This window comes from Staurois parvus, unplaced genomic scaffold (genome assembly GCF_062004578.1).
Source record: "Staurois parvus isolate SC_StPar_1 unplaced genomic scaffold, SC_StPar_1.0 ptg001061l, whole genome shotgun sequence".
NCBI classification, from domain to species: Eukaryota; Metazoa; Chordata; class Amphibia; order Anura; family Ranidae; genus Staurois; species Staurois parvus.
Genome location: NW_028318857.1, coordinates 69567 through 141388, shown reverse-complemented (window position 1 = coordinate 141388; position 71822 = coordinate 69567). Strand labels below are relative to the sequence as shown.

Below are 71822 nucleotides of genomic sequence, written 5' to 3'. Positions count from 1 at the left end.
GTGAGTGATGGCTTTGGGCAGACTTAACCCCTTAAAGGTGGAAGAAAGTAGAAGTGGATTTTCCACCATATTTGCCTTTAATTACGGAGAATCAAGGATTAAAAGCATAGTCCATCTTTGATACTTTGTTTCATGTTACTCCCATATTAAAGGTGTAACATGAAACATTTTTGCAGGGGCGGAATGACAACTCATGGGGCCCCTGGGCAATAGGGGATCATGGGGCCCCTGTGTCCTTGCCCACACTCAAAAAAAGCCTATAAAAAGGTACCAGGGGCATTTCATGGGGCCCCCTACTGACCCGAGTGCCCGAGTGCTCGAATGGTCAGTCCGCCCCTGCATTGTTGCATTCCCCAACCTCCCATCCACTTACCTGAATTCTTGCTCCAGGTTGTTTTTATTTGAATTCAGCACAGTTGGGTGTGGCTCCACCCGCATGTCATCCATTCACTGGGGATCTGTGAATGGGAAGACTACAATTCCCATCTGCCACCGAGGAGCAGATTGCACGGGCAGTGAGAGAACCACACTCCTAGTCAATTGTTTACATCCTGCAGCCTCATAAAGCTGGCCATACACTAGCAGATTTTCAAAACAAACGTTCGTAGGAAAATTCTTATCAGTACATTCAATGACTTGACGAATGTCGATGGAAAGTACTTCAAAATTGCACTTGCTTTTAACATTCACTTTTGAAATGAATGTAATTTCCAAAACAAAAGCCGTATTCACTGCTAGAGAAAAATTGGAGAAAAATTATAAATCCTGCCAGTAGGCAACACAAAAATCGTCTGCCCCCACGGAAAACAACTAACACCCCCCCTGACCAACAACACCCCTGCCCCCCACCGGGAGAGCCTACCACTGCCCCCAGGTGATAGAGAGGAAGACACTCATCTTCACACGAGAGTCGGGCTCTACATACACCATCAAGCAGCCCGCAGCCTCTCTCGAATCCCACCTGGTTCCCATGGCGTGCATGTCCCTTCTTCCATCCCTTCTTCTAGGGGGAGCTGCTGCCCCCCTGAAAAATGCCGCCCTAGGCAAATGCCTTGTTGTGAATACACCCCTGCATCCAGCCCCTTTGAGTCTTCTCATCACTCTGGTTGAAAACAAACGTCCACTTGACCCCACTAACGATTTAAAATTGAAGGAAATGTTTCTGAAACAAAAGCTTTTGAATGTATTTCTTTTAGTGTATGGCCAGATTAACAGAGGATGTGTGCGGATATGGAGATGGGGGTGTGTATATATATATATATATATATATATATATATATATAGGGGGATAATGCAGGATCCCACGCATTGCACCCACGATGCACTGATCACTGATGCAATGCTCTGAAGGCTTCAATTCAAAACATTAAAATGGAACCAAACTGTATAGCTGAGCACCACAGACTGAAAATTCTGTTTAATTTATGTTTAATATTCAGAGCACCCCCCCCCCATCCCTCCAGTCCATCCATGTCTCTATGCTTTATTTTGTTGAGAGATCACTCTGAACTCCCCCCGCCCCCCAGCATTACTGGCAGTGGCCATCTTGAGTAAGGGCAGGTGATTCATGTAGCATTTACCTCTATCTGCCCTTATCTCAGGCATGCAGGCAGGAGGGTGTGCTTAGCTGAGAGAACCCCTCCTCCCCTCTTCCAAGTGAAAGAAAAAAAATGTCCATAAAAACTCCTGTGATATGTCACATAATTTTGGCCTAGGCCAAAAACCAGGAAGCAAGTGAAGAATAGTAAAAAAAAAAAAGTTTTAGAAGTAAATGTAACATCTCTTCCTATATATTTATGAAGGCCAACATCATAAGGATTACAAATGTTGAGAGAGTTCAGTTTCCCTTTAATTCGTTAAAGTTGGCCTCTGCTTTTAATGATGACCAGATGCCACCACCTTTTCATTTAAACACATTAAACTAGTTGTAGGCGGCCATAGATAGACATTCTCCCCAGACTCAGGAAAACGTTTCAAAAGATTTATTCATACAGGCGTACCTCGGTTTACGAGGTATTGCGAAAAATTTGTAAACCGAAACGCGGTTTCCCATAGGAATGCATTGAAAACCAATTAATCCGTTCCGGAGTTCAGAAAAAAAGTAAAAAAAAGTCTTATCTGTTTAAAACTCTTTATAAAGTGCACTTTAAAGGCATAAATACTGTACAGGGACATGATAAAAAATGAATTCGGAAATGCAGTGAAACCACTTAATCCATTCTGGAGGTCAGAAAAAAAGTAAAAAAAAGTCTATCTGTTCAAAACTCTTTATAAGGTGCACTTTAAAGGCATAAATACTGTACAGGGACATGATAAAAAAAATTGTAAATGCATTGAAAACCAAATAACCCCTTCCGGAGGTCAGAAAAAAGTCAAAAAAATTCTATCTGTTCAAAACTCTTTATAAAGTGCACTATAAAGGCATAAATACTGTACAGGGACATGATAAAAAAAAAAATTTGTAAATGCATTGAAAACCAATTAATCCGTTCCGGAGTTCAGAAAAAAAGTAAAAAAAAGTCTTATCTGTTTAAAACTCTTTATAAAGTGCACTTTAAAGGCATAAATACTGTACAGGGACGTGATAAAAAATGAATTCGGAAATGCAGTGAAACCACTTAATCCATTCTGGAGGTCAGAAAAAAAGTAAAAAAAAGTCTATCTGTTCAAAACTCTTTATAAGGTGCACTTTAAAGGCATAAATACTGTACAGGGACATGATAAAAAAAATTGTAAATGCATTGAAAACCAAATAACCCCTTCCGGAGGTCAGAAAAAAGTCAAAAAAATTCTATCTGTTCAAAACTCTTTATAAGGTGCACTTTAAAGGCATAAATACTGTACAGGGACATGATAAAAAAAAAATTTGTAAATGCATTGAAAACCAATTAATCCGTTCCGGAGGTCAGAAAAAAGTCAAAGTCTACCTGTTCGAAATTCTATATAAAGTGCACTTTAAAGGCATAAATACTGTACAGGGACATGATAAAAAAATACATTCATAAATGCATTGAAAACCAATTAATCCGTTCATATTTTAAAAAAAATTCGTAAACCGAGCCATTATTTTCAATGGATTTTCATTCGTAAACTGAAAATTACGGTAACCGAGGCGTTCGTAAACCGAGGTGCGCCTGTATACAGTAAAGATTTTTTAAAAATGGAAACTTTTTCGTGGAAAGAGAGATTAAAACATTGCTTCCAGGTGCAGGAAATGCAAGAGAGGGATGTACAGTAATTCAATTATCTTGAGAAAATAAAAATATACATTTGTAAAGACAAGAAAAATTCCAGCAGTTCCGATCATTCCTTGGTAATTCATTAAAGTTGGCCTATGCTTTTAATGATGAACAGATTCCACCACCCAGGGGCGGACTGACAACTTATGGGGCCCCCGGGCAATAGGGGATCATGGGGCCCCTGTGTCCTTGCTCAAACTCAAAAAAGCCTTCGAAAAAGTTACCAGGGGCATCTCATGGGGCCCCCTACTGACCCCGGGCCCTCGGGGCAGTGCCTGAGTTTCCAGATGGTCGGTCCGCCCCTGCCACCACCTTTTCCTCCAAACACAACATTATACCAGTTGTAGGTGGCCCCAGATTCAGGAAATCCTTTCAAAAGATTTATTTATATACAGTTACAATTTTTTTTAAAAAATGCAAAAATTGTTTGCGGAAAGCAAGATTACAACAATGCTTCCAGGTGCAGGAGATGCAAGAGAGTGCTGTACGGTCATTCCATTATCTTGAGATATAAAAAGTAGACCTATGAACAGACAGATGAACAATTCCAGCAGTTTCCGATCATTCCTAGGTGAACCAGAATGTGTGTAGATAAGAAAGTGAGCGCACTCCAGTGAGCGGCAAATGCACAAAAAGGAACCACAAGCCCTTCCAACTGAAATAGATCAAATAAAAGTGCAGCGCTACAAACAATGTCCTTATAGCAATTTAAAATGGAAAATGTGATTGTCCAATGCGGAAATATCAGAAGTGGCGAACAGTTCAATTTATGAGGAACTTCCAGAAAAACATTAGTGTAATCCAATCCAATACCAAGGGGTAGATAGATTGCCCGCTTACCAGAAGCGCAATCTCAATGCGCATGTACAGGTCTCATGTAGCCGAGGTCTCATGTAGGCGCTGCTTAGTAGTACCCAGATGGTCCGTCAGTGATGAGGCGGTACTGGTCTGGTTGGATCACACTGCTCCTTGGGTCCACACAGAAAGCCTAAAAATGCTGGGGCTGAGGTATGGGGACTCAGTGCCAGATATAAGAAGTAAAAATGCTCATAGTGTAGTATTTAAAAAAATATTTATTAAATCCAATATGTAAAAAAAACACATAGGAGTTACAAAGCACATGCCTGCAGCCTGTAGCCAGTAAAAGCAGCTGTAAAAAACATCTAAGCACTGACCAGTGAGAAACATAGATGGCATCACCCCTACGGTAGACGTGTATTGACACGAAACGCGTCTAGGAGGAGCCTTCGCACGCCTTGACGTCACGCCGCCGGGTCAGGAGGTCCGGCGGCCCACCTATGTTTCTGACGGACCATCTGGGTACTACTAAGCAGCGCCTACATGAGACCTCGGCTACATGAGACCTGTACATGCGCATTGAGATTGCGCTTCTGGTAAGCGGGCAATCTATCTACCCCTTGGTATTGGATTGGATTACACTAATGTTTTTCTGGAAGTTCCTCATAAATTGAACTCTTCACCACTTCTGATATTTCCGCATTGGACAATCACATTTTCCATTTTAAATTGCTATAAGGACATTGTTTGTAGCGCTGCACTTTTATTTTATCTATTTCTAGGTGAACGTTCGTACAAGTGATCATTCTGAGAGGTTTCCTCTGACCGCCATCTTATGCCTTTGGGTGGCCTGCAGGAACTGTTCTAGAAAACTTGTGCGGCCTTTGTGGTGGGATTCCCAACAAATGTTTTCGTAGTTACAATTTTCCTCCAATTGTTTGTTTGCCTTTTCCTGCCAGAAAATGAAAACTGCCATCAAAAAAAAAAAAAACAATGACGTGAGCATTACACAAGTGGAGAACGTGTATTTTAATGAATGGCAGAACTAAAACTTGAGGAGAAGACCTCCGCCATCTGCAAACATTCCAACGGTACAAACTTTCAGGAAGACCGCATTTCCAAGCATAGTTTTCACAAGTTTTATAGAATATCAGAACTCTGCAACTACCCCACCCTAAATGTTAAAAATCCTCCTCGTGGCTGGTCATTGCATTACAGATTCCCCACGTCGGGGACCAGCTCTGCTTCTGCTGAACTACAAGTCCCAGCAGTCTGAGCGCTCTGTTAGAAATAGGAACGGTCACAGGTTTTCCCTACCTCACTTTTACTGCTTCATACCACAGCCGGGAAGTCGCCCGTTCAGATCTGAAATCGGTTTATTTCCATGATTGTTTCCGTGATTCCATCGTCACCTGACAGTCTTCAGACGCTCGGAGTCCTTCTGCTCTGGATGTCGCAGCTCCAAATGACCTTTTTTCAGGTTTCGCACTGATGCGGTTTTTGCTCGTTAGTAATATCCTCATTATGTAAACGCAAAACTGAAGACTCTGAGCTGGAATCACACTGAATAAAAGATTAGCAACAATTGCATCGCACGGGGTGGTCTGTTTATTAAAGCATGAGTGAGAGAATGGATACATGAATGAATGGAGTAAATGAATGCGTGAATGCATGAATGAGAGAGAAAAAATGAATGTATGAATCTGAGAGAGTGAGTGAATGAATGCATGTATAAATGAGTGAGTGAATACCAGGGGCGGACTGACCATTTGGAAACTCAGGCACTGCCCGAGGGCCCGGGGTCAGTAGGGGGTCCCATGAGATGCCCCTGGTACCTTTTTCATAGGCTTTTTTGAGTTTGGGCAAGGACACAGGGGCCCCATGATCCCCTATTGCCCGGGGGCCCCATGAGTTGTCAGTCCGCCCTTGGTGAATACATGCATGTATGAATGAGAAAGAGTGAATGAATGCATGAATGCGAAAGTGAGTGAATGAATCAGTGAGTGAGTGAATGACTGCATGTATGAATTTGCGAGAGTGAGTGAATGAATGCAAGAATAAATGAGCAAGAGAGCGAGTGAATAAATGCATGCATGAATGAAAAAGAGTGAATAAATGCATGCATGAATGAAAAAGAGTGAATAAATGTATGCATGAATGAGTGAGATAATGAATAAATAGATGAGAGAGTGAGTGAATGAATCAGTGAGAGACTGCATGTATGAATTTGCAAGAGTGAGTGCATGAATGAATAAATAAATGAGCAAGAGAGTGAGTGAATAAATGCATGTGTGAATGAATGAATAAATGAGAGAGTGAGTGAATTAATTAGTGAGAGAGAGAGTGTATGACTGCATGTATGAATGAATAAGAGAGTGCATGACTGAATGTATGTGTGATTTTGAGAGTGAGTGAATGAATGCATGTATGAATGAGTGAGAGGGCAAGAGAGTGAGTGAATGAATGAATGGGAGAGTGAATTAATTAATAAATTAGAGAGTGAGTGAAAGAATTAGTGAGAGAGTGAGTGTATGACTGCATGTATGAATTTGCAAGAGTGAATAAATGAGAGTGCATGAATGAATGTATGATTTTGAGAGAGTGAGTAAATGCATGTATGAATGAATGAGAGGGCAAATGAATGAGTGGATGAATACATAAATGAGTCAGAGAGTAATTGAATGACTGCATGTATGAATTTGCAAGGGTGAGTGAGTAAATGCATGCAATGAGTGAATAAATGCATGCATGAATAAGAACGGATGAATATATGAATGAATTTGTGAGAGAGTAAATGAATGAATACACAAATGAGCAAGAAAGTGACTGAATGAACCAGTGAGAGTATGAGTAAATGACAGCACGTATGAATTTGTGAGAGTGAGTGAATTAATGCATGTATAAATGAGTGAGTGAACACATGCATGTATGAATGAGAAAGAGTGAATTAATGAATGCATGATTCAGTGAGAGAGTGAGTGAATGAATCAGTGAGAAAGTAAGTGAACGACTGCATGTATGAATTTGTAAGAGTGAGAGAATGAATGCATGAATAAATTAGCGAGTGAATAAATGTATGTATGAATGAGAGAGTAAACGAATGCATGAATGAATGAGTGGGTTAGTGAATAAGGGAGGGAGCAATTGGGTGAAGGAGGGAAAGAGTGTGTGAGGGTGAATGAGCAAGTGAGTGGGTGAATAAGGGAGTAAATGAGTGGGTGAGCAAATGTGAGGGCAAGAGTGGATGGTTAAATGAGTGAATCAGTGAGCGAGTTGGTTGGGTGAATAAGACATTGGGTGGCTGAGCACGTGGGTGAATGGATGAGTGAGCGGGTTGGCTAAATGAGGTAGTGAGTGGGTCAATGAGTGTGTGAATAAATGGGTGGGATGGGGGAATGAATGAGTTGGCGGATTGCATGAGGGAGTAGGTGGTGAGTGGATGAGCAAGTGTGTAGGGTAAAGGCTAAATCCATCTTTTACAGAAAAAAATGCGCTCACGTTTCTAGAATAAATGTGCATTTAAATCTTTTTCCATGATCAGGTGGTGCAATGCAAGGCTCCTGCAGATTCTTTCTCACCTGTATCCCATTGAGAACTCCAAGTCAGTCTACAACAGTGGCAGACAGATTTGTAGCTCATTCATTCATAGATCCCTGTGAATGAATGATGAGGCTGTGTGGGAGAAACCATGCAAAATCCAAAATGACAGCTGCAATTGTGCAGAACCATCCCTGCATGCTGCTGGGGGGGGGAATCAGCACAGCAACATGTTATAACACAAATATGGGTGTAACACCTAAAAGGTGAAGCTAGCCTTTAATGAGTGAGCGTGTGACTGGGTGAGTGGATGACCGAGTGAGCGAGTGATTGTGTGAGTGAACAATCAAGTGAGCAAGTGACTGGGTGAGTGAATGACCGAGTGAGTGAGTGACTGGGTGAGTGAACGAATGAGTGAGTGACTGGGTGAGTGAAAGATCGAGTGAGTGAACGACCAAGTGAGTGAGTGACTGGGTGAGTGAATGAACGAGTGAGTGAGTGACTGGGTGAGTGAACGAATGAGTGAGTGACTGGGTGAGTGAAAGATCGAGTGAGTGAACGACCAAGTGAGTGAGTGACTGGGTGAGTGAATGAACGAGTGAGTGACTGGGTGAGTGAACGACCTAATGAGTGAACGACCAAGTGAGCGAGTGACCGGGTGAGTGAACGAACGAGTGACTGGGTGAGTGGACGACCAAGTGAGTGACTGGGTGAGTGGACGACCAATTGAGCGAGTGACTGGGTGAGTGAACGACCGAGTGAGCGAGTGACTGGGAGAGTGAACGAACGAGTGAGTGACTGGGTGAGTGAACGATCGAGTGAGTGAACGACTAAGTGAGTGAGTGACTGGATGAGTGAACGAACGAGTGAGTGAGTGACTGGGTGAATGAACGACCAAGTGACCGGGTGAGCGAACAAACGAGTGAGTGACTGGGTGAGTGGACGACCGAGTGAGTGAGTGACTGGGTGAGTGGATGACCGATTGAGCAAGTGACTGGGTGAGTGAACGACCGAGTGAGCGAGTGACTGGGCGAGTGAACAAACGAGTGACTGGGCGAGTGAACGACCGAGTGACTGGGCGAGTGAACGACCGAGTGAGCGAGTGACTGGGCGAGTGAACGACTGAGTGACTGGGTGAGTGAACAAACGAGTGACTGGGCGAGTGAACGACCGAGTGACTGGGTGAGCGAGTGACTGGGCGAGTGAATGACTGAGTGACTGGGTGAGTGAACAAACGAGTGAGCGAGTGACTGGGCGAGTGAACGACTGAGTGACTAGGTGAGTGAACAAACGAGTGACTGGGCGAGTGAACGACCAAGTGAATGAGTGACTGGGCGAGTGAACGACTGAGTGACTGGGTGAGTGAACAAACGAGTGACTGGGCGAGTGAACGACCGAGTGACTGGGCGAGTGAACGACCGAGTGAGCGAGTGACTGGGCGAGTGAACGACTGAGTGACTGGGTGAGTGAACAAACGAGTGACTGGGCGAGTGAACGACCGAGTGACTGGGTGAGTGAATGACCGAGTGAGTGAGTGACTGGGCGAGTGAATGACTGAGTGACTGGGTGAGTGAACAAACGAGTGAGCGAGTGACTGGGCGAGTGAACGACTGAGTGACTGGGTGAGTGAACAAACGAGTGACTGGGCGAGTGAACGACCAAGTGAATGAGTGACTGGGTGAGTGAACGACTGAGTGGGCGAGTAAATAGGTGAGTGGATGGGGCACACTGTGTACATAGGTTGATCAGCAGGTATCTGGTGCTACATGCCAGACACAACAAGGAACTCACCTTGATTAGGAACAGCACTAGAAAAAACCAGAGCTTGTAAGTGTTATCCTGAAGAGCTTCCTAGCCAACAGACAACAATCCGGCATTAGAACACATAAAGCACCTTTCTTGCTGGGAGTGCCAGTTCCAGTGGACGGACCCGGGAGCCGAGGACGAAGGTAAGTATCTTTGTGTACGGCAGCCACTGCATCCCGAGTGGCATCAATGGGCCCTGTGCGCCCTGGTGCCGGGGACTAAATCTTTTCATTTTGAGAAATTTGACAATGTTGTGCCAATTAGTTAATTTGCAGCAAACTAAAAGTAATGTGACGTCGAGGAGATATCTACCAACAAGGTGATAAACCTCTCAAAGAGGTCTAACCAACTCTGTACCCCAAAACACCCCCCCCCCCCCCCGACTCTCCGACATCTACTAAAAGCAAAAACCCATCATCCTCGGGTCCAGCAACCTGTCTGAATACAGATATGTAGGGAAATAGACATTCCTGGTCAGGTTTGGTTGTAGCGCACACGGGCCTCCTGCATTGCTTCACACTGATAATCCGCAGACTCAGCATGGATGGATCCATCACATTTCTGTATTGTTTACACCAGGGGTCCTCAAACTTTTTAAAAAGGGGGCCAGTTCACTGTCCCTCAGACTGTTCGAGGGCCGGACTATAGTTTAAAAAAAAAAACTATACAGGAGATGACCAGAGACTGCGGACATAGGACAGGAGATGACCAGAGACTGCGGACATAGGACAGGAGATGACCAGAGACTGCGGACATAGTACAGGAGATGACCAGAGACTGCGGACACAGTACAGGAGATGACCAGAGACTGCGGACATAGTACAGGAGATGACCAGAGACTGCGGACACAGTACAGGAGATGACCAGAGACTGCGGACATAGTACAGGAGATGACCAGAGACTGCGGACATAGTACAGGAGATGACCAGAGACTGCGGACACAGTACAGGAGATGACCAGAGACTGCGGACATAGTACTGGAGATGACCAGAGACTGCGGACACAGTACAGGAGATGACCAGAGACTGCGGACATAGTACAGGAGATGACCAGAGACTGCGGACATAGTACAGGAGATGACCAGAGACTGCGGACACAGTACAGGAGATGACCAGAGACTGCGGACATAGTACAGGAGATGACCAGAGACTGCGGACACAGTACAAGAGATGACCAGAGACTGCGGACACAGTACAAGAGATGACCAGAGACTGCGGATATACAACGGCAACGGGAATACTGGGCCGGCCGCTCCATAAGACGTACAGACATTTCCCCCCAAGTGTGTCTTATGGAGCGAAATAGTGCTCCATCATTGGTGTCAGTGGGAGGAATAGTGCTCCATCATTGGTGTCAGTGGGAGGAATAGTGTCCCATCATTGGTGTCAGTGGGAGGAATGGTGCCCCATCATTGGTGTCAGTGGGAGGAATGGTGCCCCATCATTGGTGTCAGTGGGAGGAATGGTGCCCCATCATTGGTGTCAGTGGGAGGAATAGTGCCCCATCATTGGTGTCAATGGGAGGAATGGTGCCCCATCATTGGTGTCAGTGGGAGGAATACTGTCCCATCATTGGTGTCAGTGGGAGGAATAGTGCCCCATCATTGGTGCCAGTGGGAGGAATAGTGTCCCATCATTGGTGTCAGTGGGAGGAATAGCGCCCCATCATTGGTGTCAGTGGGAAGAATAGTGCCCCATCTTTGGTGTCAGTGGGAACAATAGTACGTCATTGGTGTCATTGGGGGGGAATAGTGCCCCGTCATTGGTGTCAGTGGGGGGGGGGTAGTGCCCCAACATTGGTGTCAGTGGGAGGAATAGTGCCCCATCATTGGTGTCAGTGGGGGAAGGAATAGTGTTCCATCGGTGTCAGTGGGGGAAGGAATAGTGCCCCATCGTTGGTGTCAGTGGGAGGAATAGTGCCCCATCGTTGGTGTCAGTGGGAGGAATAGTGCCCCATCATTGGTGTCAGTGGGAGGAATAGTGTCCCATCATTGGTGTCAGTGGGAGGAATAGTGCCCCATCATTGGTGTCAGTGGGAGGAATAGTGCCCCATCATTGGTGTCAGTGGGAGGAAAAGTGCCCCATCATTGGTGTGAGTGGAATAGTGCCCCATCATTGGTATCAGTGACACTAATGATGGGGCACTATTCCTCCCACTGACACGTAACTTGCTGACCCCTGTTCCAGCATACCTGGTTGCAGCAGCACCATCAGCACGGCACACTTACCTGTCAGGTGTCCTCCTTCACTCCGGCCTCTCCCTCACTCGATGTTCGCGGGGCCGCTCGGCTCCGCCTCCTCACAGGTGATTGGCTGCCTGTGTGCCTGTCCTGAACTACAGTTCTGGCGCCCAATCACCGGTGAGGAGGCGGAGCCGAGCGGCAGGAGTGAGGGAGTGGCCGGAATGAATGAAGGAGCAGCGCTTCGTGGACTGGATCGTCGTGGGACTGGGACACGGACCCAGGTAAGACACAGCAGCCCCCTGCCCGCCCCTGTACTTAGAGTCCCTTCCTCGCAGTAAATACGCCCCTGCAGGCGGGCCGGATAGATGGCCTCAGCGGGCCGCATGTGGCCTGCGGGCCGTAGTTTGAGGACCCCTGGTTTACACAATCAAAACTGAAACCGCGTGTATGTCCACCCCAACCGTCCAGGGGAACGACTTCCAGGAATTAACGTCTCCCTGATGAGAATAAACAATCCGAGCCATTAATCCTTTCTGTGCTATTCCTGGAAAAGTCGTCACTTCGAGGTCATGTTCTTCCACAGCCCTTATCTGTCTTTAAGGCTGGGTTCACCTCCAGGCAGGTGGCGTTCGATGCATTTTTCTGGCACGTTTTGCGTTTTTGAAAAACGGGTTTTTGCCATATTTTGTTCTGTTCATGCCGTGTGACTTTCATGCGGCTTTGACACAACTTTATACTCTCTGGCACTCAAGTCGCATCAAAGTAGCGCAGGAACCTTCATTTGCCCAAAGTCACGTTAGGGTTAAATGTTAGCATTAAAAGGTAGGCTTAAGGTTAAATGTTAGGGATAAGGGTAACCCCAATATCTAACCCTAACATCTAACCTGAAGCCTAGCCCTTAACCCTAACATTTAACCCCAACCCTAGTCCTTAACCCTAACCTCTAACCCTAGCCCTTACACTAACCCTAACATCTAACCTGAAGCCTAGCCCTTAACCCTAACATTTAATCCTAACCCTAGTCCTTAACCCTAACATCTAACCCTAGCCCTAACATCTAACCTGAAGCCTAGCCCTTAACCCTAACATTTAACCCCAACCCTAGTCCTTAACCCTAACATCTAACCTGAAGCCTAGCCCTTAACCCTAACATTTAACCCCAACCCTAGTCCTTAACCCTAACATTTAACCCCAACCCTAGTCCTTAACCCTAACCTCTAACCCTAGCCCTAACATCTAACCTGAAGCCTAGCCCTTAACCCTAACATTTAACCCCAACCCTAGTCCTTAACCCTTACTTTTAACCCTAACCTCTAACCCTAGCCCTTACACTAACCCTAACATCTAACCTGAAGCCTAGTCCTTAACCCTAACATCTAACCTGAAGCCTAGTCCTTAACCCTAACATTTAACCCCAACCCTAGTCCTTAACCCTTACTTTTAACCCTAACCTCTAACCCTAGCCCTTACACTAACCCTAACATCTAACCTGAAGCCTAGTCCTTAACCCTAACATTTAATCCTAACCCTAGTCCTTAACCCTTACTTTTAACCCTAACCTCTAACCCAAGCCCTTACACTAACCCTAACATCTAACCTGAAGCCTAGCTCTTAACCCTAACATCTAACCCTAGTCTTAACCCTAATATTTAACCCTTATCCTAACTAACATTTAACCCTAACATCTAACCTGAAGCCTAGCCCTTAACCCTAACATTTAATCCTAACCCTAGTCCTTAACCCTTACTTTTAACCCCAACATCTAACCCGAGCCCTTGACCCCAACATCTAACCCGAGCCCTTGACCCCAACATCTAACCCGAGCCCTTGACCCCAACATCTAACCCGAGCCCTTGACCCCAACATCTAACCCGAGCCCTTGACCCCAACATCTAACCCGAGCCCTTGACCCCAACATCTAACCCGAGCCCTTGACCCCAACATCTAACCCGAGCCCTTGACCCTAACATCTAATCCGAGCCCTTGACCCTAACATCTAACCCTAGCCCTAACAACTAACCTGAAGCCTAGACCTTAACCCTAACATTTAACCCCAACCCTAGTCCTTAACCCTTACTTTTAACCCTAACATCTAACCCGAGCCCTTGACCCTAACCTCTAACATCTAACCTGAAGCCTAGCTCTTAACCCTAACATCTAACCCTTAACCGTAACATATAACCCGAGAACCTAACACCTACCCCCAATATCTAACCCGAGCCCTTAACCCTAACATTTAACCCTCGCCCTTGCACTAACCCTAACCGTAACATCTAACCCTAGTCTTAACCCTCACATTTAACCTTAACCGACTTTGATGTAAGAGAAGGTGAAGGACTCTTGACTTCTGATGTTGGGGGGCTATTGACATCTGATGGAGGGAGGTAATCTACACATCTAGTCATACGGCTACAACTGGCCCTTTGAGGACAACCAATGAAATTGAGTCTGACACCCATGGTCTAAGGGCTTCACCGCAGAGGCAGCACCAAAAACTCTGCACAGGATGCACCTCTGCTACAAAGTTAAATAAAAAGTTGGGATGGGGGTGGCTTTAAAGTAGACTGTTCATGGCAATAGGAAGGTCTACGTTTTCTGTCCAGTCTCTTGCCACCCCAACACAGGAAAAAAATTGACTTACCTCAACCTGATTTCTGACACTTCTGGTAGGCACAGGCAATGGGCCTCCTAAATCGCACAAGAATTCACTCTATCAATGGCCTGGAGTGCGTGCCGATGGGGTTTGGAACATCTAGCTCTGATAGGAGGAACAATTAAGTCACCCATGCCTCCTGAAAGCTCTTTTTTAAGGGCTCGTTCACACCATGGTGCAGAGACGTCCATTTTTTTCTGCACGCGTTCTGTAAGGGCACTCGAAATCAATTGTCCTCTATGTGCCCTGTTCACACCAAAACACTAGTATCCCGTGCGGATGTTTTCTGCGCAGGAATCTGCAACGTATATAAAACTCATTGAAGCGCGCATGAAAACTGAGGTCTCTGCAAGTGAGATCTGCGTGTCCGTTTCCATCGGTTTTCGTGCACGTATGGTGTGAACGAGCTTCAAACCAATTTGCTTGGGTGACCGAGGGGGGCTGGGAAATAACCGAATCTTCAGCTTGCCATGAAAGGTCCATTTTACTGTAAAAAAAAAGTGCAATTGCCCCTCAAAGTGGTATTAAACCCAAAAGCAAATATGTATGATATTGCAGCTTACCAATTATTAAATGGATGGCTGCATTGGTTTTCTTTTTTAGGCTTTTTTTTCCACCTATTGATCCAGTTAGTAGGTCTGTTGTTTTTCAAAAGAACAAGCTGTCCTGCAGATGTGGAAGTTAAGAGTGTTGGGACAAACTATTTACCACTGACAGAGGTGCTTACAATGATCAGCTTTTATGTAAAACCCTGATCCCAAATGAAAAAAAAAAAAAACACTGCTTGTGTAACTGCAGGACTTTGGCTTCAATTTGTCAGTGTATCTAAAATCTGCTACTCCACCTAACACTCCCGTTTCCCCAGATGGACAATGCTGCTGTCCAAAAAGATGTCCCCTGTGCTTCTTCATCCAGAGTGGGGAGCACTCTAATACAGGAGGTGTGTAACTGGCCAGATCACCAGGAAAAACGCCTAAAAAAAAAAAAGAAAAGAAAAAAAAAAAGCTATTGCAGCCACTACATCTAATGACTGGTAAGCTGCAATCAATATACGACAGTTTTGGGTTTATTACCGCTTTAAACCTGAATTCCAGGAATTCAGCAACTTTGCAAAAATAAAAGTGCAGGCCCAGTTAGGTGCATATCACCTCCCGGACTTCTCTTACTCATATGTGACATATATGTACTCATATGTGACATATATGTACTCCCAGAGGACACACTGCCAGCTGTGAGAGGAGAGAAGCAGACACAGCAACTCTGCCCACCCATCCCCTCGGCTGCCCATTCACAGAAGCCTTTGTATTTTGTGGATGAGCTCACATAATACAAAGGCTTCTATGAATGGGCAGAAGAAAGGGAGGGGATGGCAGTTTTTATTTTGGGAACGAGTTCACATAATACAAAGGCTTCTGCGAATGGGCAGAAGAAAGGGAGGAGATAGCAGTTTTTTTTTTTATTTTGTGAACGAGTTCACATAATACAAAGGCTTCTGCGAATGGTCAGAAGAAGGGGAGGGGATAGTAGTTTTTTTTCTATTTTGTGAACGAGTTCACATAATACAAAGGCTTCTGCGAATGGGCAGAAGAAAGGGAGGAGATAGCAGTTTTTTTTTTTATTTTGTGAACGAGTTCACATAATACAAAGGCTTCTGCGAATGGTCAGAAGAAGGGGAGGGGATAGTAGTTTTTTTTCTATTTTGTGAACGAGTTCACATAATACAAAGGCTTCTGCGAATGGGCAGAAGAAAGGGAGGAGATAGCAGTTTTTTTTTTATTTTGTGAACAAGTTCACATAATACAAAGGCTTCTGCGAATGGGCAGAAGAAAGGGAGGAGATAGCAGTTTTTTTTTTATTTTGTGAACGAGTTCACATAATACAAAGGCTTCTGCGAATGGTCAGAAGAAGGGGAGGGGATAGTAGTTTTTTTCTATTTTGTGAACGAGTTCACATAATACAAAGGCCTCTGTGAATGGGCAGAAGGAGGGGAGAGGCGGGTATAGCAGTTCCTGCAACTTTTGAATGAAGACCACAGTGAGCACATGGTCAACTGACACCAATAACCCGCCCAATGCTATCACCAATGTTGCTTTAGTGAAGACGGTTGCACAACAAGCAGAAATAAAAGTGTGACAGAACAACGTAGATGTATGTAAACCTGAAAATGGCTTTATTAACAGTAAACAAAAGACGCCATCAGGCAAACGCACACCCGCAGGGGATGAAACGTTTTTTCTTAACACAGGAAATGTTTTACAACGGACTTTTCACCTCAATAGCAAAGTCTATTTATTCAAGTACCTACAGCAGGAAGAAAACCGATAATATACCCAACGTCCCCCCGCGGCACACAGGCGAGTCGTCAGCCTCCTTCCAACCAGCACTCAGGGAATGCTGAGTTGCCCAAATCTTGCCAGATCCCGTACTCCATTGCAGCGTATTCTTGCAAGATTTGAGCTCCTCAGCATTCTTGTCAGCAGGATGACGTCACTCTGTACCACAAATATCAGGGAGAATTGAGTATATTATCTATCCCTCCTCCCCCAAACAGGTATTTTTATGCATTGTAAGAGAGGGGGAGCGCCTCGAAAAAGCAAACCTTGCCTCCGAGATGGAAGGTCCTCTTTAACAAAACATAGTGAAGTTTAGTTGTCATTCCCCTCCTCCCCCCCCCATAAATCGTTTTCCTCCCTAAAGTCTCTTCACTGTACAAAACAAACCAGAACAATGATGAGAAATGCGTCCACAGACAGAGCAGAAACACGAGAAGCTTCGGGCTGGTTCTTCAAAATAGTAAAAAAAACAAAAAACAGTTGAACCGTAACCAACAGAACAAAAATAGGAACTGGACTCCCAGAACGGGAACGAGTGATGTTTTGGCTCCAGCCTCCGGGAACCGGTGCGGGCGGAAGACACCCAGCCCCAGAGTGCGCACAGCAGTCAGAGTTCACCAGACAATGGGGTTCGTCTATGATTTCTCTGAGGTGGTCTGCGTTTTGTTGAGTCCCCTGATAGACAAGTCGTACACGACCTCCTCGATCTTCTTCACGTCGTATTTCAGACCGTCGTAGCGCTTCCTCAGCGAGTCGTTTTTCAGGTTCAGCAGCCGGAAGCCGAAGTCCAGCTCGTTGATGAAGGTGGCGATGCGGAGCGGTCTGGCGTAGTCGCCGGCTGTGACGCTGTTCACCGCCAGCCTGGACTGGGAAGGAAGAGAAGAAAGTGTCTAATAGCAGAAACAATTCACGGACCAAATATTAAAAGGTCCATCTGTCGCGGCATCCTGGCTGCCCCCCCCCCCCCCTCTGCTCCTCGCATGTCGCCCACTTCTTCACTCCACATACATGCGAGCAGCCGTTCAGCCGACACCTGGCTCATCGCACACAGTCGCTGTCACTCCACACCTCCTGCGTGCGAGGCGCCAGGTTGTCGGGTCCCTCGCTGCAGCCGGGGTAATGTCCTCACCTCCAGGCGCCAGTGAGCACAGCGCACTTTCCTTCCCACGCTGTGACCCACTAAAGAACAAAGAGCCACGTGCCCCTGGCGGAGGTGGAGCCTGTCGCCCAGGGCAATCTGATGTTAGGCATCAGATTTCTTGGGTTGCAAATTTGCTTATTGACTACCTGAGCTGGGGGAAAGAAGTACACATTTTCCTCCTGCCAACCCCCTGGATGCTCCATGTTCCTGTGAGGACCCCAGAGGTTGAGCCTCCAGGAAGCTGCCTCTGCTTCCGACTGCCCAGCCACCTCTCTGCCAGCGCCCTCTTTTCTTCTCTACTCTTCATCCTTGGCCAGGGTTCCCAGCGCTCCTCTCCCTCTCGCCCCGGACCCAGTGGATGCCTGCCCAGGGACCTGCCTCCACAGACCCTTTGGAACCTAATATCCAGCATCCGGACCCCATCACCAGCAGCCTGGAGTTGACCAACCTTACCAGAGTGAGCCCCTGAACCTTTCTGTCTCCCCGCCCTTACTGTGCCCATTACCACCCAGAGGATCCCTGCCCCTTTGCCATGCCTACTGTTGTAGTGCCATATTTCCTCTCCATGGACACTTAACCCTTGCTGTGCCCATTACCACCCAGAGGATCCCTGTCCCTTTCCGTGCCTACTGTTGCCCTGTGGACTGTTTCCCCGTTGCTGTGTCGGATTTCCTCTCCATGGACACTTAACTTTTGCTGTGCCCATTACCACCCAGAGGATCCCTGCCACTTGCCTACTGTTGCGCTGTGGACTGCTTCGCCATTGCTATGTCGGATTTCCTCTCCATGGGCGCTTAATTCTTACTGTGCCCTATTACCACCCAGAGGATCCCTGCCCCTTGCCTTGCCTACTGTTGCGCTATGGACTGTTCCCTGTTGCAGTGCCATATTTCCTCTCCATGGACACTTAATCCTTACTGTGCCCTATTACCACCCAGAGGATCCCTACCCCTCGCCGTGATGAAGCCACGTGACCCGGTGGCGTAACGCGTAGGGGAGGGGCTCTGACGTCACGACGCTTAAAGGCAACACACAGCAAGTATACTGCAGCTATCAAAAGCACACTGTGGATTAATTTTACAATGTTTTAAAGCGATTTTAACTTGTATTACATGTGAGTGCGCTACTTTATTTAATAAAGGTTTTAAAAAAGAAGATATGGCGTTATTATTATACAGGATTTATTTAGCGCCAATGGTTTGCTCAGCGCTGTACATTATAGTGGGAGACAGTACAGCAACAATACAGTTCAATACAAGAGGGTTATATTCTTTATTACTCTTTATGGCACTTATACCTATGGAGGAAGAGTCCTAAGGAAGTGAGGAGACCCCCGAACTGTGAAGAGGGATAATTCCATTCAACTCCAAGTCCAATTAAAGGGACACAAGCTTTGTATGACCTCAGGTGAGGGCACAGCCGGGGACGGTGCACATGATCTGATTGGTGGATTGCATGCAAATCGTTTCTTATCACATCGCTAGAAGGAATGTCAATGTCACGGACTGATTAAGGACATTTATGCAGCAGAAGCGGGATTGCATTATCACATATAATTTGTTGTTGTATTTAATTTATTTAATAATTTTTTTCACTCTTTATTGTAATGGTCAGTGGAGCGCAACACGGTTTATGATTTTTGTGGTCGTACTGTTACCCTGTGGATCTTTGCTGTGCCCTAATACCACCCAGAGGATCCCTGCCCCTTTGCCATGCCTACTGTTGCCCTGTGGACTGTTCCCTGTTGCCGTGCCACATTTCCTCTCCATGGGCACTCAACCCTTGCTGTGCCCTATTACTACCCAGAGGATCCCTGCCCCCTTGCCATGCCTACTGTTGCCCTGTGGACTGTTCCCTGTTGCCGTGCCACATTTCCTCTCCATGGGCGCTCAACCCTTGCTGTGCCCTATTACTACCCAGAGCATCCCTGCCCCTTTGCTGTGTCTACTGTTGCCCTGTGAAATGTTCCCTGTTGCTGTGCCACATTTCCTCTATATGGGCGCTCAACCCTTGCTGTGCCCTATTACCACCCAGAGGATCCCTGCCCCTTTGCCATGCCTACTGTTACCCTGTGGACTGTTCCCTGTTGCCGTGCCATATTTCCTCTCCATGGGCGCTCAACCCTTGCTGTGCCCTATTACCACCCAGAGGATCCCTGCCCCTTTGCTGTGTCTACTGTTGCCCTGTGAACTGTTCCCTGTTGCTGTGCCACATTTCCTCTCCATGGGCGCTTAACCCTTGCTGTGCCCTATTACTACTCAGAGGATCCCTGCCCCTTTGCCATGCCTACTGTTACCCTGTGGACTGTTCCCTGTTGCCGTGCCACATTTCCTCTCCATGGGCGCTCAACTCTTGCTGTGCCCTATTACTACCCAGAGGATCCCTGCCCCTTTGCTGTGTCTACTGTTGCCCTGTGGACTGTTCCCTGTTGCTGTGCCACATTTCCTCTCTATGGGCGCTCAACCCTTGCTGTGCCCTATTACTACCCAGAGGATCCCTGCCCCTTTGCTGTGTCTACTGTTGCCCTGTGGACTTTTCCCTGTTGCTGTGCCACATTTCCTCTCCATGGGCGCTTAACCCTTGCTGTGCCCATTACTACCCAGAGGATCCCTGCCCCTTTGCCATGCCTACTGTTACCCTGTGGACTGTTCCCTGTTGCCATGCCACATTTCCTCTCCATGGGCGCTCAACTCTTGCTGTGCCCTATTACTACCCAGAGGATCCCTGCCCCTTTGCCATGCCTACTGTGGCCCTGTGGATTGTTTACACCTTTGCCATGTCGGATTTAATCTCCATGGATGAATAAACCTTTCTAGGCTCCTGCCCCGAGGATCCCTGCCCATTGTCTGCTATATCATTGCCCTGTGGACTGTTCCTCTCTCGCTTTGCCATATTCCCCCCTCGGAGGGTCATTTCCAGTTGCTGAGCCCATTGCTCCTCTCTGAACTGATTATCTGTAGCGTAGCCCAATGCCACCCTTCCTGTACCCCCAAGTCTTCCAATAAATGCCCGAACGTCGAGTTCCATGTGATCTGCCTCTGTGTGCTCTCTGCATTGCTAGTCCGTCACGCCATCTCTGAGCAAAGACATGCGGAGGACCCACTTCCTGTAAACAGAGATGGCGAGAAGATTCGGAACTGAAGGCAGCTTTAGATAAAAAGGGCTATTAGATTTAGTTTTCATTTTCTAATGCGGGAAGAGGGGGGGGGGTGTGGAACTCATATCAGCTCTGGAATGCCAACCCCTCTGCACCCTCAGAATACTCAATGCTGGACTCTTTCCATGCAACAATCAGAGTGCTCCTCACCTCAGCAATGAATAGTCAGAACAATCCCCACCACTTCACCAGTCTGCAGCCTTGGAGAAATACCAGTCCAACCATACACCCCCCCCAGATCTTATGGTTAACACCCTATAGATTCTATACGACAGCTGCGTCTCACGCGTTTCATGTACTTACCAGCTCGCTGGCCAGGTTCAGTACACCGGACAGGTAATCTTCAATGTCCAGGTGGAAGCCCTTCTCCCGGTCACACTCAACTAGGACAAGAGAACACCATTAGAAGATGTAATACCGCATGCGGTCTGCCGTATGGAATGAAGAGAATTAATGAATTTCATTATGAATTTCCTGTTATTTGAAGTTCAGTCCTGAGATTATCCGAAGAAAATCCGGCTAGGGAATCAATTGGGGCAATGCTGAGTGAGTGGTAAAACCCGACATGGACAACTCTTTAGGTGACCCTGTGCCACCTTTCAGGTTTCTTTAGTAAAAAACTTACATATCACAACTACATTGTACATCCAGGTGGATTATACTGACCTTTTTTTCAGGACAAATTGGGCTTTCATTTGGTGGTAAATGGTAATGGAAATCTCCTGATTTGTTATCAAAGAAAAACTGTCTAAAATATTTTTAAAAAAATGTTTTTTTCATTTAACGGTATATTTCTTGCTACTACTATAACCTACCACCAAAGAACGACCCAAAATAAATCCTCCTGTTCCTATCACAGCGATACCATATATGTATGTTAGTTGTTGTTTGTACCCAGAGTACAGCCCAGAAACAATAGTGCGCATTTTGCTTTTTATTTTTTTAATCCAACCTAAAACACACCGACACTGATCCGAATTTAAACATTTATTTTTATTTCATTTATTTCAGGTACCTATATAGCGCCGTCAATTTACGCAACACTGTACATATACAGTGGGGCAAAAAAGTATTTAGTCCCCACCAATTGTGCAAGTTCTCCCACTTACAAAGATGAGAGAGGCCTGTAATTGGCATCATAGGGAGACCTCAACTATGAGAGACAAAATGAGAAAACAAATCCAGACAATCACATTGGCTGATTTGGAAAGAATTTATTTGCAAATTATGGTGGAAAATAAGTATTTGGTCACCTACAAACAAGCAAGATTTCTGGCTCTCACAGACCTGTACCTTCTTCTTTAAGAGGCTCCTCTGTCCTGCACTCATTACCTGTATCAATGGCACCTGTTTGAACTTGTTATCAGTATTAAAGACACCTGTCCACAACCTCAAACAGTCACACTCCAAACTCCACTATGGTGAAGACCAAAGAGCTGTCGAAGGACACCAGAAACAAAACTGTAGACCTGCACCAGGCTGGGAAGACTGAATCTGCAATAGGCAAGCAGCTTGGTGTGAACAAATCAACTGTGGGAGCAATAATAAGAAAATGGAAGACATACAAGACCACTGATAATCTCCCTCGATCTGGGGCTCCACGCAAGATCTCACCCCGTGGGGTCAAAATGATCACAAGAACGGTGAGCAAAAATCCCAGGGCCACACGGGGGGGGACCTAGTGAATGACCTGCAGAGAGCTGGGACCAACGTAACAAAGGCTACCATCAGTAACACACTACGCCGCCAGGGACTCAGATCCTGCAGTGCCAGACGTGTCCCCCTGCTTAAGCCAGTACATGTCCGGGCCCGTCTGAAGTTTGCTAGAGAGCATTTGGATGATCCAGAAGAGGATTGGGAGAATGTCATATGGTCAGATGAAACCAAAATAGAACTGTTTGGTAGAAACACAACTCATCGTGTTCGGAGGAGAGAGAATGCTGAGTTGCATCCAAAGAACACCATACCTACTGTGAAGCATGGGGGTGGCAACATCATGCTTTGGGGCTGTTTCTCCACAAAGGGACCAGGACGACTGATCCATGTACAGGACAGAATGAATGGGGTCATGTATCGTGAGATTTTGAGTGCAAACCTCCTTCCATCAGCAAGGGCATTGAAGGAAACCCACACAGGCACAGGGAGAACATGCAAACTCCAGGCAGGTGGTGCTGTGGTAGGGATTTGAACAAAGGACCCTAGTGCTGCTAGGCGGAAGTGCTAACCATTTAGCCACTGTGCTGCCCAAAAAATGTTTTTATTAATAACCCCCCCCCCCCCCAAAATAAACATGACCTTTGACACAAACCCTGGCACGGGCCAAGGTCAAACCTTGATCTAGGTTTTTGAGAGAGAGAGAGAGAGAGAGAGAGAGAGAGAGAGAGAGAGAGAGAGAGAGAAGGGGGGGGGAGAGGGGGGGGGACAATGACACAGCAGATCACTGGTAAATGCAGTTGCCGGTTATCAGCTGCACTTTCCTCACACTGTCACAGCGTGAGGAAAGTACTGCTGATAGCCGGCAATTGTCAGAGGAGGGATCGGCACTGATCAGCAGGACACTGATGATCAGTGCCCTGATGATTGTTGCCCAGCAGTGCCACCCACCAGTACCGCCCACAAGTGCCCAGCAGTGCCACCCACCTGTGTCTAGTAGTGCCACCCACCTGTGCCCACCAGTGCCTAGTAGTGCCACCCGTGTCCACCAGTGCCACCCACCTGTGCCTAGTAGTGCCACCCACCTGTGCCCACCAGTGCCACCCACCTGTGCCCACCAGTGCCTAGTAGTGCCACCCACCTGTGCCCACCAGAGCCTAGTAGTGCCACCCACCTGTGCCCACCAGAGCCTAGTAGTGCCACCCACCTGTGCCCACCAGTGCCACCCACCTGTGCCCACCAGTGCCTAGTAGTGCCACCCACCTGTGCCCACCAGAGCCTAGTAGTGCCACCCACCTGTGCCCACCAGTGCCACCCACCTGTGCCCACCAGTACCTAGTAGTGCCACCCACCTGTGCCCACCAGAGCCTAGTAGTGCCACCCACCTGTGCCCACCAGTGCCACCCACCTGTGCCCACCAGTGCCTAGTGCCACCCACCTGTGCCGCCTATCCATGCCGCCTCATCAACACACATCAGTGAAGGAGAAAAATTACTTGCTCGCAAAATTTTATAATTAAAAAAAAAGTTTTTCTTTGTTTCGCTATAAACAAAAAAAAAAAAACGCAAAAAAAGAGAGGCACCCAGTGGCGATTAAATACCACCAAAAGAAAGCTTTATGTGTGTGAAAAAAAATGTCATATGGATACAGTATTGCATGACTGCGCAATTGTCATTCAAAGTGCTGAAAGCTGGCCTGGGCAGGAAGGGGGTATAATTGCCCAGTAGGCAAACGGTAAAGTCACTGTGCGATTTAAAATTGCGTGATTTGTGTGCAATTTATGAAGCTACTTGTGAAGATTTTCAACGATTTCTTGCCATTTGCAATGCGATTTCCATTATATTCTATGTAATGCAAGAACTACTTTAGAAATCGTAACGCAGCAAACCGCACAGACACCGACATTCACATTCATTAGATGCGATTTCAATTCGCAAGTCGCACCTGAAATGGCACCGGTGTGACCGGGCACTGAATCATTCACACTATCGATTGCACTAACAGGTGCGCTTGTTGGACAGGCAGCATGAACTGTATATAGACTCAGCTACTTGCAGTATACAGCGCTGTGTTCTGGCCGTGCGATGGGGACTTCCCAGGACAAAACAGAGCCGGGATGGGCGCTGTTCAGCCATTCGCGGGAAGCTTTGTATGCTATGAAGTCAATCAACCCCAATGAATATCTTCAAAAAAAAAAAAAAAAAAGAGGTCAGTAAAGGATCGTCAACATTTTTCTTTCCGGACAAGTCTCCGTTTTTAGAAGGAAGTCACTGTGGAGTAACTGTAGATTCACATCTATGCGGGTGGTGCCGCTGCGGATCCGCACGAAAATCCACCCGCACAGAGAATTGCAGACCAATGCGCGGGTGCCATTAGTTCTAATGGTATGCTGCCCGCAGTGGAAATCGCAACCGTACTGGGCTGTGTTTTCCAAAGAAGTGCAGGGACTTCTTCCCTGCGTGTCACAGGCGCGGGAGTCCATTCAAATGAATGGGCTCTCGCGCCCGTGCAGAACGCGGCCCGCACGACCGCATAGCTGTGAACCAGGAGGTAAAGAGGGCCAGTGCTCCAAGGATGTGACAGCAGCAACCTACTTCCCAGTATCTCACACACGGCCTCCCGGGTCACCAGCTGCTCACTCTCCAGGTAGACCAGGAACGCGGCCTGAAACACGAGGCGCTGCAGGACGAACCGCCACTGATCGTGAAACCTGCAGGAAGAAGAAAGACAGTTGTATATGTTGCGCTATATTTGAGCAGTCGTTTACGAAACAAATATTATCGGAACAAAATACACTCGAATGAATTTTACTGCAAACACACCCAATATTATACCTAATTTTTGGCTAAAATATAAAAAGATTGTGTTGTGTTGAGTAGATCGATGCCAAACGTGTCAAGCCTTTAAATTGCACGTCTGTGGAATGGCAAAAAAAAAAAAAAAAAAACACACATTCGGTACACAAAATTTTCTATAGGTGATGCTTTAACTCTTTCACTGCCACAGCTGTTTTTGCATCTTTTTTTTTTGCACACGTTTAAAAAAAAATAATTTTAGGCCTACAAATTACACAAAACCCTCCGAATATTATATATTTTCTGCAGGCAGACACCCTAGAGAATGAAATTGTGGTCGTTCCAATTTTTTATACAACACGATATTACCACAAAAGGTCTAAGAAACACAACATTTCAGTAAAAAAAAAAACATTAATGTGAATTATAGGGCAAACAAATACAATAAATTTCCCAGGAAAATATAAAAGACGAGTAAATAGATACCCAACATGTCAAACCTTACATTTCTGTGCACCAGTGAAATGGTGACAAACTTCAGTACCCCATATTTTTAATAGGCGAGGCTGCGTCAGTTTAGTGTCACGAAGGAGGTGTTGTGCTCGGATTATTGCTCTCAGTCCAGTGTGAGGCAATATGTAACGTGTATCACAATCAACGTTTTCATATGTACGCCCTCCTGACACATATGTGCGTATATGTTAAAGTGAGGGGGGCCTTAACCTTTTTTTTTTGGGGTGGGGGGGATGTTGCGTGCTTGAGTGTAACTATTTTTGCAGTAAAAAAAACTATTTTTGCGTAACTCTTTTTTTTTTTTTTAACCACTTGCTCTCCTGATGATTTCCCCCCTTCCTGACCAGGCCATTTCTTGCGTTTCTGCGCTGCGTTACTTTAACTGCCAATTGCGCGGTCATGCAACGCTGCACTCAAATTAAATTTACGTTCTTTTTTCCCACAAATTTAGCTTTCTTTCGGTGGTATTTGATCGCCTGTGTGTTTATTTTTTTGGACTTTTTGCTATTAAACATGATCAAAATGCGGTTGGATCCTGTCTTCTCTGATCCTCCCCTTCTTCCAGTGTTCTCTTATCTCCTGATAAGATATATTGTGTGGAGTCACTCTGCACATGCTCAATTTGGTGTGTATTGCTAGAGAGCTTTTTTTTCTTGGGAGAGTACATATGATCAGCACAGGGCCAATCAGAGCTGTCAAGGCAGAGGTCAGAGGTTCTGCATCCTCCTAGAGCAGAAAGAAAACTCCTACAACATTTAAGCAGTGCTTTGCTGGACACTGATAGAAGTCACAAAATTGCTATATACTGCTGATGAGAGAAAGGTATTTAGCAGTTTATATTTACTAAAATAATTGCATTTCCATTTTCTGTGTACTGTGGGAGACCAGATATAGTGAATGCGGGGTCCGGGGAGAGCGGATATAGTGAATGCGGGGTCCGGGGAGAGCGGATATAGCGAACGCGGGGTCCGGGGAGAGCGGATATAGCGAACGCGGGGTCCGGGGAGAGCGGATATAGCGAACGCGGGGTCCGGGGAGAGCGGATATAGCGAACGCGGGGTCCGGGGAGAGCGGATATAGCGAACGCGGGGTCCGGGGAGAGCGGATATAGCGAACGCGGGGTCCGGGGAGAGCGGATATAGCGAACGCGGGGTCCGGGGAGAGCGGATATAGCAAACGCGGGGTCCGGGGAGAGCGGATATAGCAAACGCGGGGTCCGGGGAGAGCGGATATAGCAAACGCGGGGTCCGGGGAGAGCGGATATAGCAAACGCGGGGTCCGGGGAGAGCGGATATAGCAAACGCGGGGTCCGGGGAGAGCGGATATAGCGAACGCGGGGTCCGGGGAGAGCGGATATAGCGAACGCGGGGTCCGGGGAGAGCGGATATAGTGAATGCAGGGTCCGGGGAGAGCGGACATAGCGAACGCGGGGTCCGGGGAGAGCGGATATGGTGAATGCGGGGTCCGGGGAGAGCAGATATAGTGAATGCAGGGTCCGGGGAGAGCAGATATAGTGAATGCAGGGTCCGGGGAGAGCGGATATGGTGAATGCGGGGTCCGGGGAGAGCGGATATAGTGAATGCGGGGTCTGGGGAGAGCGGACATAGTGAATGCGGGGTCCGGGAGAGCGGACATAGTGAATGCGGGGTCCGGGAGAGCGGACATAGTGAATGCGGGGTCCGGGGAGAGCGGATATAGTGAATGCAGGGTCCGGGGAGAGCAGATATAGTGAATGCAGGGTCCGGGGAGAGTGGATATAGTGAATGTGGGGTCCGGGGAGAGCGGATATAGCGAATGCGGGGTCCGGGGAGAGCGGATATAGTGAATGTGGGGTCCGGGAAGAGCGGATATAGTGAATGCGGGGTCCGGGGAGAGCGGATATAGTGAATGCGGGGTCCGGGGAAACCAGATATAGTGAATGTGGGGTCCGGGGAGAGCGGATATAGCGAATGCGGGGTCCGGGGAGAGCGGATATAGTGAATGCAGGGTCCGGGGAGAGCGGATATAGTGAGAAATGGGAGAGCCCAGGAAGCACCAGAGGTTCCGCTGGCGAGGTGCTGCACTTTGAAAGCCCCATAAGAGGGATCTAGAGCCGCCTAATCACTTTTATCGGAAAGCTGACTCTTGAAGCCGGGGGCACCTACCCATCATGTGATCAGGTGTCCATCCCGCCGGGATGCCATGTGTCCCCCATTGGGAAGATCTCCCTTCAGGTCAGTTCAGAGATGAAGCGGCACCACCTGTAGGCAGTGCCGGAAACACTTCTGCTAATGTGCAACACTTCCTGTCCCAGTGACACAACCTTCGAAAGTGAGGGGAAATTGCCTCTTGGTTGTCACCGGCACAGGAATGAAGTACACAGCCCCGGCACTACGTCTCAGCACTGACCCCTGGAACACAGCCGGTGGAAGACGCCCCAATGGGGAGTGCCCGCATCGGGCCTTACCGGTAATATTGATCGGAGGGGAACTTAGTGGCCAGTTCCTTGAGCTGCGTCCGGACGGTGCTGAAATGTTCTCGTGCTTTCAAGCACTTCGCAGGAACTGAGGAAAGAAAACACAGAAGGGGGGGCGGTAATTATGACAGTAACTGCACCCTTAATATTCCGCTTTCTGCAGAGCCCGTCAAACAGAATTGTATTTTTGCGTTTTGTAGCTCCCACCCAATTTTTGTCTCCGCCCCGAGATCTGATCCACCCAATTGTAACCACAGAAAGAAAATAAATACCCGGGGGGGGGGGGAGGATTGGAATGATGAAGTGGGGGGAGGAGGGATCAATTATACACCCAATATATTGTCTTTTATATACTAAACCATTCTGGATACACAACGCTGGATGGGCTGCTTGCTGGCCGACCCCTTTACTAGTGGAGGCGGAGTCATGCTGATGAATGATGGGGAGGGGCGGAGTCAGCAGACAGCGTGGCACACTCACTGTTGTTGAATCCCGCCTCCTGGTGGACGCCCTGAAGAAGGATGAGGATCTCCCGGGCCGTCTGCTCCAGACTCTGCACCACCTTCCGGATCTCCTGCAGAGAGCAACAAACACAGCTTTATACATCAGATGGGGGGGCGGGGACACTGATATCTCCTCCAGTGCTCCCACATCCACCCGACCCCCGCACTCTGCGCGGTACATCCACCCGACCCCCGCACTCTGCGCGCCACATCCACCCGACCCCCGCACTCTGCGCGGTACATCCACCCGACCCCCGCACTCTGCGCGGTACATCCACCCGACCCCCGCACTCTGCGCGCCACATCCACCCGACCCCCGCACTCTGCGCGCCACATCCACCCGACCCCCGCACTCTGCGCGCCACATCCACCCGAACCCCGCACTCTGCGCGGTACATCCACCCGACCCCCGCACTCTGCGCGGTACTTCCACCCGACCCCCGCACTCTGCGCGGTACTTCCACCCGAACCCCGCACTCTGCACGTTACATCCACCCGACCCCCGCACTCTGTACGGTACATCCACCCGAACCCCCGCACTCTCTACGGTACATCCACCCGACCCCCGCACTCAGTACGCCACATCCACCCGAACCCCGCACTCTGCACAGTACATCCACCCGACCCCCGCACTCTCTACGGTACATCCACCCATCCCCCGCACTCTGCGCGGTACATCCACCCGACCCCCACATTGTGTAGGTTACATCCACCCGACCCCCGCACTCTGCACGATACATCCACCCGACCCCTTCCACTGTTAGCACACTTTTGCCACACCCACCAACCCATGACATGTTGCTATTAGCCCCGCCCACCACTCCGCCCCCCTTCTTAAGAATTCTGATTTTTAAAAGTTCCTTAAATGACTGTATTCTCCCAACCCCCAATAACCGACCCATCCCCCCCCCAGATATGGTTCCCAACCTAAATCATTCCTAATAGTGGATGAAGCGCTCAGCCATGAGGGTAACAACCTAAATCATTGCCCCCCTCAATTATCTCCTCCAGTGAACCCCTCTGTACCCCCGTCCTCGCCACCACTCCCCCTGCTGGGTGTGTGGGGTCATATCCCCCCAAATAACACCCCATCCCCCACCTCAGTATCACCATCCCTCCTCCATTATCTCCCCTCCCCCCTCACCTCCCGGATGTCCTGGTCGGCGCCCAGCCCGCTCTGTAGTTGGACGAACATCTCTATCACCGACATCTTCTGCCTCTTCACCGGAGACTCGGGGGTGACGTAATTCAGCGGGGCGGGGCCGGAGGATCAAGAGCAACGTGGGTTGGCTGATCGGCTTCTACCAACGAGACAGAGATGGAGAGGAACTTCCGGTGATGTCATCACTCCTCGCCGGAAGTGATATTCCTTATACTACAAAGAATACGAACAAAATAATACTAACGATAACAAAACATAATATAATAAAATGTAATAAAATATTAAAAATACTTATAATAAATTAAAAATATGTAACAAATAATAAAGTAATATTAATCAATAAATAATAATCTAAATTACATTTTAAAAATGATAACTATAAATTAATAATAAATAAACAAATAATAAAATATAATAATTATTAAAAAATAATACATTTAATATTAAGGAATATAATTAATAATCAGTATAAATTAATTTAAATATTCGTTAAATTAGATTAAATAAAATAAATCTCATTAAATGTAATAAATATTTTGTATAGTATAATAATAAAAATATAATAACATAATAAAAGATGATAAAAGAAATAATAATGGGTTATAATAAATTTGAATAAGTAACAAAATATAATAAATATTGTTATAAAAATAATTAAATGTAATATTGATATAATTGATAATTAGTATAAATATTAATTAAATTATATTATTAAATAAAATAAATTACAATAAATGTAATACATATTTTTTTATAATATATTAATAATAAAATATAACCACATAATAAAAGATAATATAAACAAAACAATATATAATATAAATATAATACAAATATATAATCGATTATAAACAATAATAGTAAAATATAATAGTAATAATAAAGGTTAATAATAATAATAATAATAATAATAATAATAAATTATAAAATATAATCAATATTTTAATAAAATATAATTACATTTAATATTAATGAATATAATTAATAATTCATATAAATAATATGTGTTAGTTAAATAAAATAAATTACATTCAATTTAATAACTATTTTGTATAATAATAAAATATAAGATCATAGTAAATTATATATAAACAATATATAATATAACATATAATAAAAATTATCATACCTTATTATACCTGACCTAAAATAGATGTAATTCTATAAAATAGATGTAGTTGTGGCATCGGCCGGCAGGTGTCGCTCGTTATGCCGGGTCTATAATGGATGTAATTCCCTGGCGTGGCCGGCAAGTGTCGCTAATTATGTGTAATCTATAGTGGATGTAGTTCCCCGAAGTGGCCGGCAGGTGTCGCTCATTATACCTATTCTATACTGGATGTAGTTCCTTAGTGTGGCCGGCAGATGGCGCTCATTATACTTGGTCTACACTGGATGTAGTTCCTCGGTGTGGCCGACAGGTGTCGCTCATTATACTTGGTCTATACTGGATGTAGTTCCTCGATATGGCCGGCAGGTGTCGCTCATAATACCTGGTCTATACTGGATGTAGTTCACCGGTGTGACCGGTAGGTGTCGCTCATTATACCTGGTCTATAATGGATGTAGTTCCTCAGAGTGGCCGGCAGGTGTCGCTCATAATACTTGGTCTACAATGGATGTAGTTCTTCTGTGTGACCGGCAGATGTCGCTGATTATACTTGGTCTACCATGGATGTACTTCCTCAGAGTGACCGGCAGGTGTCGCTGATTATACCTGGTCTACCATGGATGTAGTTCTCCTGTGTGACCGGCAGATGTCGCTGATTATACCTGGTCTACCATGGATGTACTTCCTCAGAGTGACCAGCAGGTGTCGCTGATTATACCTGGTCTACCATGGATGTAGTCCTTCTGTGTGACCGGCAGGTGTCGCTGATTATAGCTGGTCTATAATTGATGTGATTCCCCAAAGTGTCCAGCAGCTGTCGCTCATTATTCCTAGTCTACAATGAATGTAGTTCTTCTGTGTGGCCGGCAGGTGTCGCTCACTATTCCGGGTCCGCCGTGGTGCGGCGGATGTGCTGCCCCGGCAGTGTCGGTAGGGGTCGCTGTGCGGATAGTTCCGTGTGATCCCACGTGTTCGGTGAAGATGTCGGAGGAGAAGGTGTCGGCGGGGCCCCTCCTGTCTCTGGACCCCAAATTACAGGGGGAGTTCCAGGAGAGAGTCAGGAAGATCCGCAAGAAGGGCCGACAGGTACCCGAGAGAGATCGGGCCGCGTATGGGGGACATATCTCTGTATACAGAGGAGAGATCGGGCCGTGTATGGGGGACATATCTCTGTATACAGAGAGATCGGGCCGCGTATGGGGGACATATCTCTGTATACAGAGAGATCGGGCCGTGTATGGGGGGGACATGTCTTTGTATACAGAGGAGAGATCGGGCCGTGTATGGGGGGATATATCTCTGTATACAGTATATAGAGGGAGTGTATGGAGGGCTCTATATTACACATCGATCAGCCAGAACATTATGACCACTGACAGGGAAGGGACTAACATTGATGGCACCTGAGGGGGGGGGAGGGGTACTGGGTACTGAGTACTGAGTGAAGAAGGGGGTGACAGAGAATGTGTGGGGAATCACAGTGAATGTAGGGGAGTGTCAGTGAATGGGAGGTTTGCAGTTAATGTAGGGGAGGTGAATGTGGGTGTTAGTGAATGTAGGGGGTGGTGTCAGTGAATTTAGGGGGGTGGCAGTGAATGTAGGGGAGGTGAATGTGGGTGTTTGCAGTGAATGTAGGGGGGGGGTGACAGTGAATGTAGGGGTTCGCAGTGAATGTAGTGGGGGTGTCAGTGAATGTGAGGGTTTGCAGTAAATGTAGGGGTATGTAGTGACTGTAGGGGGGGTTTCGCAGTGAATGTGTGGGGGGGGTGTCAGTGAATGTGGGGGTTCGCAGTGAATGTGGGGGTTCGCAGTGAATGTAGGGGGGTTTCTCAGTGAATGTGGGGGTTCGCAGTGACTGTAGTGGGGGTGGCAGTGAATGTAGGGGTATGTAGTGACTGTAGGGGGGGTTTCGCAGTGAATGTGTGTGTGGGGGGGGGTGTCAGTGAATGTGGGGGTTCGCAGTGAATGTAGGGGGGGTTTCTCAGTGAATGTGGGGGTTCGCAGTGACTGTAGTGGGGGTGGCAGTGAATGTGGGGGCCGCAGTGGGCGGGGTGTTTGGCTGTCTCGGTTGTCGTCCTACATACACTCCTTGTCTGCTCTGTCCTGGCGCCAGGCCGGGTTGGGTTTGTGGCTTTGCATGTGATTAACATGTATACTTCTATCCCCCCCCCCCCCCCCCCCAGTCTGAGAAACTCACCCCCGGCGTCCTCTACATCGGACACATCCCCCGCCTGCTGTTTGAGCCTCAGCTGAGGGAATATTTCAGCCAGTTTGGAACAGTCACGCGGTTCCGCCTCTCCAGGAGTAAGAAGGTAAGATTCTGAATTTTCAGCAGTGTGGGAAAAGAAAATGGGGGCAGGGAAATGACTCGTCATAAAGCATATTTACCTGTCGCTGCCAGCCCCCCCCAAAGACTGGTGCCTTGTAGAAGAACGTCCCACCAACCATCTAATTGAAACGTTTGTGAAGCCACTTCAGCCTCAGGACATATCTGACACCTTTTCGTTTACATGTTAAAATCCGTATTTTTTGCTAGAAAATGACTTTGAACCCCCAAACATTATATATATATTTATATCTCTCAAAAAATGGAAGGAAGACTTTGTAATCCGAGTCGCATCCAGTCCATGAACCTCCTAGGATATGGATCTGGTCAGGTAAGTCGCAGAGGGGGTCGTTAATCAGTTTCAGCTGCTTTGGTGTTCATGAAACTAACATCAGGTGCACTAGATGGGCAACAATGAGACGACCCACAAAACAGGAATGGTTTTACAGGTGACATTTTCTCCCTACTCATCTTTTCTGACTGTTTTTCACTAGTTTTGCATTTGTCTAGGGTCAGTGTCACTACTGGTAGCATGAGGCCATACCTGGACCCTACAGAGGTTGTACAGGCAGTCTGACTCCTCCAGGATGGACATCAATACGTACCATTGCCAGAAGGTCACAGGAACACTTTGTTGGTTTTTTTTTTTTTCAAATTGTTTTACTTTTCATTTTCAATGTTACTTTAAAAAATAAATTTATCGATCACTTTTTTATTGCTGTCACAAGAACTGGAAACATCCCCTTTGATTGCAATAGACACGTGACAGGTACTCTTTATGGGGGGATCTGGGGTCTATGAGACCCCAAATCCCTCCTCTGCACTTGAAAGCACTCAAAACACCCAGATCGGGGTTTTTGAATACTTTCAGATTTTTAAAAATGGTGCTGAAAATTTCTGAGTAATCTGGGGGTGATGTCAGTTCATTGATTCCGGTGCAGCTGCTCGATTTATTGTACAAGAGAGCCAAATGCCGGCTCTAAAAAAAAAAAAAACAACTGTACCAGGCGGATTCCTGCAGGCGCAGCGTCACTGCGGTACAACCACAGAAAGTCCAGTGCAGGGGCGGACTGACAACTCATGGGGCCCCCGGGCAATAGGGGATCATGGGGCCCCTGTGTCCTTGCTGAAACTCAAAAAAGCCTATGAAAAAGGTACCAGGGGCATGTCATGGGGCCCCCTACTGACCCCGGGCCCTCAGGCAGTGCCGAGTTTCCAAATGGTCAGTCTGCCCCTGGTCCAGTGACATACAGGCGTGCCGCTGGTCCGGAAGTGGTTAATAAATGTAGATTATAATACAGCGAAATGACATTTTTGGGGTAACATTTTTAATTGCGATTCGCAGACCGGGAACCCTAAAGGATACGCCTACATCGAGTTCGAATGTGAGGATGTGGCCAAGATCGTGGCGGATACCATGAACAATTATCTGTTCTGTGAGCGGCTCCTGAAATGTAAGTCTGCGGCTCTGCCTTGTGTCAGAATCTGAATTCACACCGAAGGAAGTGGTGTAGCTGCATAGAGTTTCCTGCGCACAATGGCCCAGGCGTTATGAGGTGCCGGAGAGGGTGGTGGATTGAGAGAGAGAGAGAGAGCGGACTGGGGGACCGGTGAGAGATGACGTGTTCTTCTATACCGCGTCCTATGCAGCCCCCCACAGGATGAGGGAAGTCGGGTATGTGCAGGAAAATATCTCCCCCCTCCATAATGAAAACCTTTCCGTAGTTGTATGGCGGTTGCCTATTGTAGGAGAACAGACGGGGGGCGCACTTCCCACAGCGGGATGATGTTCCACAGCCTGGGCCAGTGTCCTCGGGGGGGCCAGGGTCAGCCTGGGCCGGTGTCCTCGGGGGGCTAGGGTCAGCCTGGGCCGGTGTCCTCGGGGGGGCCAGGGTCAGCCTGGGCCGGTGTCCTGGGGGGGGCCAGGGTCAGCCTTGGCCGGTGTCCTCGGGGGGGCCAGGATCATCCTTGGCCGGTGTCCTCGAGGGGGCCAGGGTCAGCCTTGGCCGGTGTCCTGGGGGGGGCCAGGGTCAGCCTTGGCCGGTGTCCTGGGAGGGGCCAGGGTCAGCCTTGGCCGGTGTCCTGGGAGGGGCCAGGGTCAGCCTTGGCCGGTGTCCTGGGGGGGGCCAGGGTCAGCCTTGGCCGGTGTCCTGGGGGGGGCCAGGGTCAGCCTTGGCCGGTGTCCTGGGGGGGGGCCAGGGTCAGCCTTGGCCGGTGTCCTGGGGGGGGCCAGGGTCAGCCTTGGCCGGTGTCCTGGGGGGGGCCAGGGTCAGCCTTGGCCGGTGTCCTGGGGGGGGGGCAGGGTCCTGGGGGGCCTGGGCGAGCGTCCTCTGGGGCCAGGGCCCTGGGGGGCCTGGGCGAGCGTCCTCTGGGGCCAGGGCCAGCCTGGGCCAGTGTCCCCCGGGTGCCAGGGTCCTCGGGTGCCAGTGTCCACCAGAACCAGTGTCCTCGGGTGCCAGTGTCCACCAGAACCAGTGTCCTCGGGTGCCAGTGTCCACCAGAACCAGTGTCCTCGGGTGCCAGTGTCCACCAGAACCAGTGTCCTCGGGTGCCAGTGTCCACCAGAACCAGTGTCCTCGGGTGCCAGTGTCCTTGGGTGCCAGTGTCCGGGTTAGCCAGAACAAGTGTCCCGATCACCTGCCAGCACCACTACCCGTGTCATCCTGTATCTGTGTAAGCCAGAACCAGTGTCCCAATCACTCAACAGTACCAGTGTCAGCCAGAACCAGTGTCCTGATAGCCAGCTAGCTCAGGTACCAGAGTCAGCCAGAACGTCCCAATTGCCCACCAGTACCAGTGTCGTCTTGTATGTGTCAGCCAGAACTGTTGCCCTCAGGTACCAGTGTCCTGATCGCCATCCCCACCTTACCTCGCCCTCCAGAATTGGGGAAAGAGGGGACATGGAAAGACGATTGAGAAACAGAAAAAGAGTGCAATAGAGGGAGGAAGTTCCCAGGGTGTCGTGCTGCCATAACTCATGGGACGGGGACACCGATAGACCGTAGAGGAGGGGAAGCAGCAGGGTAGGGACTATGCATTATTTCAGTTTTTCTTTTGCTGTAATGATTTGGGGGGGTTGTGATCTGTATAGCAGAGTGCTCAGATGGGGTGCTGAGTGCGGTATCTCCCTCCACTATTAGTAAATAAGCCCCCCTTTCTCTTGGCAGGCGAATTTATACCCCCGGAGAAAGTTCACCCAAAAGTTTTTATCGGATGCAACAGCAAGTTCAAGAAACCTTCACTGCCAGCGGTGACACGCTACAACAGGAATCGTTCCGAGCAGCAGCAGCAGAAGATGACCAAAAAGATGCTGGAGAAGGAGAGGAATCTGAGGAAGCGGCTGGCAGAGAAAGGAATCGACTACGATTTCCCAGGATTTGTAAGTGTTCTGGAATCTTTCTCGCAATGATGACCGCGTAGGATGAGAGCAAATATGGAGGGGGTGCGGGAAGCCCCTATATGCACCTAGACTGTCTCTTTGAAGGAGACCACTTTAAATGCAAAGCCCACCTTTAGGAACATCTCACCTCGAGACAAAGGTGGAAATACACTTTAAGGACAACTTGTATTAGATGCGGGGGCTTCCAGGAGTGACTTATTTTTCAAGGTGCATGGTCGGGGGCTGCCATCTTTATCTTTCCTTAATTCCTCAGTGATTGGCCTGATATGGAAATGCTTGTTCCAGGTCAGACGCTTGCATAGTAAAAGGACCAATCAGACGGCCCTTGGCCCTGCAGATCTATGTCAGCAATGATATCACTTGGATTTCTATTCTGCTACATTCACCTGTTAACCATAACAAAGCCAAATATAATGACAGGTCCCCTTTACTTGACCCTGTATTAATTATGAGGGGCACCGTGCCGGTATATAGGAGGGGGCACAGTATTCAGACATTAGGAGTTGTAGATAACAGACTCGTCAGAACCTTCTCTGTCCATCCGAGTGTTGGATTACAAAGTGTTTTCCCTCCTATTCCAGGCCGCTCAGATAAAGAAGACCAAGCTGCTCTCTGAGGACGCCGACATTACATTCAACAGTGAGGTGAGTGAGAACGTGGAGAGATTAAAACATGAATTGCATCAGATGCGAACTGAATTCAAAGACGCAATGACGTCACTAGGTCCTTTCCTACGCGTTTCATCATTGGGCTTCCCTGGAGGCTTCCACTGCTGCAATTCAGTGTAATAACTGAGCCTGCATTGGTACATTATATTGAGCATTTTTACCTAGAACCATTGTTCACTATCATTTTTTTTTTTTTTTTTTGTGTGTGTTTTTTTTCAATTCAATAAAATTTGTAGGTATTTCACTGTTAAGAATTCTCTGTTTCTTTGGAGCATAGCATGGGTATTGATGTGAAGCAAATGCTGGTGAATATCTCTATCTAGCTCTGTGTGTGCGTGTGTATATGTATGTGCGTGTGTATATGTATGTGCGTGTGTATATGTATGTGCGTGTGTATATGTATGTGCGTGTGTATATGTATGTGCGTGTGTATATATATATATATATATATATATATCAGGGACGGACTGATCATTTGGAAACTCGGGCACTGCCCGAGGGCCCGGGGTCATTAGGGGGCCCTATGAGATGCCCCTGGTACCTTTTTCATAGGCTTTTTTGAGTTTGGGCAAGGACCCAGGGGCCCCATGACCCCCTATTGCCCGGGGGCCCAATGAGTTGTCAGTCTGCCCCAGAAGTGAGTACACCCCTCACAGGCAAGGCCTGTTTTGAGTGGAACCTGTCCTGTTACACCGCTGTATCGTCTTGGCAATCTTCTTAATAGCCTAGGCCATCTTTATGTAGAGCAACAATTCTTTTTTTTCCAGAGTTCTTTGCCATGAGGTGCCATGTTGAACTTCCAGTGACCAGTATCAGAGAGTGAGAGCGATAACACCAAATGTAACACATTCGCTCCCCATTCACACATGACACCGGGGGAGGGAAAATGGCTAATCGGGCCCAATTTGGACCTTGTCACTTAGGGGTGGAGTCACTTTTGTTGCCAGCGGTTTAGACATTAATGGCGGTGTGTTGAGTTATTTTGAGGGGACAGCAAATTTCCATGTTATACAAGCTGTACACTGACTACGTCACATTGTAGCAAAGTGTCATTTCTTCTGTGTTGTCACATGAAAAGAGAGAATCAAATATTGACACAAATGTGAGGGGGGACTCACTTCTGGGAGATACTGTGTGTGTGTGTGTATATATATATATATATATTGTATACAGTCCGGGGGAGGGGCGACTCACTTCTGGGAGATACTGTATATGTGTGTGTGTGTGTATATATATATATATATATATATTGTATACAGTCCGGGGGAGGGGCGACTCACTTCTGGGAGATACTGTATATGTGTGTGTGTGTATGGGTATATACATGGGGGTTTTGTGGATGATTCCACAGCAGTTGATTGCAGGGTGCTGTGAATGACATTCTGGGCTGACAGTGTTTAGTTTTAAATGACATGATTTAGGTGAATGCTCACAGACGGTTAAAGCTGAACTCTGGGACAAAGTCTACCCGTGAACTGGAAAGGGCTGAAGCAGACTTCCAGGATAAACCTAAGTAGTCTTAACCTGTCCCCTCCCCCCTCCTAACACCTATAATAACTAACCTGTATAAGAAAGATGGATATACTTCCTTATTTTCAGCCCGGTCACGTGATCTCCCATGTCAGCCGATGGCGGCTGCAGGGGAGAGGACGGAGCGCCAAGAGTGGCTGGGACATGGAAACCTATGGCTGATGTCACCACTCCTGAAATTCCCAGCTGTTGTTGATCGCTCTCTCCTCTGCCCTGCCCCTACCAGGGCGGATCATGTGACCGGACCAGAGCGGGCTTAGAATAGGTAAGTATATACATCTTCCTTACACCGGTTAGTCAGGATAGGTGTTAGGAAAGGGAACATTTTTAAGACTAGTTGGGTTTATTCTGGAATTCTACTAATGCTGGTTTAGTCTAGGGGTGCTGGGAATAGGGGGGATTACTTACCCTGTCCTTTGCTTCAGTGCTGTTCTCCTGAAGCTGTGGACTCTGCATCATCACATACAGTGCAAGGCTACTAAGCCTGCATGGTATGGGAATGCATTGCATCCATGCAAGCTTGCAGCCGGGGGCCCGAAGTGCCACAGAAAGGTGGCAGCCCTGGACCGGTCGCATAGGTTGGGGGGGATCTGCCAGTGGGGAATAAAGTTCTTAATTTTTTTCCTTTATTATTATTTTATAACTATTGTTATATTATCTATTTTTTATTATTTACTATTTTATTTTTATTATTATTAATATATTATTTTGTTTAATATTTTATTATATAATTATTAATATTTATTAGACATTCTCCTTATGGCAACCTTTAGATTTTTGTCCTAACGTCAGATTTTTTTTTTTTCCCCTGGATTTCAAATTAAACATACTTCTTTCTGTATCCAGGCCCCGACCCCAGAGTGCACACCCACCGTCCTGGAAAGAAGGAGGTCTGCCCGCCTGGAAGCCCCTGAGGACAGCGACGATGACGAGATTGTCGTGAATTTACCAAAAGATAAAACACCATCAAAGAAGAAATCAAAGCCCAGAAAGTCCACCCCTCCAGAAACCCCCAAGGACCGCAATGACGAGGTCGCCCTGAATTCACCGGAAGTAAAAACCTCTTCGAGGAAGAAATCAAAGCCCAGCAAGTCCGCCCCTCCGGAAACCCCCAAGGACCGCAATGACGAGGTCGCCCTGAATTCACCGGAAGTAAAAACCTCTTCGAGGAAGAAATCAAAGCCCAGCAAGTCCGCCCCTCCGGAAACCCCCAAGGACCGCAATGACGAGGTCGCCCTGAATTCACCGGAAGTAAAAACCTCTTCGAGGAAGAAATCAAAGCCCAGCAAGTCCGCCCCTCCGGAAACCCCCAAGGACCGCAATGACGAGGTCGCCCTGAATTCACCGGAAGTAAAAACCTCTTCGAGGAAGAAATCAAAGCCCAGCAAGTTTGCCCCTCCGGAAACCCCCAAGGACCGCAATGACGAGGTCGCCCTGAATTCACCAGAAGTGAAAACCTCTTCAAGGAAGAAATCAAAGCCCAGCAAGTCCGCTCCTCCGGAAACCCCCAAGGACCGCAACGTCAAGATTGCTATGAATGTACTGGAAGTGAAAATGTCTTCAAAGAAGAAATCAACGCCCAGAAAGTCCACCCCTCTGGAAGCCTCCAAGGACAGCGATGACGAGGTCGCTGTGAATTTACCGAAAAACAAAACGCCGTTAAAGAAAAAATCAAAGCTCGGCAAGTCTGCCCCTCTGGATGCCTCCAAGGACAGCGATGACGAAATTTCAGTGAATTTACCGGAAGTGAAAACGACGTCGAAGAAGAAACCAAAGTTCAGCAAATTGGAAAAGAGAATGAAAATCAAAAAACTGAAACTACAGACCAACTAGACGGGAGGCCAGGACTGCGAAAGCTGCAAAGACAATTGTGGAGAGCGGTTGGGAGACTCAGCCAATCCGCTTCCGGTAACTTAACGGCTGCTGTTTGTAGGCAGCCAGTGAAGCGTAATCTGTGCTGATTGGTCGCTCTGCCGGGAGGTTCGTTTGCTGTTCAGGACCTATAATGTATTTTCTAAAGTCTAATATATGTGTGACAGCGGATCACCCAGACTCCTCTCTGTCATTCCACCCATCACAGAAGTCTGGATTCTGCTCGGCATGGAGTCTGTAAGATGTACAGAGATATTTTTTAATAAACCGGGAGGATCATTCGACTTCCAGATATTTCGAGATTTGTTTTCCATTATTTTGGCTCTATCGCATGCATGCTCTCTTATCCCCTTTCTGTCCTGCCTGTATGCATAGGCAGCAAAGAGGTGGGCCCTATTTCCATGCTCCTGCACTGCACCGGTCACACAGGGACGATCGGGCTCCCAATTACATGATCGCTGGGACAGCTATTCACAGTGATTACATGATCGGGAAGCCTATGATTAAAGGAAAAGTTTGCCTTAAAATAAAAAAAAAATAATAATAAATGCAGGTGGAAAAAAAGGTGCATCTATTATTTATTGTTATTGGGAGCCTGTAAAGCATTGCACCCGCGATCAGCAGATCCACTGGTGCAGTGCAGGGCTCTTGCAGACTGTTAGTGTCCCCTGTCCGCTCATACACAGAACGTGGGGCAGCTGCAGCAGTAACCTGACCTCTGTGATTGCCAACAAGGGATTTGCCACCAAGTACTAAGTCATGTTTTGTGAAGGGGCTCAAATACTTCTTTCCCTCATGAACATGCAGATCAGTCATCATTTGTTAGACATGCATTTATTTTGCTTTTTTTTTTTTTTTGCTATTCTGTCTCTGTGTTACAATACACCGAACATTCTATTTTTAGACCAATCATTTCTTTGTGAGGGGCAAACATTCAACATCAGCCGGGGAACAAATACACATTTCCTTCACTGTATATTTACTACAATATCACCCCCAAAATATTGTAGTAAATAATATAATATATAAGTAGCTGCTAAAACACACGAAACCGTGTCTCATATGTGGGCACTATATATCAGTGACACCAATGATGGGGCACTATTCCTCCCACTGACACTTGCTGACCCCTGTTCCAGTATGGTGCTGCTGCAGCCAGCATATGTGGTTGCAGCAGCACCTAAGCACGGCACACTTACCTGCATCTCCTTCACTCGATTTTCGCGGGGCCGCTCAGCTCCGCCTCCTCGCCGGTGATTGGCCACCTGTGTGCCTTTCCTGAGCTACAGTTCTGGCGGCCAATCACCGGTGAGAAGGCGGAGCCGAGCAGCCGCGCGAACATCCAGTGGACGAACCGAATGAAGGAGCAGCCGCGCTTCCTGGACCGGATCGTCGTGGGACTGGAGCGAGGTAAGAGACAGCAGCCCCCTGCAGACGTTGACTCGAGTATAAGCCGAGGGGGCCGTTTTTCAGCACAAAAAATGTGCTGAAAAACTCGGCTTATACTCGAGTATATACGGTATATACCTTCAAAAACAGTAAGTATATACTAAAATCTGTGCAAAAATAAAAATAGATTCAACTGTGAGTAACACGTGAATCGTACAAAATCACTCTGTGTACACTATAAATTAACTAATACATAGCATCAAATTGTGTACACATAAAATTAAAATAAATGAACTACAATATAAAATAATTAAATAAACCAAATCAATTTTAACCGCATGCCGCCCAGACACTGTACATATACGGCGGCAGGGCGGCACTCGCAGGCAAAACCACGTTTTAAAACGTGTGTTTTGTAAACAAATAGGGGGCACGCACGAGGCGCGCCACCGCCCTATTTGTCCCGTGGATCACCGCCGCAGATGTGAGTCACCGGGTCACAGCCGGTCCTTAGCGGCTATGTCCCGGCGATCGGCGGCAAACAGTGACAGAGTGCACAGCTGCAGTAGCTGTGCTGTCTGTCACTTCCCTGTCAGCTCGAGGATGAGCTGATCGAGAAAGAACAGTTTCTCTTTCTTGATCAGCCTTGTCCCGTGCAGCACACACCCCGTCCCGCCCCCTAGTAAAACACTCCCCTCACTCCTATAACCCTTCCCTGCAAAATAAAGTTAACCCCTTCCTCCCCAGTGCCATTAGTACAGTGTCAGTGTTTTTTTTTTTTTTGCACTGATCACTGTATTAGTGTTTTTGGGGATGTCAGTGACCCCAAGTCAGTACCCCCCAATGTCAGAATGTCCGTCACAGTCCCGCCATAAGTCGCTGGTCGCTGCCATAAGTCACTGATCGCCGCCATTATTAGTATAAAAAAAACCTAAAAATCCGAGTATCTTTCCCGCCATTTGTAAACGCTATAACTTTCACGTAAACCAATTAATTTACACGTATTGGGATTTTTTTAGCAAAGACATGTCGCAGAATGCATTTTGGCAGAAATTTATGACTAAATTTGATTTTTAAATTTTTTTTTACTGGACATGTTTTATAGCAAAAAGTCCAAAATATTGTTTTTTTTTCCTCAAAATTGTCAGCCCTTTTTTTTTTTATAGCGCAAAAAATAAAAACCGCACAGGTGATCAAATACCACCGAAAGAAAGCTCAATTTGTGGGAAAAAAAAGGATGTAAATTTCATTTATGTACCGTATTGCATGACCGCGCAATTGTCCGTTAAACTAGCGCAGCGCTGTATAGCAGAAAAATGGCATAAATTGCAGTATCTATACCATAGTTTGTAGACGCTATAACTTCACACAAAGCAATCAATATACACTTATTGGGATTTTTTTTACCAAAAACATGGAGCAGAATACATTTTGACCTAAATTTATACCCAACTTTTGAGTTTACTATATATTTTTTATAGCTGAAAGTAAAAAATATTGTTTTTCTTCAAAATATTTGGCATTTTTTTGTTTATAGCGTGAAAAATAAAAAGCGCACAGGTGATCAAATTACACCGAAAGAAAGCTCTATTTGTGTGAAAAAAAGGACGTAAATTTCGTTTCGGTGCAGCATTGCATGACCGCGCAATTATCAGTTGAATTAGTGCAGCGCCGAGTGGCAAAAAGAGGCGTGGTCATTAAGGGGGGTAAATCCTCAGGAGGTCAAGTGGTTAAACAAAAATATATAATTAAAATGAAAGTAAACACTCCGTGATCACCTCTATATGGCAAGAATGCATACAATTACCCCCATGGAGTAATATCAAGCCTTAAGGGATATTCAGATATTTTAGCTGTCACTTTCAGGCTTTCTATAGCTGTATGTAGGGTAAACCTTTAATGCACCATCATCCTCATAAAAGATAGAAAAGAACCCATGCAGCGTGATATAATAGGTACCCAATCATTGAATGCTTCATCTTACATTAGGGACTTTGAACATTCAGTGATAGATTCTCATAATCCAGCCACAGCAGCTTCCTAAGATAAAAAAAACACGTTTTTCCAGTCAGCAAAATGGCCGCACCGCCACTTCCTGTTTTGCACAATTACGTCAGACGTCACATCCCTTGACGCGTTTCGTCACTTCCGGACTTTGGCACCTGTCACAGATTTTGTTGGACCTGGAAGTTCATTTTTTGGGACTTTATTTATATTTAATTTTATGGTTTGATTTATTAATTTAAGTTAAGGATAAGAAAAAGGTTTTGAATATTAGTAACACATAATATGTTATAAAAAGTGAACGTATCCTTTAAATCTCTTAAGGAGCCAGCTGGAAGGGGTATGAGCGTATCCAAACCAAAGAAGAAACGTGGAATATATTGCAGCTTGCCAGTTCTTAAATGTGATGACTGCGTTTGTTTTTCTTTTTTCTGGCTTTTTTTCATTAATTTTTCACTTTGTGATTCAGCCAGTAACACTTTCTGTCCCAGGATGACAATGTTCACCCACTGTACTGCGTCTCTGGCCCCATTCACACTTGAGCGAGTTGTAGCTCTAAGCTCCAAAACACTCCAGGAGAAAAAAAATAAATTCTCAATGGAGATGGTTCACATCTCCACTCCAAGTCGCCTGAAGCTCAAACAAGTTTTGGAGCTTTTTTCTTAAATCGGGCAGATTTTAGCATTTTTATTTCCGTAGAAATGACGGTAGTCGCGTGATTCATGCGTTTCTGCTCTTTCACGTGTTTTATCACACCTTTTTACGCTCGCATGAAAAAAAATGTAATCTATAAAAAATCAGAAATAATAAATAAAATAACTTAGTAATATGTAATGATAATAAAAATGATTTTTTTAATAAAAATAACCCCTAACCATATCCCCCAAACGTTTAAAAAAAAAAAAAATTATCTGAGACAGCAAGTGGGAGCCATTGGCTCACACTGCTATCAATCACAGCCAGGCAGCCAATGAGGACAGAGAGAGCAGGGCTAAGCCACGGCTCTGTGTGTGAATGGACACATGGAGCAGCGGGTGCCTCCATAGCTGCTTATAAATAAAATAACTTAGTAATTTGTAATGATAATAAAAATGATTTTTTTAATAAAAATAACCCCTAACCATATCCCCCAAACCTTTAAAAAAAAAATAAAAATTGTCTGAGACGGCAAGTGGGAGCCATTGGCCAGGCAGCCACATCACAGCCAGGCAGCCAATGAGGACAGAGAGAGCAGGGCTAAGCCACGGCTCTGTGTGTGAATGGACACATGGAGCAGCAGGTGCCTCCATAGCAAGCTGCTTGCTGTGGGGGCACCAGACAGGAGGGAAGGGCCAGGGGAGCTGAGGAGGATCCAAGCTGCACACAGCAGGTAAGTATAGACATGTTTGTTAATTTACAAAAACAAACCTTTAGTATCACTTTAAGGTTAGGGGTTAGTATTCTATATTATTCATTTATTTTATTTATGATTATTTTTGTTTGTGTGTTTTGTTTTGCACTTATTCATGTATTATTATAAAGACAATAAATAAAATATTAACCCCTAACTCTAATCCTGACCTTAACCCTGATCCCTTACCCTAACATAACAAAAACAAGATAAATTATTAATAAATTAAAACCTGAAGGAAAAGCTGAAAAACCTACCAACAAATGATGCAACAGATGACATTTTTAAAAAAAGAAAATAGCAAATGTCTGAAAAACGCTGTGTAAAAATTTGCAAAAAATGCTTTAAGATGCTACTCAAGTGTGAATCCAGCCTATGAGTGAGCAGTGTTGTCACTGTAAGGTATGACTCCACCCCCCCTCCTCCTCCCATATCTGTCACATAGGGGGGAGGTGTTCTGTATACCACGGAGGAGAACTGTGCAGGGCTGATACCACAGCAGAATCTACAGGACAGCACTAGGGTTCTGGCAGGATACCACACACATTTTTTTTTTTTTTTGTCCGGGGAGGTGCGAAAACATGAAAAGATACCACACACATAGTCAACTCCTTCCTATTCCTCCCATCTAAAACGTAGTGGGGGGAGGGGTGTTTGCTTTAGACTCCAGGACTGAGGACTTATGGAGACTCCATTCCCGATCTTCCCTTTTCAAACGACTGGTTTCCTGGCTATCACACGGATCAACACCAAACTGGAACAGCAATGCAGACTAGAAGTTTGAACGTGGCTTTTCCTAGTTGATATGTGTCTTGACAAAGTGTTGGGGTGCCAGGCAACTAGCATTTTCAGGAGGAGTGACCTGTGTACCAACAAGAGAGAGGGATGACGTGTTCACAATAATAGCCGTCAGACATCACTAACCAGATCAATCACTGTTTTTGGTGGAAATGATATTTCTACATGGCAAATAATTTCCTAGCAGGTGTAGTAGAGTCATAGAAATCCAACAGACCCAACAGTCATGACATGCATGCTGCTGATTCTGTGTCATTGAATCACTCATTGAAAGGGGCGTGTTATAGTAGCCGTGTGGAGTTCTATTAGTGAGGTCATTCATTCTTTGATAAACAGGTGGCAGTTATTGCCCTTATTTAAGGAAGGAAGGCAGCAAATGTTGGACATGCTGGTTACAGTGCATTTCTCTCTGAAATTCTGAGGAAAATGGGTCGTTCCAGACATTGCTCAGAAGAACAGCGTACGTTGATTACAAAGTTGATTGGAGAGGGGAAAACATATAAAGAAGTGCAGAAAATGATAGGCTGCTCAGCTAAAATGATGGCAAATGCTTTAAAATGGCAACCAAAACCTGAAAGACGCGGAAGAAAGTGAAAAACTACCATTGGAATGGATAGAAGAATAGCCAAAATGGGGCGGACTCAGCCAACAATCCGCTCCAGGAAGATGAAAGAAGGTGTGACGTTCCCTGTGAGGACTCAGCCAACAATCAGCTCCAGGAAGATGAAAGAAGGTGTGACGTTCCCTGTGAGGACTGTTACAATTAGAAGACGCCGATGTGAAGCCAAGCTATCTGCAAGAAGTCCACGCAAAGTCCCACTGTTGGGAAAAAGACGTGTGCTGAAGAGGTTACAATCTGCCAAAGAGCACATTGACTGGTCTAAAGAGAAATGGCGCAACATTTTGTGGACTGATGAAAGTAAGATTGTTCTTTTTGGGTCTAGTGGGCGGAGACAGTTTGTCAGACGACCCCCAAACACTGAATTCAAGCCACAGTACACTGTGAAGACTGTGAAGCATGGTGGTGCAAGCATCATGATATGGGGATGTTTCTCATACTACGGTGTTGGGCCTATTTATCGCATACCAGGGATCATGGATCAGTTTGAATCCATCAGAATACTTGAAGAGGTCATGCTGCCTTATGCTGAAGAGGAAATGCCCTTGAAATGGGTGTTCCAACAAGACAACGACCCCAAACACACCAGTAAACGTGCAACATCTTGGTTCCAGACCAACAAGATGGACGTTATGGAGTGGCCAGCCCAATCCCCGGATCTTCATCCAATAGAAAACTTGTGGGGTGACATCAAAAATGCCGTTTCTGAGGCAAAACCAAGAAATAGAGAAGAACTGTGGAATGTGGTCCAATCATCCTGGGCTGGAATACCTGATCACAGGGGCCAGAAGTTGGGGGACTCCATGCAACACAGATGTACAGCAGTTCTCAGAAACAGTGCGACTACAACCAAATATTCATGAAGTCATTCAAAGGAAAGCAAAATCTTCAAACATTTCTCAGTTTATATAGTGAATGTTTGAGTTTGTCCTTGTAACATCCTCTAAACCTCTCCTTTCCCCTCACTTCCGCTTGTTTGGAACAAGTAGTGCATTTTGAGGTTGTGCTTTGCTCTCTACACATCCCATAGTCCCCTGGTGCCCAACCTGCAGCCTGGGGGCCATATGTGGCCCTCTGGTGTTTGAATTATGGCCCTTGGGCCCCAACAGTCATTGACTTGTAAAGGGTCCCTTAATTGTAGTAAAGTCCAGCAGGTTCCATGCAACACGCCTCTAGTCTCTGACGGTCTCCTATAGCATGACTTCAGTCTCCAACCATTCCAGTAGAACGATCTCTGACCATTTCCTCTAGTCAGTCTTCAGTCTATGACAGTCTTCTGTAGCATTGCAGGTAATAATCATTAAATGTGACCCTTTGGAGACATTAGGGGCTGAGTTTGACGCTCCCTTAGTATGCAAGCTGACAACTCCTGCCATTGTCTATAGTCCATCTCGGGAGCAAGCAAGGGAAGGTAGCCATGTTCCCACATACAGCAGGATCATGGAGAACTGATGTGGACACCCTCTACCAGGAGGTCAAATCACAGAAGTAACCGTGTCCTCGATCCCTAACCACTGCAGTACAGTGCAGCCGGCAGCCGTGTCCCTGATCACCGCCACACCAGAACAGTGTCACTAGTGTAGCCGGCCACAGTGTACAAGACCACCCAGGAAGAACTGGTGTACAAGAAATGGATGATATGGGGTCTCCGCATCCACAGAGTTTGGGGCTATTTACTAAAACTGGAGAGTGCAACATCTGGTGCAGCTCTGCATAGAAAACCAATCGGCTTCCAGGTTTTTTTTTAATTAATTGAGCAAGCTGAAGGTAAAGCTGATTGGCTCCCATGCAAAATGCTGCACCAGATTTTACACTTTCCCATTGTATGCTGTGTATGTTTCCTGAGAACAAGTTCAAACCAATACCAGCTATCTGAAATCATCCAAGAATTCTCAAACCAGTCACATCACCCCTGAGGTAACGGGTCAAAGAGAAGCAAATGAAAAATCCTAAGGTGTCCAAATGTCTACTGAACATTTCACCCAATCCTGATAGAGGGAGAGCCTGGGGCCCCCAAAACGCGTTGGCTGTCTTATGGCTGTCTTGTTGTAACCAGCTGAACAATAAAGACTTTAGACCAGGGTTCCTCCAGAGGTTGCTAGGGGTTCCTCAAGCAATTATTACCTCTAAGGTAAGTTCCCACTGACACCATTGATCAGTATGGGGGTAATTCTTCCCAATGACCACAAGTGTAAGGAGCATTCTTCCCACTTCTTGTTATTGTATCATGAGTTGTAGATATAGTAAGTTTTAGCAGGGTTCCCTGAGGCCGGAAAGTTCTATCAAGGGTTCCTCCATGATGAAAAGGCTGAGACAGGCTGCTTTAGATTGCTAAGGATGGCGCTCTCTGACCTATTACACCTGGATTTTTTTCAGTTTTGATGAATGTCCTCTTGTGGGGGTCCCCATCTTTGTGGTAGGTTGGGGAATACAGGCCAGTTGACTTTGTCTGCATTTTGATAAACTGTGAAAATCTGTGTTCAGTGTACCTCTACCACTAAACTCTTTGATTAATACAAAGCAGCATGTCTCCCTAGTAAATCACACAGTGAACCCTTTGATCATCCCAGATGTTAACCCCTTCCTGCCCAGTGTCATTAGTACAGTGTCAGTGCTTTGTATTAGCACTGATCACTGTATTGGTGTCATTGGGATGTCAGTGGCAGTTAGTCAGCTTCCCCCCCGTGTCAGAATGCCTGCCGCAGCCCCGCAATAGGTTGCTGATTTCCGCCATTACTAGTTCTAATTCTAGTATATATAGGTCGAAGAAGGAGTCATATTCAAGGCCCCCCCTCCCCCCCCCTCGGGTCAGTCTGTCCCCCAGTATGATTCCTCCCAGGTCAGTCTGTCCTAGTATAATCTTGCCCCCTGTCCAAGTCAATCTGCCCCCAGCATAATTCCCCCAGGTCAGTCTGTCACCCAGTACAATCCTCCCAGTATAATCCTTCCTCCTGTTCAGGTCAATCTGTCTCCCAGTACAATACCCCTCAGGTCAGTCTGCCCCCCAGTACAATTCTTCCCCCTCACCTTCAGGTCAATCTGTCCCCCAGTATACTTCCCCCCAGGTCAGTCTGTCCCAGTATAATCCTTTACCCTGTCCAGGTCAATCTGTCTCCCAATACAATCCACCCAGGTCAGTCTGTTGCCCAGTACAATTCTTCCCCCTCAATTTCAGGTCAATCTGTCCCCCAGTATAATTCCCCTCAGGTCAATCTGCCCCAGTATAATCCTTCCCCCTGTCCAGTTTAATCTGTCCCCCAATATAATTCCCCCCAGGTCAGTCTGCCCCAGTATAATCCTTCCCCTTGTCCAGTTTAATTTGTCCCCCAATATAATTCCCCCCAGGTCAGTCTGCCCCAGTATAATCCTTCCCCCTGTCCAGTTTATTCTGTCCCCCAATATAATTCCCCCCAGGTCAGTCTGTCCCAGTATAATCCTTCCCTTTGTCCAGGTCAATCTGTCCCCCAATATAATTCCCCCCAGGTCAGTCTGCCCCAGTATAATCCTTCCCCATGTCCAGGTCAATCTGTCTCCCAGTACAATCCCCCCAGGTCAGTCTTTTTTTTTCTCCTGCTTACCTGACACTGCGTTCTGCACAGTGAGGCTACTCATCTAGCCAGCGGACCTGGGGCTGAACTGCTGGGATCTTCCTCTCTGCAGCCTCTGCTTAGGTCCAGCACTGCCATGTTCCCTGTGACCGCTACCGACTCTTGGGGTGTCCATACTGTGGGCTCGGTCCCAGATGCTTTGGAAAATCGACCGTTAGGGAGGGAGCAAAATCACTATCCGCCTCACTACAGGAGGATGTGCCACCTTCACCAAGTACCACGCTTCATAACCGGCTGCTGTACATTTGCCACCAGTTTTTGGTTACTCGTGGCAGCTGCTGTCTTGATCTGACTCTTCCTAATTAACCCTTCACAGTGACCTTGCTTCATACCCCCATTGTGATTTACAGACCCTGTTCCTCTGAAACCCCATCGGTTACCATATACCCCTTGAGTAACTTTAAACCAGGCTTAGAACCTTTTAAAACTTTCCTAGAACTTTTCTCCGCACAGTCTGTTACAGCGCAGTACATTCTCAACCCTAACTACCTAAACTGAGGCTGCCTAGGCATACCTTGATAAGGTGCAAGCAGGGGCAGACTGACAACTCATGGGGCCCCTGTGTCCTTGCCCATACTCAAAGTACACCCAAAAAGCCTGGGGTATTTCATGGGGCCCCCTACTGACCCCGGCCCTCGGGCAGTGCTCGAATGATCAGTCCACCCCTGGGTGCAAGTCCATGATTGGCGTTCTCCAGACACTTGGTAGATTCTGTTGATATTCCGGTGTTCCATGGGACTACATGGCACAGCAGCCCATTCTCAGCATCCAATGTGTGGTCATGGTGGGGAGCCCAGGACCTGACCTTCCACATCTTTTTATATCACAGGGTAGGAAGGCAGGGCCCAAAATGCCAGGGAAAGGAGTCTGAATCCAGTTAACCCCTTCCCAGCCTGGGTAGGCTAAACAGAACCCATATTGTAGGTAACCTGCATACACACTAACAAATTGAACTGAACTCCAGCTCCCACTTTGGCCTTGTTCACACTATTGCGGCTCTGCAAGCCGTGTTTGCGCAGGCACGGCAGCCCATTTATTTGAATGGGCTGCTGAGCCTGTGTTTCATGCCAAAAAAAAGGTTCTTGCACCATTTTTAAAAAGCAGCGAAAGAGAAATCGCTTGGTGCAAACTGTTCCTGCACCCGCAAACATGCTGTATATTTAGATGAGTGGTGGTGCCATTAAGAATGAATGGCAGCCCTGCGTGTTTTAACGAGTGGTTGCCGGTGTGGGAACAGGTCTGATTCCTGTAACCACAACCACCAGCAACAGTGTGAACTTACCCTTGGTAAGCAGTTACAGCAGTTTCTTTTTCCTTTTCGGATAACCCCTGTCAGTCGCGAATGGTTTGTTTCAACCCTCTAACATCTGCAGGACAGCTTGTTCTGTTGAAAAAACAACAGACTTACTGGCTGGATTACCAGATGGAAATAAAGGGAAAAAATAAGCCTAAAAAATAACACTAATGCAGCCACCACATCTAAGAACTGGCAAGCTGCAATATAATAAATATTTGCTTTCGGGTTTCATAGCGCTTTACTGTAAAGGGTGTTACCGGTAATTGACCACCGGATGTCGCTGTATAGGAGTTCTAAATGATGGTTCTGCAGAGGGATGTAATTCAGTAAGCTGGCGGAAGGTGGCGCTGTTTATACTCGGTTTGCCTTGATGTCACACAGTTGAATAAACGACAGATGGCGCTAATTGAATGGGCTGGATGTAATTGTGGATTTTGCTCGCCAGGTGGCGTACAATACGCACAGTTACACAGTGTGTAAATCTGTGAGCTGGTCGCCAGATGGCGCAGATAATACTGGCTCTAGGATCAATGTAGTTTTGCGTATTGGCCACCAGGGGCCGATAGTTATTTAGAATTGATGTAATACTGCTAACTAGCCGCCAGGTGGATCTAATTAGATAAAGAGAGCGATCTACACAACCTCTTACAGACTGAGTGTAAACAGCGACACCTGCCGGACATTTTACGCAATTACATCCATTCCAGACCAAGTGTTAAACAGCGGCACCTGCCAGCCAATTTTCGGAACTACAGCCCTTCGAGACCATGTATAAACTGCGACACCTGCCGGCAACTTTTCTGAATTACAGCCCTTCGAGACCATGTATAAACTGCGACACCTGCTGGCCACTCTTCTGAATTACAGCCCTTGGAGACCGAGTATAAACTGCGACACCTGCCGTCCATTTTACGGAATTACATTCATTCCAGACTGAGTATAAAGAAATACATTGGGAAGACTTGTGCTTGGTAGGGGAGATGAGAGATTATTTGCTTCTAAAATATAGCAGTTTACCAATCATTAGATGTGGTGGCTGCATTAGTTTTATTTTTCAGGCTTATGACCCTAACCAATGGATGATCTGACTTCGCAATTGAGAGCACAAGCAACTGTGATGGTTATCATAACTGTTTTGAGAAGCAGTTAAAATTGATGGTTTTAGTTTGCACTTTAAGCCCAGGTTCACACTATGCCGTGAGGGACACAGCATGTAATTCGCACAGGAATCGCACCGCATTCCTGTGCGAATTACATGCAAATGTCTGTGCGGTGCGATTTCAGCCACACACTTTGTATGGCTCAGACTGCATTGCATCCGCACCAAAAAGGTGCAGCACCCTTTTTTAAATCTGCACTTGAATTGCATCGCATGGGTGTTCTTACCCATGCGATGTGATTTCTAGCAATCGCATTGCATTTTGCGATCTGTTTCGGGGTGTCATTACTTTATCATTGACAGCCACACCAGATCGCAAGAACGCAATACGATTGCAATGCAGAAAATGCACAGGATTTGCAGTGTTTCCCGCACCACATTGATGTGAACCAGGAGGTGTAACTGTTTCCTAAAACTGTTACATTCAATGCATGCCATGAGCGATATCTGTCACAGATGATTTTTCACTCAATGGAACTGTCAAGCCATCAAATGGTTGTAGTCATAGCTGATCACATGTGCCGCACTATGACAACTACACATCAGAGACTAAAATTGCAGCTTCCTTGGCTGTATAGTATAGAAGGGTTTAGTTCTGCTTTAAGCCACGCCCCCAGTTTTTGCATGCCACTCCATGTCACAGGATGAGCTGTTTTCCTGGGGTCACATTTGTGGGTTCCCCTTTTGGCTTTGGCCGCAATATCGCCAGGTCAGGTCTATTGTACCTCCACTATGCGGATTGTAATACTGTATATATAACATCGTTTACTGGACATACGCTAAATTTGAGGTTCTGAACTTTATGTCAGAATGCCTCCTGAACTTGTAATTTTAAAGGATAAGTTCACCTTTGGTAACATGTTACATGCTACACCCGTATTTAGGGTATAACATGCTGCCATAGAATACCTGCCTAACTCCCCCCCCCCCCCGCTGCCTGATTGTGCCAGTGGGCAGGGGATCCCCTCCTTGCACCCCTATTGCAATTCAAAAACAGAGCTGCCATGCGGTGCTCCGCCAACACAGCCAGGTCATTCATTCTCAGTTTCCTGTGAAAGAATGAACTACAAGTACTGTCTGCTATTGGAGATGACAGCTTGTAGTTCCCAATGGACTGTGAGAGCGCTGGTGAGCACTCTTGTAATTCATTGATCTCCCTGAACTTCAGTAACTGTCTGCCCATATTATAGGTACAGGCAGACAGCCGACTGCCGCTTCTTGAGCTTATGGCTAAGATTAAGTGTAGTTTCTGTTCTTATCATTCTTATCGTTTTCTGGGAGTGCTCTTTTGCTCAGGCCCTGTTGGGGGCCCTGGAACCTGAACTCAAGGACTTTGTACCACAGACAGCCATCACACACTTTGGGGTGTTGAATGGACTATTCTGTAGAACTTTTTCTCTGGAGGACATTGACGGCGCCTGGCGGGTGCTGTGTTGTTTTAGGGACGCTTTATGGTGCGCCAGGAAGCGCCTCATCCACCAGCGGGAGAGGATGTCCATTGAGGACTGCCGCAGACTGATCCTCAGTCTGCTCAGAGACTATACCTTGATGCACTTTAAGGAGGAAGAGGACATCTGAAGATCTCCCCTTCCCCCTACTCCCCCTTGCGTGTCTATGTCCCTTCAATAAAGCTTCGGGCCTGTGTTCCCTCCTTTTCCCCTCCCCCCTCCACACACCCGATGCTTATTGTTAAATGTAACATTCGGTTTTTGATTTTGCATGACATCGTGATTTTTAGGAAATGTATTTTGTATTAGGATGCTATGGTTTCGGGGTAAGCGGCGTTATGCATGACGTGCTGGTCTGGGGATTCGTCCGCCACGCACAGCACGTCAGGCATCATACCGCTGAGTGAATGTACTTATTTATTGTTTGAATGTAATTATTGTATGCTTGGAACTGTATTGCAATGTGGTGCGCTGCGTCGCAGTATAGGGTGAGATGTACCCCGATCACAAGTATCATGTTGTTTTTTATACTTCTGTAATAAAAGTATCTTTTCAATCAAAAAAAAAATCTGTTCTTATCAGTGTTACTGTGCTGCTATTCTGGCCTTTTGGCAGAGATGACCGGCTGTATGGTATCCCTGCTGGCATGGCCAGATCTAGGGTGGTGCTGGAGTCGACTGTGTGTGCTAGCGTGGTGCTGGAGTGGACCCCCCAGATTTCAGTTGCACCGCCTCAGGCATTTCTCCTCTCCAATTGATTTTGTGCCCCGGCAGGATTGCCAACTCTCTGTCACAAGAAGCTGGAGTGGCTGACTGCATCTCTCAAGGCATCTGTGCCACTCAAATTCCCCACCCAGTAAGCATACTCACATACTCCCCCCCCCCCCCCACAAACAATGCTGTGCCTGAGAATGGGAATGTGTGGGCAGGAGATTTGAGGTGCAGCAGCTGGCAGCTACATCGTGCCTGCATGATTGATGCCACTACCTCAGCCTGCAGATACCAGCCTGAGGTGAATGAACAGCTTACTGAATAGCCCCCATATCTCTCCCTTCTCTTCCCCATCTGTCTCCACCCCCCCCCCCCATTCTTCCAGGAGCTGTCCAATTGATTTCATGCCCAGTTAGCATTTAGGGAAGACCTAACTTTATTGTAAGGGAACACTCTGCCAGGCCCTGTTATAAGGGGGCACTCCACTGGATTCTAATGTAAGGGGGCGCTCTGCCAGATTCTGATGTAAGGGGGCGCTCTGCCAGATTCTGATGTAAGGGGGCGCTCTGCCAGATTCTGATGTAAGGGGGCACTTTTTATGTACACTTAGGTTTTTTGTTTGTGCACACCACCGCAAATTAAAAAAAAAAAAGACAGTCTGCATGATCCTGGCACTGCACCCATGATCTGCAGATTGTCCGTGCAATGCTTTACAGGCTGCAGAATAAAACAATAATAAATGCACATTTTTTTTCTTACCTACAATAAGATGTGCATTTTTTAGTTATTTTACAAAAGGTGAACTTATCCTTTTAACTAGTTCGTTCCAACAGCAGAATGCCACCTGAATTCTATGACTGGTTGTTCTATGTTCCGGATGTTATATATACCATCTACTCCAGGGGTTGTAAATGACTGCTGTGGGGAGGGTCAAACTTAATTCTGCTCAATATTAAAGTGTATGTTACCCCAAATTTTATATTCCTGATATGTGTCTGTTATACCATGTACTTGTGTTAAAAAGTTCCCTGTTCTCTTTTTATTGCTTCTTTTGTGGGAAATACCTGGATATCCTGCCAGTCCCACTGCTTTCCTGATTAAAACTGACCACACAAGGCATGAGAGTGCCTTCATCCCACTGTTGTCAGTTTTCTGGCTCTGCTGAGATCTCAGTTTGCCTGTCCTCCAATAGCCAAAACTTGTGCTGACACCCCCCTCCATACAGCCATTCACTGGGAAGATCGGTGTACTGCTGTTTCTCTGCCTCCTGCTAACATGCCTCCAGCAGTCTCCACCACCTCCTCTCTAAGCCCCTATGCAGCTGAGAACACAGGTCATATGATCACCTGTAAAAAAAATTTAAAAAATAACAATCAATATATATTTTTTCCATATACATGCCTACCTTTCCACGCACATGGACTTTGATGGCCCCCCAGTCTTAGTCCGTAGGGTTCAATATTGAGTTGGCTCCGCCCTTTGCAGCTATAACAGCTTCATCTCTTCTGGGAAGGCCGTCCACAAGGTTTAGGAGGGTGCCTATGGGAAGGTTGGACCATTCTTCCAGAAGCACATTTGTCAGGTCAGGCACTGATGTCGGGGGAGGAGGCCTGGCTCGCAGTCTCCGCTCTAATTCATCCCAAAGGTGTTCTATGGGGTTGAGGTCAGGACTCTGTGCAGGACAGTCAGGTTCCTCCACCCCAAACTGGCTCCTCCATGTCTTTATGGACCTTGCTTTGTGCACTGGTGGGCAGTCATGTTGGAACAGGACGGGGCCATCCCCAAACTCCTCCCACAAAGTTGGGAGCATGAAATTGTCCAAAATATCTTGGTATGCTGACGCCTTAAGAGTTCCCTTCACTGGAACTAAGAGGCCAAGCCCAACCCCTGAAAAACAACCCCACACCATAATCCCCCCTCCACCAAACTTTACACTTGGCACAATGCAGTCAGGCAAGTACTGTTCTCCTGGCAACCGCCAAACCCAGACACGTCCATCGGATTTCCAGACAGAGAAGTGTGATTGGTCATTCCAGAGAACACGTCTCTACTGCTCTAGAGTCCAGTGGCGGTGTGCTTTACACCACGGCATCCGACGCTTTGCATTGCACTTGGTGATGTAAGGCTTGGATGCAGCTGCTCGGCCATGGAAACCCATTCCATGAAGCTCTCTACGCACTGTTGTTGGGCTCATTTAAAGGCTACATGAAGCTTGAAGGACTTTAGCTATTGACTCTGCAGACAGTTGGTGACTTCTGCGCACTGTGCGCTTCAGCATGCGCTGCCCCTGCCCTGTCATGTGACGTGGCCTAGCACTTGGTGGCTGAGTGGCTGTTGTTCCCAGTTGCTTCCACTTTGTTACAATCCCACTAACAGTTGAGCGTGGAATATTTAGTAGCCAGGAAATGTCACGGATGGACTTATTGCCCAGGTGGCCACCTATCACGGGACCACGCTTGGAGTCACTGAGCTCCTGAGAGCGACCCATTCTTTCACCAATGTTTGTAGAAGCCGTCTGCATGCCTAGGGGCTTGATTGTATACACCTGTGTCCATGGAGGGGATTGGAACACCTGAATCACATGATATGGAGGGGATTGGAACACCTGAATCACATGATTGGGAGGGGATTGGAACACCTGAATCACATGACATACTTTTGGCAATATAGTGTATATATGTATATAGTCCTATTTCTATTTTAAACTAAATGGGTTGTTTTACATACACTTTAATTTTGAACCTGAGAAGGGCCACAAGTACACAAACTTATAAAAAGAGACACCTGGCAGTAGGAATAAAAGGCACAACTGCTCATGAAATAGGTCTCTTTCAGATGGGCAGTTGTGGTGGTAAAAACAGGTGGCTGAGCCACTGTCTTCTCCAATTCTACTTTAATATAAAAACAAACAGATAACAGGGTGACAGTCCTATGGGAACAATTATCTATTTTTTTTTCTTTCATAGTCCCAACATTCCTCTTTTTTCAAACTGAGCATCAGAATGGGGAAGAAAGGGGATTTAAGTGACTTTGAACATGTCATGGTTGTTGGTGCCAGACGGGCTGGTCTGAACATTTCAACAAGTGCTCCCAGCACAAAAACCAGGGTGTCACTGAGAGCTCTGGGTCCAAACAGATAACAGGGTAACAGGGTGACAGTCCTATGGGAACAATTATCTATTTTTTTTTCTTTCATAGTCCCAACATTCCTTTTTTTTCAAACTGAGCATCAGAATGGGGAAGAAAGGGGATTTAAGTGACTTTGAACATGCCATGGTTGTTGGTGCCAGACGGGCTGGTCTGAACATTTCAACAAGTGCTCCCAGCACAAAAACCAGGGTGTCACTGAGAGCTCTGGGTCCCGTTCTAACGATATGGACCCGGGACTCCCGATTCCGGGTCACATGATCGCTGTGATAGCCTCTGACTGGGTATCACAGTGATCAGTCACTGTCTAGCCCGCCCCCCTTGTTTTTTTTCCTCTATATATGGAGGAGAGAGATACATTGTATCTCTCTAACTCCTGGCATAGAGAAAAAAAATGTTTGTTAAAAAAAAAGAAAAAGATAAATAAATCAGTATTAAAAAATAAAATAAAATATAAAGAAAAAATACCTAGATCAAGGTTTGATGTAGTTCAGTGCCAGGGTAAGTGTTTGGGTCAAGGTCAAAAGGTCAAGGTTTTCTTAAAAAGTGGTATCAGTGTTAGTGTGTTTTAGGTAAAACCCCCCCCCCCAAAACAAAACAAAATGCACACTATTGTTTCTGGGATGTACTACGGGAACAAACAACAAATAACATACACATATATGGTATCGCTGCGATCATCAAGAGCTGGAAAATTTATTTTGGTTTGTTCTTTGGTGGTAGGTTATGTTAGTAACAAGAAACACACAGCTAAATTTTTATTTTGGGCCAGTTTTCCTTTGATAATAAAACAAAATCAGGAGATATCTATTACCATTTACCACCAAATGAAAGCCAAATTTGTCCTGAAAAAAGCGCAGTATAATTCACTTGGATGTACAAAGTAGTTGTGTAGCGGCAACTTTGGGAATTCCAGGTAAAACTCCAGACATGAACTTGAGGAAAACAAACTTTTTATTTACCAGCTGGGACTTAGCCACATCAGTGTCTGTAAGCTAAGTGCCTTGAAAAGCATCTTACAGGGTATACATATCAGCAATTACACCACAATGCATATATTTCCTCTTTCACTTTCTGTACATTTAAAAGACTTTCTAAGCAGTTCAGGATATGGCCTTGTGGTTTCACATTTAGATAAACTATCTTCAGCTGAAAATAAGGGTGCCAGCTGCAGACTGGAACACATCGTTCCACAAGAAATAATGGGGGAAGTGAGCTGATGACCTTGCTTTGCAAACAGATGCTGTTAGAAATGTTAAAGCTTAAAGGGGAACTTTGAAATATTTGGGTGCTGCCACAGTTGTGATGATATGTACGGTTTTACTAACACATGTCAAAGTTGCAAAATTGTGCTAAGGCATTAAGACTTGTTTTTACCCTTAGGCATGAAGGGGTTAAACATCGTCCATGTTGATTGAGAGAGTGAGGTTCCACTTTAAGTGCTGGGAGTGCTGCCTCTGACTTCCTCTGTATCCAAGCAGCCTAGGAAGGTTCTGGGGGAATAGGTGGAACTCATGCAGAACACAGCATGAAAATAAAAGCCCCTCCAGCCAATCACAGGAAGGATGGCCCTGAGGGATGCTGGAAGAACATTCTTTAGGCACACTGAGCTCTAGGTCTTTCTTGGAGAGGATTGCACCGGTCCGGGAGAGGACACGCTGTCCTCCCTGGCAGCTGCTGCCTCGGGACTCAGGTTTTTTTTTTTTTAAGTCCGCAAACGTGCAAACTACAACGAAAAACCCGTAAGTGTTCACAAAAAATGTGCAAGTGCAAAACACCACACGAAAAAGTGCACTTAGGGGTGTGTTTGTCCTACCCCCGGAAGGGTTGGACCGTTCACCCGATCCCCCGGGGCACGAAGCTCCTGACAGGGACAAGGTTCCCATTTGGTCCTCCTGGCCAAAAGGCCTGGTGGACCACCGTTCCTTATGCCCAGCCGAAGCCGGACATCCAGTACTAGGCAAGGGGGTTCTCCCGAAGAGAAAACCCCCTAGGGATCAGGGGAGGAAGGAACCGTATGGCCACACATCCTCCCCCTAGACTTCAGGTAAGGCCCGAGGACCCACACCCTCCATCCGTGAAAAACACACACATAAGAACAGAAAAAGTGACAAAACGTGGGAGTGATTAAATAAATAAATAAAAAATAAAAAAGTGGTACCGTGCCTAATAGTGCACAGACCAGGCCCTGAGGCCTGTAGCAAAAATTGCCCCGGACTTAGCCAAAAGACCTGGTCCTTAGGGCGCTGTGCAAAAAGAAGTGAAAAACAGTGGCCATGTGTCATCTTCACACCGTGGGGTCCCACACCCAAGTGTTACTAGTGACACCCCTGAGAGCATCTTCCCCAGGGGGCACTGAGTTTGCGGACTTTTTGCGTCCCCAGCCCCAGGCCAGACCAAGGTAGATCCGTCCAAATCAGGAGGTACTGGGTCTTTCCAGCTTTCCCAGAGGAATTACTCCCAAGGTCCCAGAGCGTATCGTGGCGCCCCCTGGTTTCTGTCCCTCCGGTCCAGCCTTCCGGACCCCCATCATACCAGTGAGGGTACTATACAACAACCATCCCCGCAAAGCTAGAATGGTCGGGAGCACCCCCACTGGACACTGATAAGAACAGATACTACACTTGATCTTAGCCAAAAGGCCGAGAAGCCTCGGGACTCAGGTTGGTGATCTGAGGGCCTGAAGAGAGTGAGAGAGTGACCCTGCTTCTACAGAAAGCTGGCTGGGGGGGTTTCTATTAAGGATCTGGTCTGGTATTACGGAGAAGAGGCTGCTGTGCTGCTGGGCCTTGGTGCTGTTAACCTATAGTCAGCTAAGGGTCCAGCCAAGGGAACACTGACTAGTGTTCTGAAGAGCTCTGGCCAGCTTGCACAGCTACTCAGGAACGTATCTCAACTTTACTGTTGCTGTCGCTACTAGCTACCAGAAGAAGTCATCCATCTGCTCCCAACAAGGACTTCACCCAGAAAACAGCATGAATATTAATGCCCCTCCAGCCAATCACAGGGAAAATGGCCCTGAAGGATGCTGGGAGAACATTCTTTAGGCACACTGAGCTTTAGGTCTTTCTTGGAGAGGATTGCACCAGTCTGGGAGAGGACATGCTATCCTCCCTGGCACCGGCTGCCTTGGGGACTCAGGTGGGCGACCTGAGGGCCTGAAGAGAGTGACCCTGCTTCTACAGAAAGCTGGCTGAGGGGGTTTCTATTAATGATCTGGTCTGGTATTATGGAGAAGAGGCTGCTGTGCTGCTGGGCCTTGGTGCTGTTAAGCTATAGTCAGCTAAGGGTCCAGCCAAGGGAACACTGGCTAGTGTTCTGAAGAGCTCTGGCCAGCTTGCACAGCTACTCAGGGACTTTGCTCAACTTTACTGTTGCTGTCACTACTAGCTACCAGTAGAAGTCATCCATCTGCTCCCAGCAAGGAGTTCACACAGAACACAGCTTGAATACTAATACCCCTCCAGCCAATCACAAGGAGTATGGCCCTGAAGGATGCTGGGAGAACATTATTTAGGCACACTGAGCTCTAGGTCTTTCTTGGAGAAGATTGCACCAGTTCAGGAGAGGACAAGCTGTCCTCCATGGCACCTGCTGCCTTGGGGACTCAGGTGGGTGACCTGAGGGCCTGAAGAGAGTGAGAGAGTGACCCTGCTTCTACAGAAAGCTGGCTGAGGGAGTGTCTATTAAGGATCTGGTCTGGTATCACAGAGAAGAGGCTGCTGTGCTTTGTGAGTTGAGATTGGTGCTGGTAAGCTATAGTCAGCTAAGGGTCCAGCCAAGGGAACACTGGCTAGTGTTCTGAAGAGCTCTGGCCAGCTTGCACAGCTACTCAGGGACTTTGCTCAACATTACTGTTGCTGTCGCTACAAGCTACCAGGAGAGGTCATCCATCTATTCCCAACAAGGACTTCACCTAAAGCTCAACCAAAGATCAGATACCGTCCTCAGTTGTAAATAGTTGTATTCTTGGCGTATCTTCCTAAACCCCCCTCTCCCTATCCAAGCTATCCAATAATAAAAGCTACAAAACAGCAACCCTTGGATTGATCATTGAAGACAACAAGCAAATGTCTGTGTGCGGCTGTCTGTGAAGCTACCTTGTGCCTGGCTGCTAGACAAAAGTGGTGAAGAAGAAAAGAAGGTGCTACTCCCCATCCAATGCTCATCCCAGGAACTAGGCAGGTGCGTAATCCACAGACGCTTATCCCTTCCAGAAATGCATGAAATCGATCCGCGCTTCCGCCATGGCAGTAGTGCGGATCGATTTAATTAAATCCTGGAATAAAAGTGGGGAAGACCTGGGCAAAATCCTAGCGGCTCCTATGGGGGGCACGGCTACATAAGGCCTTCTCGTCAACATGCCTCCACCAAGGTGGGTGACACTCCCTGATCCTACTCGCCAGGTGCCCCTTCCTACATTAATCACTTTCCCTTGTCAATGGGGTCTCTGTTGCCTACGACCACTCATTGCAGATTCGCCTAGATGGTCACCCTATTTCATAAGGCCCCACTTCAAGATGGCTGCCTGAGAGCTCAAGAGATCACAGCATCCAATTGGACAGAGAGTGACAGAGTCTGCGAAAGGCCAAAAAGCCATCCCTAGAGTTCAGGTAGACCGGAATTGGCTGCAGAAGATCAGCAGCACTCAGACATAAGGAATAATAATTTATAAAAAGGGAAAACTTGTATTGTATTTTAGAAATTGGCATTTATAACATTGAATCTATATTGAATTTTTTTCCACGGTGTAGTTTCCAGTTGAGGAGTGCTTGGCAGGGACCCCTGTGGTGATTCATAATGTATAACACAGGAAATAATCCTCCCACAATGGGACCACTGTGTTCCCGTTTGCCCTCACTAAACATGGCGGCGGCGGGAGTCACGCACAAGATGGCGCTGGTCGCCGCGCTGACGGCCGCTCTAGCCCGGGTGGCTCTCTATGGTGCGGACAGGGCCGCGCCTGCGCACTGGTGGTTCCTTTCAGCGGCCGGGGCGGGGAGTCGGGCGCAGAGCAGAGAGTGGAGCGATGCGGCGGGGCGAGGAGCGGCGGGACAGCCGGCGGCCATAGACCAGTCCAGCGGACTCCCCGGACACTCCTGGTAGGTAATGGCAGTCCTCGGCCTGGGCCTGTGTGAGAAGGCCGCACCTCCGTGAGTGTGCAGTGTGTACAATGAGGGAGGCCCCGGGAACAGGGCGCCTCACTCCTGACTGGGACCAGGCCCCGGGCCCTCTGACAGACCTCTGCAGGGGGGCGGAGCGGAAACCCAGCGCAGCCAATCATACCTCACATTACAGGACAGTCCCCTGCTGGGCTCTGGTTGCTATGGGTGATTGCATGGAGGACTGTGAGTGGTGAATTCAGAACAACTCTGTTATGTCTGTGTGTGGGGAGGGGGCGCTAAGGACAGTTTGGAGATCTGGGCACCCGGTGTGGATGGGACGATGGCGCGGATCCCTGGTGTGGATGGGACGATGGCGCGGACCCCTGGTGTGGGTGGGACGATGGCGCGGGCACCCGGTGTGGATGGAACAATGGCGCGGGCACCCGGTGTGGATGGGACGATGGCGGGGGCACCCGGCGTGGATGGGACGATGGCGGGGGCACCCGGCGTGGATGGGACGATGGCGGGGGCACCCGGCGTGGATGGGACGATGGCGGGGGCACCCGGCGTGGATGGGACGATGGCGGGGGCACCCGGCGTGGATGGGACGGTGGCCTGGGCACCTGGTGTGGATAGGGCGGCGGTGCAGGTACCTCGCATGGATGGGGTGGTGGTACGGGCACTTTCAGGGTGAATATATTGATATGGGCACCCCTAGGAAAGGGAGGATGTGCACCAGTAGGGACAAGATGGCAGTGTGGGCTCCTGTACAGTCACTATGAAGCCGTAGGCACCTGTAGGGATGAGATGGTGGTTTGTACACCTCTAGGGATGGTATGTTGGTAGAAGCGCTTCTTGGGACAGTATGGAAGTTTGGGCGACTCTAGGGATGGCAGTCTGGGCACCTGTAGGGATGAGATGGTGATGTGGACGCCTCTTTGGACAGGACGATGGTGTTGGCGCCTGAACAGAAAGGATAGTAGTGTGGGCAACTGTAGAAAAGGGATGATGATGTGTACATTTCTAGGGTTGGCAGTCTGGGTACCTCTAGGGATTGCGGTGCAGACACCTATAGGGATCAAATGGTGGTGTGGGCGCCTCTGTAAATGAAATAATGGTGTGGGCCTCTCTAGGGTTGGCAGTCTGGGCACCTGTAGGGACGAGACGGCGGTGTGTCCTCCCGTAGGGACGAGGCGGCGGCGTGTCCTCCCGTAGGGACGAGGCGGCGGCGTGTCCTCCCGTAGGGACGAGGCGGCGGCGGCGTGTCCTCCCGTAGGGACGAGGCGGCGGCGGCGTGTCCTCCCGTAGGGACGAGGCGGCGGCGGCGTGTCCTCCCGTAGGGACGAGGCGGTGGCTTGGATGGGATGATGGTGTGATGTGGTGTGAGCAACTGGAGGAAAGGGATGACCGTTTGTATATTTCTAGGAATGGGGATGTGGACACCTGCAGGGATAGTGGTTTGGGCATCTCTACAGATTGCCCTAAGGGCTCACCGTCTACCAGTCCTCAGTGATGAGCTATAGCCATACACGTATAGATATTCGAACGAGAATATTCGTAAGAAAAGTGGTATGAAAAGTCTTTGTACACTCGATGAATGTGGTTTGAAGATTCTTTTGCTTTTAACATTCAGTTTAAAAATGAATGTAATTTCTGAACGGTAACCACATAAATTGGCCGAAAATTAGTACGATCGAAGAAAGTTTTCCCTCCTGCCCCTTCAAATTTTCCCATCGCTGCTGTTGAAAACGAACATCGATTTGACCCCACTAACAATTAGAAAATCAAATGAATATTCTTGAAATGAAAATCTGTTTGTATGACCAGCTTTCCTCCAACCCGGGACAGTGATCTGCAGCATTGCTAACCGCTAAGCCACCTTGTTATGTCTGGACAGGACGGCAGTCGGAGCATCTCTAGTTTGGAGTGGACATGATGGTTCCGGTTGCTTCTACTCCAGGATGGAGATGACTGGACAGTTGGTGACGGTGCTGTGTTGTCCGGGGACAGGTCAGCTTTGCTTGGGGCTCCTCTAAGTTTACATTAGACATGAAAGGACGGGATGCCGGTTTGGGAACTTCTAGGGTCAGGACAATTTAGTGATGGTCCCATATTTTGTCAGCACAGGACATGATGGACTCTGCATCCTTCACCATGCGCATGGTCTATCTGCGGCCACCTCTGGGCATAGTCCTCCGCAGTATTGGTCAGCAGTGTCTTTTCTATGTATAGTAACAATGCTGACAGCCCTGCAAGGACACGAGAAAATCTCTATGTTTAGCATGTGGCTGAGCTCCTCGCTGCTCCCGGTCCCATACCTCCAATGCTGTATGTCCCTATTCTTGTCACATCCTGCAGCCTGGCATCTTCCAGGTAACAGCTCGGTGTGTATAGTATTGGGGGGCCCAGTCTCCCCCTCTAAGGACCCATGACTGGGTGTCATTGGATTGAGTGGATATCAGAGCTTGTTGATTATCTCTGATAAACGTATCCATGGGGTTGTCATATTATACATGAAGACCAGACACTTTGTAACAAAACTCTTTTCTTCACTTTGTAGCAAACATTTTTTTACGGGTCATGAAAACTGGCCGCAGCGACCCACCTGTCAGATATTTCGGAGTAATCCCGCCGTGTGCACATATTAATGACTTGTCACTCTAGATGTGGAGAATTCCTGAAATGAAATCCGGATTGTTTGTGGAGCACTTTCATGTCCGGGGCTCACCTACCCGTTCTTTAATAGCACGTTAATGCTCAAAGCTGGAAGGTTGCGATCAAAGCCGCCTCCATCATGAGGGATTAAGGCCGATGTTTATAAGTGGGTTTGGCCGGTGGTTTTGCAAAGAGACGAGGTGCGATCGGTGAGGAGAGCGTGATGTAGATTTGTTCTGTTTTGTCCCACGCTGGGGTTTGCGTTTGCTTGTTGATTTGTTAATATTTGGACAGGGCTTAGGCTGAGTGTGGCCCAGGATCTGCCTGGCCTACTGTACAGGCCTTGCTAGGATGATGAAGGGAATTAGGGAGTCTTAGTCTTTTGCAGCCGGTGCCCTGAAGGTCTATCTCTTTTTTATAAACTAAAAGCCATTCTACTGTCCTCTGCCAAGAAGCCTATTGATTAGCTGAGATGATGTCATACTTCCCTCATTAAAGCTGCAGCCTTCGGTAACCATAGAGTAGAAGGCGTAGCTGGAGCAGAGATATATATTTATTACTTCCTATCGGGGCAGCACTGCGGAATATGCTGCATACACCAATCAGCCATAACATTATGATCACTGACAGGTAAAGTGAATAACATGGATTATCTCATTACAATGGCACTTTAAAATGGGTGGGACATATTAGGCAGCAAGTGAACATGTTGTCCCTGAAGTTGTGTTGAAAGCAGAATTGGACAAGTGTAAGGATTTGAGGGACTTTGACTTGGACCAAATTGTAATGTCTAGACGACTGGGTCGGGGCAACTCCAAAACTGCAGCTCTTGTGGGTTGTGCCTGGTCTGCAGTGGTCAGGACCAACCAAAAGTTGTCGAAGGAAAAACGGACAACCAGTGACAGGGTCATGGGCGACCATAGCTCCCTGATGGAGGTGGGGAGGGGAAGCTCCCTGATGGAGGTGGGGAGGGGAGGCTTCCTTGATGGAGGTGGCGAGGGGAGGCTCCCTGATGGAGGTGGCGAGGGAAGGCTCCCCGATGGAGGTTGGCAGGGGAGGCTCCCCGATGGAGGTTGGCAGGGGAGGCTCCCCGATGAAGGTGGGCAGGGAAGGCTCCCCGATGGAGGTGGGCAGGGGAGGCTCCCCGATGGAGGTGGGCAGGGGAGGCTCCCCGATGGAGATGGGCAGGGGAGGCTCCCCGATGGAGGTGGGCAGGGGAGGCTCCCCGATGGAGGTGGGCAGGGGAGGCTAGCCCGTGTAGTCCGATCCAATAGAAGAGCTACTGGAGCTCAAATTTCTAAAAAAGTTAATGCTGGTTCTGATAAGTGTCATAACACACAGGGAATCACAGTTTGTTGTGTATGGGGCTGTGTAGCCGCAGACCAGTCTGGGTGCCCATGCTGACCCGTGTCCACAGCCAGATGTGCCTACAATGGGCACGTGAGCATCAGAATTGGACCATGGAGCAGTAGAAGAAGGTGGCTTGGTCTGATGAATCATGTTTTCTTTTCCATCGTGTGGATGGCCGGGTGGGTAACTTACCTGTGGAACAGATGGACGAAGACAAGCCAGCGGTGTGATGCTTTGGGCAATGCCCTGCTGGGAAATCTTGGCTTCTGCCATTTATTTGGATGTTACTTTGACCTACTCAGTGTTAGGTGGGTGGTCGTGTTATGGCTGATTGGTGTACATTAGTATGTAGCATTCATATTGGAAGATTGTTTTATCCTGTAGGGTGCTGTTACACAAAAAAATTTGAGTATAACCTGCCAGGCATTACCAGAGCTTCCGATGCTTTATTATAATATGCAGAAAACCCCACCAGAGCAGGCGCTTGTTTCCTTCCTTGTGTATAAAAGGGAAGACCCTTAACGCCATGTATGAACCACTTTAGATTTAGACTTCCCTAGAGACAGATTCAATTTTTTTCTTTTATCCAAAAAACAACTTACTGTAGAGATAAGATGGTGGTGTGTACTCTTGGGGTGGGACGGCGGTGTGGGCACCTCTTGTGGGTGGGACAGTGGCGTGGGCACCTCTTGTGGATGGGACAGTGGCGTGGGCACCTCTTGTGGGTGGGACAGTGGCGTGGGCACCTCTTGTGGGTGGGACAGTGGCGCGGGCACCTCTTGTGGGTGGGACAGTGGCGCGGGCACCTCTTGTGGGTGGGACAGTGGCGTGGGCACCTCTTGTGGGTGGGACAGTGGCGTGGGCACCTCTTGTGGGTGGGACAGTGGCGCGGGCACCTCTTGTGGGTGGGACAGTGGCGCGGGCACCTCTTGTGGGTGGGACGGTGGGCACCTGCAGGGACAGTATATTGATGTCCCCTCCAAGGATAGCAGACCAGGCAGCTGTAGGGACGAAACGGCGGTACATTAAGGATTCATTCATTCCTTGGTGTCAGCTGTCAAATGCTGTTTGCAGAACAATCCGAACGTGGACCGCTCTTCAGAGAGCATTGCACTTGTGAACGAGCCCTAAGGTGTTTGTGGTTCTACTTTAGTGTTTAGGTTCACCAGAAAAAGTATTATTGGACCAAAGACTTAAACATAGAAAGAGCATGGCGGGGTGTCTGACCATCTGGCATCACTACCAGCATTTTAAACACTGATGAAGGGGGTTGTGAGCCCATAAAACGTGTTGGCCTAAAGCAGTGTTTCTCAATGTTTTTTTAGTTAAGGCACTCTTTAAAATTATGGACAGTCCTGAGACACCCTTTAAAATTATGGACAGTCCTGAGACACCCTTTAAAATTATGGACAGTCCTGAGGCACCCTTTAAAATTATGGACAGTCCTGAGGCACCCTTTAAAATTATGGACAGTCCTGAGGCACCCCATTGTAAAATGCAAAAAACTATTCTAATAGTTTTCTATAAGGAAGCAACATCCACACATGTAGGACACCCAACGCTAGAGGTGATTTATTCTTCCAAATTAAATACACTTTTTCACACTGGTCCTGACTAGTATACCAGTGTTTCTCTCAGTTTTACTCCATCACTGAGCTAATGTGACCCCAGCGCCGACGGAGAGGGGTGGGGGAGGGTCAAACAAGGATGCTGTGCAGGCAACTGACATCCTCCTTATTAACTGATTGTCATTGGTTGTCAGGATGCCGGTGGCTAGAAGGTCATAATGGCGCACAATGAAAACCTGTGGCTTTGTGTAACTAATAGGTAGGCTTGTCCCACCCGCTGGCTTGTATACAAGTTTTGTGCAACCTTTAGACATTTTTTCCAAGGCACCCCTGAAGAAACTTCAAGGAACCCCGGGGTGCCTGGGTACCCTGGTTGAGAGAGGCTGGCTTAAAGTATAACTAAGTGAAGAAAAAATACTTTTTATGAAGTTTTGGGTGGAGAGGGATTAGGACCCCTGTCAGGTTTTTATTGCTGTCTGAACCCCCATTAGCGACATTCACCCTCTCTGTTTCTCCTGTTTACCATTATTGAAAGTGAAAGTAAAAGAAAATTCCAAATTTTGGGTTGTTTCCAGAAAAGTAATGGAGGGAAATCTTCCAGTGAGACACTAGCTCTGGTAACAATCAGGGGTTCCCTCAGTTCCTGTATTGGCTGTGTGAGAGGAAGTGAAGGGAAACCTCCCCAATGAGACACAGGGGGCCTACTTTTAATCCTATTGTCACATACAGTAAACAACACCTGGCCTCATACTAGTTTTGTGGCATTCTCATCATTTCTACGTTTCTTAGTAATAATGATTTGGAAAATAGTTTTCCTTTACTTCTATTCTCTGCCTCCAAATTTACATCTGTTTTAGACCATCTGGCTGAATGGACTACAGTTCTCCACAATTAAAGGCCAACTCCGAGCACAAGTAAAAAAAAAAATATCCTTGCAATGCTGCTCCCTCCACCATCCCAAAACAGCAAGGGTCACCTGCTTGTTAAGTCTAGGGGTACAGGGATATGGAGTAATACTTGCCGTACTCCTCCTGTAGGTTTCCTCCACTCATGCAACCGCTCCCATAAAGCTATCTCTCTAAGGCACTCCAGGGTGCAGTTGCAAGCTTGCCTCCATGTACAGTACTGTACAATACAGGGTTAATGGGCCTACATTGTATGTGATGATGCTGACTGACCACCCACAGCCTGGAGGAGTGGAGACAGCTAGAGCCTGCCAGAGTGAGGTGTAAGATAAGTAATACAGCCTTTTCAGCTCCTCCTATATTAGAGAGCATTTAAACCTTGCCATGCAAGGGCCCTCCACTGGAAGTTTTTCTTTTCTCCATTCTTTTCTTTATGGTAGATGGGTGGGCTTGGACAAACGGAAGGTCCTCTTCTTTGTAGCTCCAAAAAGATACAGGAAATTGCTGCGTGATTCAGAATGGCTACTTCCACCCTAAACTGAAACAGCAAATAGTCGGTGAGGAGAACCTACCTGTAATCTCCATAGAACCAGTGTGAGGAGAACCTTCCTGTAATCTCCTCCATAGAACCAGAGTGAGGGGAACCTTCCTGCAATCTTCATAGAACCAGTGTGAGGAGAACCTTCCTGTAATCTCCATAGAACCAGTGTGAGGGGAACCTTCCTGCAATCTTCATAGAACCAGTGTGAGGAGAACCTTCCTGTAATCTCCTCCATAGAACCAGAGTGAGGGGAACCTTCCTGCAATCTTCATAGAACCAGTGTGAGGAGCACCTTCCTGTAATCTTCATAGAACCAGTGTGAGGAGAACATTCCTGTAATCTCCATAGAACCAGTGTGAGGGGAACCTTCCTGCAATCTTCATAGAACCAGTGTGAGGAGAACCTTCCTGCAATCTTCATAGAACCAGTGTGAGGAGAACCTTCCTGTAATCTCCATAGAATCAGTGTGAGGGGAACCTTCCTGCAATCTTCATAGAACCAGTGTGAGGGGAACCTTCCTGCAATCTTCATAGAACCAGTGTGAGGAGAACCTTCCTGCAATTTTCATAGAACCAGTGTGAGGAGAACCTTCCTGTAATCTCCATAGAATCAGTGTGAGGGGAACCTTCCTGCAATTTTCATAGAACCAGTGTGAGGAGAACCTTCCTGTAATCTTTTCCATAGAACCAGAGTGAGGGGAACCTTCCTGCAATCTTCTTAGAACCAGTGTGAGGAGAACCTTCCTGTAATCTCCATAGAATCAGTGTGAGGGGAACCTTCCTGCAATCTTCATTGAACCAGTGTGAGGAGAACCTTCCTGTAATCTCCATAAACCAGTGTGAGGGGAACCTTCCTGCAATCTTCATAGAACCAGTGTGAGGAGAACCTTCCTGTAATCTCCATAGAACCAGTGTGAGGGGAACCTTCCTGCAATCTTCATAGATCCAGTGTGAGGAGAACCTTCCTGCAATCTTCATAGAACCAGTGTGAGGAGAACCTTCCTGTAATCTCCATAGAACCAGTGTGAGGGGAACCTTCCTGCAATCTTCATAGAACCAGTGTGAGGAGAACCTTCCTGTAATCTCCATAGAACCAGTGTGAGGGGAACCTACTCTTAAGCTCCTCCCTCAAATCAGCACCGTGGCTCACTGTTGGAGGGCACTGTGGGAACTTGGGGAACATTGTGGAAGCTGAAGCCTTTCAAGGGAGCCTGGGGACACTGTATGTAATTACGGGAGGTTGGGGGACACTATGGAAGCTGGGAGGAACTGAGGGAGGTTAATGGCTAGCTGGAG

The 71822-nt window shown here is 47.3% G+C and overlaps 3 protein-coding genes and 1 pseudogene across 4 annotated transcripts in view; 2 read left to right on the top strand and 2 right to left on the bottom strand.

Moving 5' to 3' along the window:
- LOC149440665 (intersectin-2-like) overlaps positions 1-2604 on the top strand; it is a 143688-nt gene extending 141084 nt beyond the window's left edge. For both annotated transcript variants that reach the window (XM_089658270.1, XM_089658269.1), the window contains one exon: positions 1-2604. This exon is cut by the window's left edge and continues 3094 nt beyond it. The gene's annotated coding sequence lies outside the window, so the exon portion shown is untranslated.
- A 13764-nt stretch (positions 2605-16368) lies between these two features.
- On the bottom strand, positions 16369-30069 carry TSN (translin). Its single transcript, XM_089658268.1, has 6 exons — positions 29910-30069; positions 28743-28836; positions 28254-28350; positions 25094-25209; positions 21150-21229; positions 16369-17414 (listed from the first exon to the last, which is right to left on the bottom strand). The coding sequence occupies exons 1-6, from the start codon at positions 29973-29975 to the stop codon at positions 17184-17186; spliced, it is 684 nt and encodes a 227-aa protein (XP_089514394.1). The 5' UTR covers positions 29976-30069; the 3' UTR covers positions 16369-17183.
- A 1906-nt stretch (positions 30070-31975) lies between these two features.
- Positions 31976-41134, top strand: NIFK (nucleolar protein interacting with the FHA domain of MKI67). Its single transcript, XM_089658267.1, has 6 exons — positions 31976-32124; positions 33222-33350; positions 34710-34818; positions 36532-36743; positions 37346-37408; positions 39809-41134. Exons 1-6 carry the CDS (start codon positions 32020-32022, stop codon positions 40793-40795), a joined length of 1605 nt encoding a protein of 534 aa, XP_089514393.1. The 5' UTR covers positions 31976-32019; the 3' UTR covers positions 40796-41134.
- Positions 41135-60941: 19807 nt separating this feature from the next.
- Positions 60942-61057, bottom strand: LOC149440662 (U2 spliceosomal RNA; annotated as a pseudogene).
- Positions 61058-71822: the final 10765 nt, after the last annotated feature.

Coding starts and splice junctions, on each gene's coding strand:
- TSN (XM_089658268.1), bottom strand. CDS start 29,975: ATGTCGGTGATAGAGATGTTCGTCCAACTACAGAGCGGGCTGGGCGCC. Junction 28,837..29,909: donor CCGACCAGGACATCCGGGAG/GTGAGGGGGGAG, acceptor TGCTCTCTGCAG/GAGATCCGGAAGGTGGTGCA. Junction 17,415..21,149: donor TGAACCTGGCCAGCGAGCTG/GTAAGTACATGA, acceptor CTTCCTTCCCAG/TCCAGGCTGGCGGTGAACAG.
- NIFK (XM_089658267.1), top strand. CDS start 32,020: ATGTCGGAGGAGAAGGTGTCGGCGGGGCCCCTCCTGTCTCTGGACCCC. Junction 32,125..33,221: donor TCCGCAAGAAGGGCCGACAG/GTACCCGAGAGA, acceptor CCCCCCCCCCAG/TCTGAGAAACTCACCCCCGG. Junction 36,744..37,345: donor ACTACGATTTCCCAGGATTT/GTAAGTGTTCTG, acceptor CTCCTATTCCAG/GCCGCTCAGATAAAGAAGAC.